Source organism: Salmo salar, chromosome ssa11 (genome assembly GCF_905237065.1).
Source record: "Salmo salar chromosome ssa11, Ssal_v3.1, whole genome shotgun sequence".
NCBI classification, from domain to species: Eukaryota; Metazoa; Chordata; class Actinopteri; order Salmoniformes; family Salmonidae; genus Salmo; species Salmo salar.
In genome coordinates this window covers 24418523-24481748 of record NC_059452.1, presented here as the reverse complement: position 1 = coordinate 24481748, position 63226 = coordinate 24418523, and the positions used below count along the sequence as shown (strand labels likewise).

Genomic DNA, 63226 nt, shown 5'->3' with positions numbered 1-63226 from the left:
GTTACAGGAAATAGGCAGATAACATTCAAACAGAATCAGGCCTATAATTTGGTTTTACATTTCTACTGTTAGTCAACTTCAGTCTTGACCATCATCATCATCATCATCATCATCATCATAACACACACACACACACACACACACACACACACACACACTATGTAAAAGAGGAACTGGGAAATTCTCTTTTAGATTCAGTTCCTTATGGGGAGGGGGGTTGCTGTGAATGCCTCCATTTGTGTGTCTAAACTTCAGTATGATCTAGGCCACAAAACTTAAAATATAAATCTATAGGGGTATTTCAGTGATTGTCTTGTCTGATCACATTGGGCCTTTTCATACAGTAAGGAAACATAATACGTATCGTATCTTATCAGTCCCTGACAGATCAGACCAGCTTCTTTCTTTGGTAAAACACAGTAAATAAAATGTCTACTGTGTTTGGTTTCCACCAATGACTTGTGGACAAAGAGCCTGGACACAGATAAAGTCTTTTACTGGAATATAAATACTTAATTAATGGCAATGCTTCATAAAATATGCAATAAAGTAAGACTAGGTCTGGGAAACCAGCCCAGAAGTTCAGCGTGCAACTTTGCTACAGGCACACGGATGCTGTTGTGTTAACTGTATCACTTGCACCCATGGACGCTTTGGTTTTAGGCTACGAAAGCGAGTGACTGAGTACTCGACAACTTAAGATGTCTGAATGCAGTTATGTTTACAAGATGCAAATCTCTGATGGTGTCACAGTATCTAACGAAGGTGGCGCCCCTCCTCGGTCGGGCGGCGCTCGGCGGTCGTCGTCGCCGGCCTATTAGCTGCCACCGATCGTTGTTTCTGTGTCTTTTGGTTTTGTCTGTCTATCTCGCACCTGTTTTGTGTTTGTCATTAGTGGGGGTTATTTAGTGTGTATTTTCAGTTGGGGTTCTCGTGCGGGATTGTTTATTGTCCACTCAGGACAGTTGTGATTGTAAACTGTTATTGTCTATTATATTGCCGGGCTGCGCCCCGTGCGCTTTTTTTTCCAGTGCGCTTATTTTGGGAAGGTGTTTTTCCCCTGGCAGACTTCGCCACACGCCTGGTGCCCTATGGCTATTGCGTGTTACTATTATTATTAAAACACAGTTGCTCCGGCCCTCTGTCTCCTGCTCCTGATTCCACATCTCCACTGGTCCTAGACAGTCGTGACAGAATCCCGCACCAATATGGAGTCAGCAGGAGCAGAAGCGCCGTCCATGGCTGAGCAGGTCTCTCAACACGCCACCCTCCTCCACCGCCTAGGCTCGGCCATGGACCAGGTGTTGGCCCGGTTGGAGAACTGGGAGAGAGGTGCTTCCCCAGCTGGACCAGCTCCGGTCCCTCACCCTGCGCCCCTACACACACCCCCTGAAGCGGTCGCCGGTGGTATCCGGATTACTCCTCCCCGGGAGTTCGATGGGACGGCCGCTGGGTGCAAGGGGTTCTTGCTCCAATTGGAACTATACCTGGCGACCGTCCGCCCCCCCCTTCCGACGAAGAGAGGGTGAGCGTCCTCGTCTCCTGTCTCACGGGTCGAGCCCTGGAATGGGCCAATGCGGTCTGGGATGGCCCAGACTCGGCTCGGGGCGACTGAGCGGCTATTCCACTTGAGACAGGAGACGAGGAGCGCTCAGGATTTCGCCCTAGAATTCCGGACTCTCGCCACTGGATCGGGGTGGAACGAGCGGGCCTTGATAGACCACTATAGGTGTAGCCTTCGCGAGGACGTCCGCCGGGAGCTGGCCTGTAGGGACAACGCCTCCACCCTAGACCAACTGGTGGATTTGTCCATTAGACTGGACAACCTGCTGGCTTCCCGGGGACGTTCCAGTCAGGGCCTGTTCGTTCTGCCTCCCAGTCCCCCCGCTCCACACAGCCCATGGAGATAGGGGGGACTGCGTCGAGGAGGACCGGAGGGGGGGGTCTCTCCTGCACCCGATGTGGACGCAGAGGACACACTGTGGACCGGTGCTGGAGTGGTCCCCCCGGGAGTTCGGAGGGCAGGCAGAGCACTACTTCGACCCCCCAGGTGAGTCCGCACCAGCCACACCCAGAGCCCCCTGTCGACCACATGTACACCTCTGTTTGTTTTCCAGATTTTTTCCCCTCACTTCCAGTATAAGGCACTAGTCGATTCAGGTGCAGCTGGGAGTTTTATGGACCGTGGGTTAGCGAAGAGGTTAGGGATTCCCCTGGTTCAGCTGGACCACCCCTTCCCCGTGCACGCCCTAGATAGTCGACCGCTAGGGTCAGGCAGAGTAGGGGAGGTCACAGTGCCACTGGTTATGCAGACGTGGGGGGGTCATGAGGAGCGTATCAGCCTGTTCCTCATTGACTCCCCAGCGTTTTCGGTAGTACTGGGAATCCCCTGGCTAGCCACGCACAACCCGCAGATTTCGTGGAGACAGAGGGCTCTTACGGGGTGGTCGAGGGAGTGCTCAGGTAGGTGCATAGGAGTTTCCATCGGCGCGACTACGGTGGAGAGTCCAGACCAAGTCTCCACCGTGCACATTCCCTCAGAGTATGCCGATTTGGCTATCACCTTCAGTAAGACGAAGGCGACTCTATTACCCCCCCATCGACGAGGGGATTGTGCGATAAACCTCCAGGCCGACGCGGTTCTTCCTAGGAGTCACGTGTATCCTCTGTCTCAGGAGGAGACAGTGGCTATGGATACATACGTCACTGAGTCCTTAAGACAGGGATACATTCGGCCATCGAAGTCCCCCGTCTCCTCAAGCTTTTTTTTCGTGAAGAAGAAGGAGGGAGGTCTGCGCCCGTGCATTGACTATAGAGGTCTAAATGCTATCACAGTGGGTTTCAGTTACCCGCTACCTCTCATTGCTATGGCAGTGGAGTCATTTCACGGGGCACGCTTCTTCACGAAATTAGATCTCAGGAGCGCATATAACCTGGTGCGTATCCGAGATGGAGACGAGTGGAAAACCGCATTTAGTACCACATCGGTCCATTTGAGTACCTCGTCATGCCGTATGGGTTAAAGAGCGCTCCCGCTGTCTTCCAATCCTTTGTGGACGAGATCCTTCGGGACATGCTCGGGCAGGGTGTGGTGGTGTACATTGATGACATCCTGATTTGATCCGCCACACGCGCCGAGCATGTGTCCCTCGTGCGTAAAGTGCTTGGGCGGCTGCTGGAGCATAACCTATACGTCAAGGCTGAGAAATGCGAGTTCTTCAAACGAGCCGTCTCATTTCTAGGATAGCGCATTTCCACCTCGGGGGTAGAGGTGGAGTGTGACCGCGTGACGGCTGTGCGTAATTGGCCAACCCCAACCACTGTGAAGGAGGTGCAGCGGTTCTTGGGGTTCGCTAATTATTATCGGAGGTTTATCCGGGGTTTTGGCCAGGTGGCGGCTCCCATTACCTCACTGATGAAGGGGGGGCCGGTGCGGCTACGATGGTCAGCAGAGGCGGACAGAGCCTTCCATCGTCTGAAGGTTCTGTTTACCAATGCACCTGTCCTGGCGCATCCGGACCCCTCCTTGCCATTCATAGTGGAGGTGGACGCGTCCGAGGCTGGGGTAGGAGCTGTGCTATCGCAGCGCTCGGGCGTTCCTCCGAAGCTCCGCCCATGTGCCTTCTTTTCTAAGAAGCTGAGCCCGGCGGAGCGCAACTATGATGTGGGGGACCGGGAGCTGTTAGCCGTGGTCAGGGCTTTGACGGTGTGGAGACATTGGCTTGAGGGGGCACGTCACCCTTTTCTCATCTGGACCGACCACCGTAACCTGGAGTATATTCGGGCAGCGAGGAGGCTTAATCCCCGTCAGGCAAGGTGGGCCATGTTTTTTACGAGGTTTCACTTTACCCTCTCGTACATTCCAGGTTCCCGGAACCGGAAGGCTGACGCACTGTCGCTTCTCTACGACACCGAGGAGCGGACCATCGATCCCACTCCCATACTCCCCGCCTCCTGTCTGGTGGCACCGGTGGTATGGGAGGTGGATGCGGACATCGAGCGGGCGGGTCGGTCAGAACCCACTCCTCCTCAATGTCCTGTGGGCCTGAAATACGTTCCGCTTGGTGTTCGCGATCGCCTGATCCGATGGTCCCACACTCTACCCTCCTCAGGTCATCCTGGGGTGGAACAGACAGTGCGGGGCCTGAAGGGAAGGTACTGGTGGCCCACCTTGGCTGAGGATGTTCGGCGTTATGTCTCTTCCTGTTCGGTATGCGCTCAGTGCAAGGCTCCTAGGCACCTGCCTCGAGGGAAATTACAGCCCCTCCCCGTTCCACAGCGGCCTTGGTCTCACCTCTCGGTGGATTTCCTCACGGATCTCCCGCCGTCCCAGGAGAATACGGCGATCCTGGTCGTTGTGGACAGGTTCTCTAAGTCCTGCCGTCTGCTCCCTTTGCCCGATCTTCCTACGGCCCTGCAAACCGCGGAGGCCCTGTTCACCCATGTCTTCCGGCACTATGGGGTGCCCGAGGACATTGTATCTGATCGGGGTCCCCAGTTCACGTCCAGGGTGTGGAGATCGTTTATGGAGAGGCTGGGGGTCTCGGTCAGCTTGACCTCGGGGTTCCACCCCGAGAGTAATGGGCAGGTGGAGCGCATTAACCAGGATGTGGGCAGGTTCCTGCGGTCGTATTGCCGGGACCGGCCAGGGGAGTGGGCGCAGTTCGTGCCATGGGCCGAGATGGCCCAGAACTCTCAGCGCCACTCCTCTACCAACCTATCACCCTTCCAGGTGGTATTGGGGTATCAGCCGGTCCTGGTGCCATGGCAACAGAGCCAGACGGAGGCTCCTGCGGTGGAGGCATGGGTGAAGCCCTCTCAGGAGACCTGGAATGGTGTCCAGGAGTGCCTAAGGAGGGCTGGTGAACGTCACAAGGAGAGCGCTGACCGCCACCGCAGTGACGCCCCGTGTATAATCCGGGGGACAGAGTCTGGCTCTCGACCCGGAACCTGCCTCTCCGCCTGCCCTGCCGGAAGCTGGGTCCGCGGTTTGTGGGGCCGTTCAAAGTCCTGAGGAGGATAAACGAGGTGTGTTACAGGTTACAACTCCCTTCATATTACCGTATTAACCCCTCGTTTCATGTGTCTCTCCTCAGGCCGGTGGTAGCTGGTCCACTGCAGGACGATGAGGTGCTGGAGGTCCCCCCGCCCCCCCTGGACATCGGGGGGGCCCCGGCGTACACAGTCCGAGCCATCCTGGACTCCCAACGTCGGGTCGGGGGCCTGCAGTACCTCGTGGACTGGGAGGGGTACGGTCCGGAGGAGAGGTGCTGGGTTCCGGCGGCGGACATTCTAGATCCACCTATGCTACAAGAATTCCACCATCGCCGTCCGGATCGGCCGGCGCCTCGCCCTCCGGGCCGTCCCCGAGGCCGGCGTCGGCGAGCGGCTTCAGTCAGGGGAGGGGTACTGTCACAGTATCTAACGAAGGTGGCGCTCCTCCTCGGTCAGTCGGCGCTCGGCGGTCGTCGTCGCCGGCCTATTAGCTGCCACCGATCGTTGTTTCTGTGTCTTTTGGTTTTGTCTGTCTATCTCGCACCTGTTTTGTGTTTGTCATTAGTGGGGGGTTATTTAGTGTGTATTTTCAGTTGGGGTTCTCGTGCGGGATTGTTTATTGTCCACTCAGGACAGTTGTGATTGTAAACTGTTATTGTCTATTATATTGCCGGGCTGCGCCCCGTGCGCTTTTTTTTCCAGTGTGCTTATTTTGGGAAGGTGTTTTTCCCCTGGCAGACTTCGCCACACGCCTGGTGCCCTACGGCTATTGCGTGTTACTATTATTATTAAAACACAGTTGCTCCGGCCCTCTGTCTCCTGCTCCTGATTCCACATCTCCACTGGTCCTAGACAGTCGTGACAGATGGCTAAAGCATCTTTATAAGCAAGCAGTTACATTGATACCTCTTACTTCACAGACCCCTATGTCTTTAATACCCTGTGTTCTCAGGGCCGCAGTGTGACATTAGTAGTCATTTAGCAGTTCAGAAAATACACTGGAGGGGGACTCAGTCAGAGTCTCAACTTACTGTTTTGAGTTAGAATAGAAGAATACACAAGGTGCAATTTCAAAATTTGGTTTTGCATCAGCAGTTTTTCTATTGTTATGTCAGTCACTGACAGTCAGTCATTTAGCCCATCAGCTAAATATGTTTTGGATTGTTAAGTTAGTCTAGCAGCCAGCTACTGTATCTAAACTTCTAGTAATCATGGTCCAATTACCAACTGGGGAGCGCCCATTGATTTTGTTTGTCACTCTTACTCAAATATCATGTTAAAAACTGCAAACATTTATCTCCACCCAATGGCAAAATTAGTAGAATTGCATGAAAAGTTACATATTGCAGCTTACATTTTTTTTTCTCTGCTGCAAAATGTTTTGCTTGCACGGTGACACCCCCCCACCGAAAATGTTTTTGCTTTGGGCCCCCAAAAGCCTAGAGTCTGTTGCAACTGACTGCATGTGTGGGTATGGATGTGGGTACGCAGACAGAGTTTAGATTTTTTGTGGCCCCCATCCCCATCAAAGTTGCCCATCCCTGGTCTAAACTAATTTGAGTTTATTTTTTATTTTTTACAGGCTTCAGTTGAAGTCGGAAGTTTACATACACTTAGGTTGGAGTCATTAAATCTCGTTTTTCAACCACTCCACAAATTTCTTGTTAACAAACTATAGTTTTGGCAAGTCGGCTAGGACATCTACTTTGTGCATGACACAAGTCATTTTTACAATAATTGTTTAGACAGATTATTTCACTTATAATTCACTGTATCACAATTCCAGTGGGCCAGAAGTTTACATACACTAAGTTGACTGTGGCTTTAAACAGCTTGCAAAATTCCAGAAAATTATGTCATGGCTTCAGAAGCTTCTGATAGGTTAACTGACATAATTTGAGTCAATTGGAGGTGTACCTGTGGATGTATTTCAAGGCCTACCTTCAAACTCATTGCCTCTTTGCTTGACATCATGGGAAAATCAAAAGAAATCAGCCAAGACCTCAGGAAAAAAATGTAAAACCTCCGCAAGTCTGGTTCATCCTTGGGAGCAATTTCCAAATGCCTGAAATCAAATCAAATCAAATTTATTTGTCACAAACTCATGGTTAGCAGGTGTTAATGCAAGTGTAGGGAAATGCTTGTGCTTCTAGTTAGGTACCACGTTAATCTGTACAAACAATAGTACGCAAGTTTAAACACCATGGGACCACGCAGCCGTCAAACCGCTCAGGAAGAAGATGCATTCTGTCTCCTAGAGATTAACGTACTTTGGTGTGAAAAGTGCAAATCAATCCCAGAACAACAGCAAGGGACCTTGTGAAGATGCTGGAGAAAACATGTACAAAAGTATCTACATCCACAGTGAAACGAGTCCTATATCGACATAACCTGAAAGGCCGCTCAGCAAGGAAGAAGCCACTGCTCCAAAACCGCCATAAAAAAGCCGGACTATGGTTTGCAACTGCACATCGGGACAAAGATTGTACTTTTTGGAGAAATGTCCTCTGGTCTGAGGAAACAAAAATAGAACTGTTTGGCCATAATGACCATCGTTATGTTTGGAGGAAAAAGGGGGAGGCTTGCAAGCTGAAGAACACCATCCCAACCGTGAAGCATGGGGGTTGAAGGGGTGCTCTGCATCATGTTGAAGGGGTGCTTTGCTGCAGGAGGGACTGGTGCACTTCACAAAATAGATGGAATCATGAGGGAGGAAGATTTTGTGGATATATTGAAGCAACATCTCAAGCCATCAGTCAGGAATTTAAAGCTTGGTCGCAAATGGGTCTTCCAAATGGACAATGACCCCAAGCATACTTCCAAAGTTGTGACAAAATGGCTCACGGACAACAAAGCAATGATATTGGAGTGGCCATCACAAAGCCCTGACCTCAATCCTATAGAACATTTGTAGGCAGAACTGAAAAAGCGTGTGCGAGCAAGGAGGCCTACAAACCTGACTCAGTTACACCAGCTCTGTCAGGAGGAATGGGCCAAAATTCACCCAACTTATTGTGGGAAGCTTGTGGAAGGCTACCCGAAATGTTTGACCAAAGTTAAACAATTTAAAGGCAATGCTACCAAATACTAATTGAGTGTATGTAAACTTCTGACCTGCTGGGAATGTGATGCAAGAAATAAAAGCAGAAATAAATAATTCTCTCTACTATTATTCTGACATTTCACATTCTTAAAATAAAGTGGTGATTCACTGACATTTTCAACATGTCCCTGATTGAGTCTATAATACCAACATGTTTCAAGCAGACCACCATGGTCCCTGTGCCCAAGAACACAAAGGCAACCTGCCTAAATGACTACAGACCTGTAGCACTCACGTCCGTAGCCATGAAGTGCTTTGAAAGGTTGGTAATGGCCCACATCAACACCATTATCCCAGACACCCTAGACCCAGTCCAATTTGCATACCGTCCAAACAGATCCACAGATGATGCAATCTCTATTGCACTCCACTCTGCCCTTTCCCACCTGGACAAAAGGAACACTGTGTGAGAATGTGAGAATGCTATTCATTGACTACAGCTCAGCGTTCAACACCATAGTACCCTCCAAGCTCATCAATAAGCTAAGGATCCTGGGACTAAACACCTCCCTCTGCAACTGGATCCTGGACTTCCTGACGGGCCGCCCCCAGGTGGTGAGGGTAGGTAGCAACACATCTGCCACGCTGATCCTCAACACTGGAGCTCCCCAGGGGTGCGTGCTCAGTCCCCTCCTGTACTCCCTGTTCACCCACGACTGCATGGCCAGGCACGACTCCAACATCATCATTAAGTTTGCAGACGACACAACAGTGGTAGGCCTGATCACCGACAACGACGAGACAGCCTAGAGGGTCGAGGTCAGAGACCTGTCCGGGTGGTGCCAGAATAACAACCTATCCCTCAACGTAACCAAGACTAAGGAGATGATTGTGGACTACAGGAAAAGGAGGACCGAGCACGCCCCCATTCTCATCGATGGGGCTGTAGTGGAGCAGGTTGGTAGCTTCAAGTTCCTTGGTGTCCACATCAACAACAAAATAGAATGGTCCAAACACACAAAGACAGTAGTGAAGAGGGCACGACAAAGCCTATTCCCCCTCAGGAAACTAAAAAGATTTGGCATGGGTCCTGAGATCCTCAAAAGGTACTACAGCTGCAACATCGAGAGCATCCTGACTGGTTGCATCACTGCCTGGTACGGCAATTGCTCGGCCTCTGACCGCAAGGCACTACAGAGGGTAGTGTGTACGGCCCAGTACATCACTGGGGCTAAGCTGCTTGCTGTCCAGGACCTCTACACCAGGCGGTGTCAGAGGAAGGCCCTAAAAATTGTCAAAGACCCCAGCCACCCCAGTCATAGAGTGTTCTCTTTACTACTGCCAAGTCTACGATAAAAAGGCTTCTCAACAGTTTTTTCCCCCAAGCCATAAGACTCCTGAACAGGTAATCAAATACCCGGATTATCTGCATTGTGTGTCCCCCCCCCAACCCCTCTTTTTACGCTGCTGCTACTCTCTGTTTATCATATATGCATAGTCACTTTAACCATATCCACATGTACATACTACCTCAATCAGCCAGACTAACCTGTGTCTGTATGTAGCCTCGCTACTTTTATAGCCTCGCTACTGTACATAGCCTGTCTTTTTACTGTTGTTTTATTTCTTTACCTACCAATTGTTCACCTAAAACCTTTTTTGCACTATTGGTTAGAGCCTGTAAGTAAGCATTTCACTGTAAGGTCTACACCTGTTCGGCGGGCGTGACAAATAAACTTTGATTTGATTTGATCCTACTACCTAAAACAGGGAATTTTTACTAGGATTAAAGGTCAGGAATGATGAAAAACTGAGTTTAAATGTATTTGGCTAAGGTGTATGTAATCTTCTGACTTCAACTGTATAATAGTGGCAAAAGTATTCTTAAGGATTGCAAAATAATCACAATGTAGGCCTACATTTCTAGTCAGGACTATATCTGGCTTTAACTGATACCTTTGATTACTCATATGTCATAATCTGTCAGTTTAATTCGGACAGACAGAGAGCCTCTACCAGACCTCTGTGGCCTCACACTTTCGGGTCACGAGAACGTACCCACAGACCCTCTCACAAGGGGATGACATGCATGACCACTGACTGTGGAAAACAGGATACATAGACCGTCGCAACAGGAAATGTTGCACTCCGTCTATCTATTCTGTTTGACCAAGATTTCTCCAGATCAATGTCCACACTGTGCTGGTTTTGACATCATTTACGTAATCATCCTCTGACAAACTCTCTTGAACAACTCGAGTAATTTAGCTTGAATAGTTGGAAACATGTTATAGCCCAGTAAAACATTTGCTCACACTTTATTTGGATAGTCCGGATTTTCCAACTCACTATGTTGATAAGCAACTGCTTTCTAAGGTCATGGTTAGGGTTAGGTTCAGAATAAGGGTTAGGATAATGGTTAGGCTTAGAGCTAAGGTTAGTAGATAGTTAGTTGAAATGTTACTGATAGTGTCTGTAGAGCATCTACAGATGGACTATCCAAATAGTGTTACCAAACATACTTCATTCTAGTTATTATTTAAAGAGTATTGTTATTAGTTTTGATGTGATAACAACATATTCTAAACCAAGTAATTACATTTAGAAGAAACAAAATTAAGACAAATGTGGACACAAAGTATTAGCTGCCAGTGATGACCATAGGTCTACTGCCTAGATGTTAGCTAAAGATAACTTTTAAAGGTAAATGTTTACTCTTGATGTAACCCATTGACTCTCAGTCAAAGATAAAATATACTACTAACGATCAACAAGGGAAAATTAGCATTTATTTTTCAACAAACTTATTATCCAAGACTATCAAATCAAATAATGGATAAGGATATAATGCAAACAACTGTAACCCAGTGATCTACAAAGGCCAAATTGCCTCTGTCATTACATCAACTTTTTCCTTCATTCAATAAAAAGTAGCAAGAATACCAACACTAGCTATACAGATATATCTCTGAGCTGAAACCAGCAGAAAAACATATTTCATAACATTACAATCTGTATGAAAGGATGCTCATGGGAAGAAACGCCTCTTGTCTCTCTCGGTCCAGCCAGCCTCACTCTTACCGTCCCTCTCATAAGTCTTCCAGGAGCAGCATGGATAGTAGTACGCTCTCTGTGAATGCAGGAGAATCTCATTGAGTCGGTTAAAGCAAATTGCCACAGAGGGCAAGAAATCTGAGATTTCTATAACTCACTGAATTAACTAGGGAACTAAAAACTTCCTTAATTTTACCAATTTAAGCTGGAACTCAAAAGATTTTCTTCTTCTTCTCCTTCTCCTTCTTCCTTAAACCAGATGGTAACTAAACAGCTTGCCACAAAGCAAAGCTTGATTAGAGGTAGTGGGCGATGTTGTCGTCTGTGATCTGATTTCTGCTCCCTCTGTGGAGCCACTTGCTCCTTCCAGGCCTTATACCGCAGGTGCAATCCAGTAGTATGCCATAGACTCCATTAGATTACCATATGATGAACTGCACACCACGGGCCCTTATTGATTTGGATGTATATCAGAGAGTTGTTTATAATAGAACGGAGTGGACACACTGCTACGGGCATGGGTTATCCAAATGTAAGTCGTAGTTATTTGTTTTGTCTACTGTCTACCAAGATAATAAAGAACTGGTTGTATGCATATGTCGGAGGATAATCAGAATATCAGATCCAAAAAAAACATTCTCGAAAAAGAGAGCAACTGTCAAGAAAATTATGGTTTTGATGGCATGGCCTGGATAGACAGGCCACAGAGAGGACCCTGACCCTGTTTTACTGCCTGACTGTCACCAGCAGTTTCGTTGGCCATCATCTCTTTCACAATGACATGGAGCCGCCCCTGACCGGCGTGCAAGGGGACATCCAGATTTCTCACTTCTTATTCCCAATTCCTCATTTTCCCCAATGCACTCAGCTTTACAAGATCCAACCATCAGACAAGGCTTGGATAGAAGACAAAGATAAATCACATGGCCGATTGACAAGCACGCACACATGCACGCACGTGTGCACACACTATGTTTTCCATCAAACTCTGCTTCATGGACCCTTGTCCCATCAGCCATAAGTTCCTCTTTCTATATGCATTGCTCAAGTCAGGCAGGGATGACTCATAGTGCGAACATTATTCATGTTTTCTGTTTTCTTAACCTCTCACAAACAATCTGCATGTGTTTTCAAGGCCCTCGTGTGTCCATTGTGTTGCACAAAATAGTAAACAAATGTTTTTCAAGATGGTAGGGATAAAAACACAGCAAACAGAGGACATAGAAGGCACAGTATGTGGGTATGTACGGATGTATTGTGGTGGAAGGTGGGGTGTGTGTTTTTGTGTTTGGAAAAGTTGGAAATACCAGAGCCCATATGGGTCTGCAAGCAGGAGTTGTGACAGAGAGAGCTTTCAATCTTGTGCAAATATGGGATATACATTTTAAAATAGATTATAAATATTGCCTGATCATGATGGAGCGGTCCCCAACCCTGTACCCTAGATACCCACCTGAGCGACCCACACACTAAGGAGAAATCCTTATCTGTTTTATAGGCGTACTGCAAGTAGCCTGTATGCAGCCAAGACAGAAAAATAAAGGTGGTCAGTGACCCACTAAAGCAGCACTGCCCCCTCAAGAGTCTGAGCCTGCCTGGCAGGGTTGGTCCAATAAAGCCAAAGCCCCCAGATGGCTGAGCATGATATACATAATATAATTTTAGCCAAATACATTTAAACTACATTTTTCACAATTCCTGACATTTAATCCTAGTACAAATTCCCTGTCTTAGGTCAGTTAGGATCACCACTTTATTTTAAGAATGTGAAATGTCAGAATAATAGTAGAGAGAATGATTTATTTCTGCTTTTATTTCTTGCATCACATTCTCAGTGGGTCGGAAGTTTACATACACTCAATTAATATTTGGTAGCATTGCCTTTAAATTGTTTAACTTGGGTCAAACGTTTTGGGTAGCCTTCCACAAGCTTCCCACAATAAGTTGTGTGAATTTTGGCCCATTCCTCCTGACAGAGCTGGTGTAACTGAGTCAGGTTTGTAGGCCTCCTTGCTCGCACACGCTTTTTCAGTTCTGCCTACAAATGTTCTTTGGGATTGAGGTCAAGGCTTTGTGATGGCCACTCCAATACCTTGACTTTGTTGTCCTTAAGCCATTTTGCCACAACTTTTGAAGTATGCTTGGGGTCATTGTCCATTTGGAAGACCCAAGCTTTAACTTCCTGATTGATGTCTTGAGATGTTGCTTCAATATATCCACATAATCTTCCTCCCTCATGATGCCATCTATTTTGTGAAGTGCACCAGTCCCCCCTGCAGCAAAGCACCCCCGCAACATGATGCTGCCAATCCTGTGCTTCACGGTTGGGATGATGTTCTTCGGCTTGCAAGCCTCCCCCATTTTCCTCCAAACATAACGATGGTCATTATGGCCAAACAGTTCTATTTTTGTTTCCTCAGACCAGAGGACATTTCTCCAAAAAGTACAATCTTTGTCCCCATGTGCAGTTGCAAACCGTAGTCTGGGTTTCTTATGGCGGTTTTGGAGCAGTGGCTTCTTCCTTGCTGAGCGGCCTTTCAGGTTATGTCGATACAGGACTCGTTTTACTGTGGATATAGATACTTTTGTACCTGTTTCCTCCAGCATCTTCACAAGGTCCTTTGCTGTTGTTCTGGGATTGATTTGCACTTTTTGCACCAAAGTACATTCATCTCTAGGAGACAGAACGCGTCTCCTTCCTGAGCGGATTGATGGCTGCGTGGTCCCATGGTGTTTATACTTGCGTACTACTGTTTGTACAGATTAACGTGATACCTTCAGGCATTTGGAAATTGCTCCCAAGGATGAACCAGACTTGTGGAGGTCTTCAATGTTTTTTCTGAGGTCTTGGCTGATTTCTTTTGATTTCCCCATGATGTCAAGCAAAGAGGCAATGAGTTTGAAGGTAGGCCTTGAAATACATCCACAGGTACACCTCCAATTGACTCAAATGATGTCAATTAGCCTATCAGAAGCTTCTAAAGTCATGACATCATTTTCTGGAATTTTCAAAGCTATTTAAAGGAACAGTCAACTTAGTGTATGTAAACTTCTGACCCACTGGAATTGTGATACAGTGAATTATAAGTGAAATAATCTGTCTGTAAACAATTGTTGGAAAAATGACTTGTGTCATGCACAAAGTAGATGTCCTAACCGGCTTTCCAAAACTATAGTTTGTCAACAAGAAATTTGTGGAGCGGTTGAAAAACGAGTTTTAGTGACACCAACCTAAGTGAATGTAAACTTCCGACTTCAACTGTATATGCATTCGCATATCAAGTCTCTCTTAATTTGGGAACTGGGATGTTTTTTGGGGGGGAAGGGAGGGGTGTGTGTGTGTGTGTGTGTGTGTGTGTGTGTGTGTGTGTGTGTGTGTGTGTGTGTGTGTGTGTGTGTGTGTGTGTGTGTGTGTGTGTCTGTGTGTCCCACGTCTGTTGCTATGGGGTAATGATGTTAGGAACAATACAGGATGAATCACAATAATTGTTTGCCAAAATAATAATTACTTGCCGAAAATGACATTTTTGTAATGCCAATCCTGGTTATAGGTAACAATCCTGGTTATAGGTAACAATCCTGGTTATAGGTAAACAATCCTGGTTATAGGTAACAATCTTTCATATGAACTGCCTACAGTATTACGCATATGATTTGTTAATTTTGGAAATAAATTAAGTCATGCAAGATTTTTTAATATACAGTATATTTACCCCCAAAATATGGGGAATTGGAAATGATGCAGACAATTACATTGATGGAAGCCACAATCTATCTGCATAAATAAAGCTGATCTACCCCCTTAAAAAATATGTCTGCATCATTTAAAAAATATAGAATAAAAGAGTAGAAAGTGTTATAGAGTAATGTCATACTTTTTCTTGATACAATGTTTTATTCTAAACACACACTCAGGCAGGTATTTGAAAGAGGCCTCTGAGCACTACACACCCATCCTTGGACAGGTGCTGTCTAAAGAAGTCATTGGCAGCTAGTTTGATGGCTTTCTCTGGAGTGACCAGAGTCAGGTTCACAGCAGCACCTAATGGCCAAAGAGAGGCGCAGAATCACACACAAACGTGTGTGCGCACATATACACGCACGCACACACACTTCCATTGGCGGGTCAATCAGTATGGATCTCACAAATAATCTTATGGAAGAGTTATCATTACAGAGGAAATCGTCTGAATCTATGTATTTATTGGAATCCAACCTCATTCCCAGGCTCAAGAGAGAGAGAGCCGTCCGGTGGACGAGATTACTGAGTGCCATATCTAGAAACTTCTGTACTGTAACTGTCAAATGCACCATCTGGTGGTCGAACTACAAAGGCATGATGATACAGTGTAGGCCGCCTGACATATTTGTCAGGAGTCAATTTGTATTCCATAGATCATGGCGTTAACTGCATCATGAATCATAACGCATGGGTCCCCAATATTTACTTCACCATCCATCACCTTCCAGGTCACTGGTACAGTGTGAATACAACAACACAAGCCTTGAAAACTTTTTGGCACAGAGGGTGCCTTTTTGCCCTGAAGGCACAGTTTCTGTCCCATTTGGCTGCATTTAAATAAGCTCTCCTATTTTGAAAGCACAATATGGATGTATAATCATATTCACTATGATTTCTTCATCAACATTAACATGTTATTGCCCTGGTGGAATGATCTACCCCCTAAAAAAAATTGTCTGCGTCATTTAAAAAATAAAATGTTTAATGACATTTCATTTTCACCATATAATACAACAAAAGAGTAGTGCTGCGGTCTAAGACACTGCATCTCAGTGCAAGTGGTGTCACTACAGTCCCTGGTTCGAATCCAGGCTGTATCACATCCGGCCGTGATTGGGAGTCCCATAGGGTGCCCATAATTGGCCCAACGTCGTCCGGGTTTGGCGGCCGTCATTGCAAATAAGAATTTGTTCTTAACTGGCATGCCTAGTTAAATGAAGGTTTAACAAATAAATAACATAAATAAATACAAAATATCTTTCTATTTTATTTTGAGGTGACCTTATAGGCTACTATTTTACGCAGAGGTGTAAAGTAACTAATTACAAATATACTCTCGTTACTGTCACTGAGTACTTATACTTTTTTTGAGTATTTTTCAAGTCATTAATTTTACTTCTACTATAGTGAAATGTCATTTAAGTACTCTTTCCACAACTGTATTTAAGATACATGACTGATACAAACATTTACATGAAACAGAAGCATTATTACAGGACATAAACCTACATCACTGCAGGCAAATGTCAAACCTGGGGTGTAATCATTACACCGATTCTGTTGCAAAACGTTTGGCAACAGCAACCGTTCACTCTAAACGGAAAACGCAAACGAGTTTATTTTGGACAAATCCAGGTAGGTCTCTCCCCGTTTTATCCCGTTTGGTTCTTAAACGGTAAACGGTTTCCATAATGAATAGACCCCAGAAACCTCCATCGCAAACATAAGTGCCTAAACTACATTTTGTCATCCCTCCTGTCAGCAATAAAAATACACTTCCGGTGACGTGGCGCCACTGGAAAAGGGGAAGCCGTGGCAGGAATGTTAGCTGCGGAATCAGCTGGAGAGTGGAACAGCAGCGCTAGCCTGCATCACTGAGCTGGATGGCAGGGACACACTGGTGGAAGAACTTCAGGAATCACAACAGGGTAAAATATATTCATATCGGTTTTTTTTTTATGTCACATTACGTATGTACTTTTTCTTCTAAGTTGACTGCGTGATTTTAGCAATCCAAACTAACTGACTTCAACTTCTAAGGCTTGAAATGCTAACGTTAGACTTGGCTAGTTAAGCGTGCTAGCTGAGTTTGTTTATAGACAGCCATTTGGGCGTCACGACCATAACTTTCCAAGTAGCAAAGCGAATTAAATAACAACTGGTTGCCAAATAAACAGTAGCCTATAAGTAAAAACGGTCACCTAGCTAACTAAATTAATCCATACGATGCATATCTAACGTAGCAGATACAGCTGTTGCTACAGTGAGTGAGATTTGTTACATTATAATTAACGTTAGCTGGCCTACAAATTGTTACTTTGTTACAATTCATCAAAATGGTACAATGTTTGGGCCTTTCCGGGAACGTGTGCAACACTCGCTTGTGTTTAGTCGTCAACTTTTACTGCGCGAGCTGTCTGGCATCACACAACAGCATATCTATCGTTGACGTAAACATGCATTTTACTTGTTCCTGCAAGCCATGTTTGCGAATTCTTCACAACAGGCTCCAACTTGTTAGGGATGTCTTTCTCCCTTATATTTGTGAATTTCGTCGACCGTGAACGGCGCTCTGATGAACATATTCAAAATGCGACGCAGGCGCGCTGACGTGTAGATGGGGGGGGGGTACCGCAGGCCAAGGGGCTCGCGGGCATTATCACACACAGCCATATAAAGTGAATATAATAATACTTTTCTGAATTAAACGTCAACCATAGTTATTTGGTTGAGTTCATGTCACAATGCTGTGCAATAGGTCCCCTTAGACACGTTTTCTTAGACATTAGCAGACCTAAGCAGTTGCTCATGGAGCACTTTTTCCATCTGTTTTGGTGGAATGACTACCCTACCAAGGGATTTATTTTGTCCTGTCCATTTTTTCTGTCATCACCCATTAGTGGTCACACACAATATCTCAACCTTAGCCCAAAATCTCTATACAAACTGTTTGGCAGTGAATGTGCATGCAATTTGTTTGAGAAAGTATCAATGTTGAGTTAAGAATGCATGTAAGCCTATCTACATTATGATTACCTCTCCATCTTGCACCATTGTCCTTGTTGGTTGCAGGTGCTCTCTGGAACTAGGGACAGATGAAATCAAGAGGCCCTAGGCCCAGCTGGGCGTTGGCTACACTGTTCACTGGTGCTGCCCTGCTGGTCATCTCCTCCAGAGGGGTGTCCAGTGGGGAGAAGATGTCCCAGGCAGCCATGGCTCATGCCACAGCCACAGCCGCTGGATCAGGGCTTCCAGATGAGTTCCTAGGCTTCCAGGCCTTAGCTGACTTCTTTGCAAGTGAACGTGCCGATGTCTGGCTCTGCTCTCTGGTTGGGTCTGTTGCTGTAGGCCTCAGTGGAATTTTCCCCCTTCTTGTTATTCCTATTGAAGCAGGAGCGGCCCTCGAGACAGCGGGTAAGTTGTGACCTAAACTGATACGTAACCTTGCTGTTAGCCAGACTAATGTAGGCCTTCTCTCTCTTCTGAAAATGAGCCACACTGGTTATGCCTTGATCACCACACACCCAGAATTAGACATCCTGAGGTAGCCTACAGTGACTGACTTAGCATTAGGCAGAAGAGGCAAATGCCTCACATCATCAAGGGGCCCTTGTGAGCTGGCCATCATTTTTAATTATAAAATACGGTTCTGTACCATTTTTTTTTTTCTGAAGAGCCATTTAAATATGGAGCAATGGCACCTCTATTTTTCTGAGGAAACTGCTGCTAATGAGATGAACCATGTGGTTCTGAACTCTGCCTGACCACACTCTTTTAAACACAGCCTTCAAGTAGAGTGTATAGAGGCCACAGTCACTATCTCCAAAGCTGCGTTGCTGATTTTTGTTGTTGCATTGAGTATTTAACCATGTGAGATGCCAGTACTATTTATGTGCATACAGTGTTACAAACTGTAAAATGTTGGTCTAATCTCAATGATTCCTTTGCTCCATTGGGATTATGCTTTTGGCTCACACAAATCCTGCAGTGTTTGTTAAAAAAAAATAACAATGAACCAGAGAAAGTAATTCTAAAGGTATCACTGACATAAGCCTAGTTGGATAAATGTGTCAATGTGAATGGTGCTGAATTGGGTGTGTCCTCATTGCCATGCTGTATTCTTCACTCTCAAAGAAGAGAAACCAGGCCACTATGTATTGCATTTCAACACCTCTCAGAAAACACAATTAACACTGAAGGGCGCTGGCTTTGCCTGTCCTGGTTCTTTGTGCTTATTGGTAAGGAGAAAGAAGTCAGATCACTAATGCCATCTTGTAATACCATCGCAGTTGCATTCTCTGAAGCTGTTCATTCAGAAGTTTAAAAAAATCGAGCCCATAAATTGAGAAATTTCCCAGTAGTCCTATTTCTTTAATTGTCATAGTTATCATTAAGTCATACTTAATGCAAATATTGAATGGCTCTTAATTTGAAAGCTAGAAGTAGAAAAGCACTTATTCTGCAGATTTATTTTAAATAAAGCCTGTAAATGTTTTAGCTCAAACAGGGAAGAACCAGCATTTTTGTATATCATGCATGATACAGCCTACCTCAACTACAGTTTTCATAATTGCTATCTTTCTTTCTTGTTACTCTCCGTGTGTCTCCAGCTGGCTGTCGGAAGCTAAAGCAGCTCTTGAGCTTTGCCATTGGTGGTCTCTTGGGTGACGTGTTCCTCCACCTGCTCCCGGAGGCTTGGGCACATTCCCACTCCTGCAGCCCAGGTGGGTCAACCTTCTCTCTCAGGCACCCTCCTGTTCTTTCTATACCCTTTATCCCTCCTGGAGACATCCCCATTCAAATTGCCTGTGCTTATTTCTCCCCACCAGTATACCTCTTCTGACCCTTCACACAGACCAGTGGAATGCCTGTGTCCTTAGGCTTGCTTATCACGTATCTGACATGTCAGCAATATTGTAAAGATAGTCTGTTTGCGAAAACAGTTGATTTCGACACTTTTCAAACTGACAGAGACAGACAGGGAATGACAGCTAACATTCCCAGTATACCACATTTATTTTTTTCCAAGTTAACATTGGAAGTGCAGATATTCTCTTCAGTATTAACGATTTGTCACTATAGCATTTTACAATGACTCTTCAAAGCAGTTTTAGTGCAAACATATACACTGAACAAAAATATAAATGCAACACTTTCAAAGATTTTACTGAGTTACAGTTCATAAGGAAATCAGTCCATTGAAAGAATTTCATTAGGCCCTAATTAAAGGTTAAATAAAATAAAAAATCTGTAGATTTCACATGACTGGGAATACACATATGCAGTTATTGATCACAGCTACCTTAAAAAAAAGTTGCGGGAATGAGTCAGAAAACCAGTTAGTATCTGGTGTGCCCACCATTTGCCTCATACAGATCGACGCATCTCTTTCACAAAGAGTTGATCAGGCTGTTGCTTATGGCCCATGGAATGTTGTCACTGCTCTTCAATGTCTGTGCGAAGTTACTGGATATTGGCTGGAACTGAAACATGCTGTCGTACACATCGATCCAGAGCATCCCTAACATGCTCAAAGAGTGACATGTCTGGTGGGTATGCAGGCCATGGAAGAACAGGGCCGTTTTCAGCTTCCAGGAACCGTTTACAGATCCTTGCAACATGGGGCCATGCATTATCATGCCGAAACATGAGGTGATGGCAGCTGATGAATGGCACGATAATGGGCCTCAGCATCTCTGTGCATTTAAATTGCCATTGATTAAAATGCAATTGTGTTAGTTGTCTGTAGTTTATCCCTGCCCATACCAAAACCCCACCGCTACCATGGGGCACTGAAGGTGAGCATTTGCCCATTGAAGTCGGTTACGACGCCAAACTGCACTCGGGTCAAGACTTTGGTGAGGACGACGAGCATGCAGATGAGCTTCCCTGAGATGGTTTCTGTAGAAATTTTACAGTTGTGCAAAACCACAGTTTCGTCCGGTGGCTGATCCCACATGTGGAGGTGCTGGGCTGGCGTGGTTACATGTGGTCTGCAGTTGTGAGATTGGTTGGACATGCTGCCTAATTCTCTAAAACGTTGTTGTGGGTGGCTTATGGTAGATAAATTAGCATTCAATTCTCTGGCAACAGCTCTGGTGGACATTCCTGCAGTCAGCATGCCAAATGCACGCTCCCTCAACTAGAGACATCTGTGGCATTATGACAAAACTGCAGATTTTTAGTGGCCTTTTATTGTCCCCAGCTCAAGATGCACCAGTGTAATGATCATGCTGTTTAATCAGCTTTTTGAGATGCCACACCTATCAGATGAATGGATTATTTTGGCAAAGGCGAAATTCTCACTAACAGGGATGTAAACAAATTTGTCACATTAGAGAAATAAGATTTTTGTGCGTATGGAACATTTCTGGGATCTTTTACTTCAGCCCATAAAACATGTTACCAATACTACGTGTTATGTTATATTTTTGTTCAGTGTCTCTTTTTTGTTGATTAATTTAGAATTACCAGGGATGTGTTCAGCAGGACACAACATTTTGGAACATTCACATTGCATATATATATTTCTATGTAAACAGACATGCTTCTCTGTCAAGTAGAGCAGTGTTTCCAAACTCCAGTCCTCCAGTATTTATTTTATTTTTTAAAGAAGAAAAAAAGTAATTGTAACCCTGGAAAAGCACACCTGATTTAGCTTAACTAATCATCAAGCGCTCAATGAGATGAATAAGGTGTGCTTGCATTGGGTACTGGCATTGGGAAATACTGATGTATAGTAAGGCATCATGTCCCCTCTATTCGTGGCATTTCTATCTGCAACGTTTGACAACTGGATGTGGCCCAGGATTAAGTTTCCCTGACCTGAGGTCCTCTGGTTGTCATGTAGAAATGCACTTTTTAAAATGCTTTGCTGACTTTTGTGAAGTCAGTGGAGATGAGTAACCCTAAGCCATGCCTGCATTCCACTGATCCATGTAAAAGGGGGTCACCATGCAATCCTAGAGAAGTTTTCCAATGAGTTTGTCATCCCTGTTAAAATAGATCCTTTCTCACACTGTATGTCTCTTCCATCCTCCCTGTATTCAGACGAGAGCCAGCTCCACTACAGGACCCAGGGCCTGTGGGTTATCATGGGCATGCTGTCCTTCCTTCTCCTGGAGAAGATGTTCCCAGATGAGAACAGCCAGGAGGACTCCATTGGTAACAGCCAGCATGTCCCTGTGAGTAGTTCAATGCTGTTTTATTGTCCATGTTGTCTACATGAGAAGTGCAACAGAGTCGAGTCAGTGCACCGGATACAACTCTTTAATAGCCCCAAATTATTTAAAGAAATAGCGTGCATGTATTTCCAAAGAAGGTTAATGTCATGCATCTAATTACACACCTCATCTCATATGCTGGAACCCTCACATATTTATTTAAAAGGTGTGTCCAGTGCACCAGTGCTCTTTAATCCCTTCACTGGTACCACAGTGACACTGCTCTTCCACGCATTGGGGCGGCTAGTGGCTCAGTTGGCTCTGTCTAGGGCTTTCTGTTTGATCTGAGCTGGTCTTCAGTGGATCTAAACTTAAACAAGGCACATTAGATCATCTTGATTTATAGTGTTGTGGCTGAAGAAACCACAATCAGTTTTTATTCCACTCTTCAGTGATGAGTCATTAGCATTTTAACTTCAACAATCAACTTCTGAATTTAAGCAGCTTTAAGGTAATGATTAAACAGTGCTGTGATGACACATTATGTCCTGAATGGGAATCTCCCAGAATGGTCTTATAAATAACTTCATAAGTGGAGTTTGAGTCCAAATGGAAAATAAGAAATCTGAGTCAAACTAATCCAATTTTCTACAGATTTGAATGTGAATATTATAAAATGTGCATTTAAAAAAGAGATGCACATTTTTCCACCATAGGTTTGTTTTTATCAAACAGGTATGTTGTGGATAAAAGGCTGTGATGCAGTGTACATAGAAACCACTTTGGTGCTGAAGTTTGTCATGTACTGACTAAAAAACATAAGTTCAATGTGTTTCCATTGCATTTTCCACTCTCCACTCTTATCTATTTGGTTTTTCACACAAACTGTTGCGATAAATGGCAAACGTGCCCAATCTAGTTTTGGCGTATTCTCTCTAGACAACAGCTTGCTGATAAAGTGGACAGGTTAGGTTATAGGATTGGATGGATAAGATCATTTTTATTCGTTAATTGGCAGCTAAGCACAAATCATGTCACTAGCATACAAAATAAGATCCTCAATAATTATTGGAAAAGAGCTTTAAGCTCATGACTGTGCACCACCCTGTGAAGTTCATCATAACTTCTTTCATCTGAAGCCTAATAAACTGGTCAAGCTTTTTCAAGTTAGGACTGCACATCATGGCATCGACTTGACTTCAAATTTACCTCAATATGATGGTAATGCTATCAACAATTAGGCAATAAATAGTTTCCACCTCAATTTGTCGCAAATTAATTTTACCGACACAAAAAGATCCCACCATGTCGAACAAGCAAATTGTCTGTTGACAATTATGAAATTGTACCGACGCTTCCTTTTTCCATCTCAGCTGTTGTGATTTATTTATTTTTTCACGCGGTATAACTTTAATTTGGATTGGAACATGGTTACTGATGCAACCTTATCGCTCCCCTACCCCCACAATCTGATGCAGGGACCCATTGTGCCATAGCCCTGAGTCTATCCGCTAGACACGCTTGGGATCAAAGCTGTATTCTAGCTCCCCTCCATTTCTCTAATACCAGTGAGACCCTTTTTCATATGGGATTTGGAGTGGGTATTAGTGCAGAGTATTAGCTTCAGGATTCCTTTGATGTTTTGGGGTATGGAGTGGTTTTGGGTGGTGCATTTTCCCTGTCTGACAGTGTGGATTTAGATGAGTTGAGATGTTCTTTGCTCTGTAGAAATGGGAGAGCTTCTTGTGGCGTATGTAAAAACAGAGGTACACAACTGCAGTCTTTCGAAGGCCTTAATGTCTGTAGGCTTCCTTTTTATCCATTTTATTTCACTGATATAGTCAGCTCTAAGTTGCTGGTGAAAAGGATGAAAACCAGCACTTTTAATCATACTGCATTTGTGATCCCATATGCTAAAATGTTCTGTTATTCAAGAGATAATCCTTAATTTAATTTCAGGTATTTCTGTTTCTTATCCTTATGCCCCATACATCTCGCTAAAGGTGTGTGTGTGTGTGTGTGTGTGTGTGTGTGTGTGTGTGTGTGTGTGTGTGTGTGTGTGTGTGTGTGTGTACCACTTTCCTCTTCCTTCTCTTTTGCTCAGGAGGAGGAGGAAGATTGGCATCCATGTCTGGGCTCATTCATTGTAGCTATTTATAGAGATGGGGAGGAAGCAGCTGCTACATCTACTTCAGAGAGGCCAGAGGAGAGTGTTCAGGGGTGGATAGTAAGACTCTGGGTAGATCAGAGCTCATTCCACAAATGGAGTCTTATCAAGCGTGTTTCGATGTCAGTATCAAGATGCCGTTATTATTCAATTCAGAGACATGGGTCATGAATCACGATCTCACCTGGTGTCAAACTCCCACTCTCCAATGAATTACCCAGCCCACTCACACATTAGGGGACAGATTGATGTTTCAGAAGATATGTATAGTTTGACTTCTTCCTTGTGGTGTGGTTACAAAAATAGAGAACATTTCCCAGCCACATTTAGAATACAGCAGGCTATTTGCCTCATTTGATTTGACTAATAAATGCCGCCGTACTGTAAATGGCTCTAAACAAGGAAGGAACAGGGAAGTCGGCCCTGCTCTGGAAAGGAGAATGGCCTGGGGTAGAATACATATATATATTTTTTTTTTTCAAAGCACGCAAATTCAGTGGAAGATGTGACGACTGACAGGAATTTTTGGCTGTAATGTGCAGTCAGTAGTTGGAGGAGAGAAGCTATGGGTGACATAGAAGAAACACAGTACTGTAGGTTGATTCAATGGAATCTATATGTGTAGTGTACTATGTAAACGTTTGCATGCTATGGAATTTCCTGCTTATTGGGCTAATACCAGTTTATTTATTTATATATATATTTTTTTTGTCACTCCTTCTCCTCAGACATCCCATAGCTCAGACTCCAGTAGTGAGACGTTGTCCCACATCAATGGGCACCATTCTGATACGTGGAGCTCGTCCTCCAAGACAAAGAGCAGCTTGCATCAAGTTCCAAAGAAAATAAAGGTAAGTTGGATCAAATGGGTAAAGTTTGTCTGGCGGGATATTGTTCATTTTAACAAGCCATATGTAAATGACTAAAGGGAGAACAATCTGGAAGTCTCCATTGCTTAAGAGCCACCAAAATGAAATCCTCTATACTAAGTAACCCCTTTCGCTGAATGTATATGACTTCAGTGTGAGTCAGCTGTGGGATCCTTTGAATGTTAACCTGTATAGACTTGGTTCTGTGTCTCTATCTGGCAGACGAGTGGGTACCTGAACCTGCTGGCCAACTGCATTGACAACTTCACCCATGGCCTGGCTGTGGCAGGGAGCTTCCTGGTCAGCAGGAAGGTGAGTTAGTCTGCAGAACAGTCTGTCCAGGTGCTCTATATTAAATAGTCCCCATGTGTGGGTTTTTAATAAATGCAGATTAAACCTAATAGCAGGTACTAATTTCAATGCAAACATTTAAACAAAATGCGCCTTGGTCATAAACAATGCATACAATACTTCAACTTAGAGCAGATTTATTACAGACCACAGTATGTTATGAAAGGTGGTTGTTTTGGCATTTGAAAGCCTCGTGCCCATGATTGGCAGAGGACCCAACCCCCTTGGCAGACTTGTTGATAGCTGTATCAGCGCTCACTTAGCCATAACATTCACTATTCTCAGCTCAGTCCACTATGGACATGATACTGCACCCCTGCTTAAGAGACTAGTTTCAACAACACAATTCTATGATTTTAATACTAAGTACAGTATTGTCATTATTACAGTACAGAACATTGAGTCAGGACATTGAGTTCTACCTTGCTATTTTCTGATGTAGAATAATGATTACGTTACTAAAGTTGTGGGGAGAACGTCCAGCTGGAGAGGCATAAGGCTAACAGCATGAGCCAAAGGGAGAGTTTGCCAGAGAGGAAGTAAACTAGCTAGATGTCTCTACATTGCTCACACACATGGGCATCCCATTTACTTTGGTTTCCATCTGCACTCATATTTCTATATGCAGGCATGATGGTGTTTATCAAAGTAGAAGCCCAGTTGGATGCATGAAACATACATTGTCATGTATACACAGTGTAATGTAGTACAGGAGAGGAGTTATCAGAGTTTGAGTAGTATAGGATCGGAAACACATCTTGTACAGTATATATATATTGCAGAGCCTGATCAGAGACATGTTCTATGTATTTCCTGACAGGTTGGGTGTCTCACCACCTTTGCCATCCTGCTCCATGAAATCCCCCATGAGGTAAGTTCAAACTCGCTATGTGATGTGACCTATTTATTTTGAATATTTTTTGTTGTAACATACTTCATGCAGTGAAAGCTAATTATGACTGGTTTTTGAGTCATGAATTGATTCAGTTCTAGTTGATATCCCCATCTTTTTTTCCTTACATGAATGGGATCTGTGACACATTGCTTACATGATGTTTGCTCATCTCTAGGTGGGCGACTTTGCCATCCTGCTGCGTGCAGGGTTTGACCGCTGGAGTGCCGCCCGCATGCAGCTATCCACAGCCCTGGGAGGGGTGCTGGGGGCCTGTTTCGCCCTGTGTGCCCAGTCTCCCAGAGGGACAGGTGAGCCGCCTAGCATCCTCCATATACAAAACAGCAGCAGAGCACTGAAACTACAGCTCCACACCAGGTGCTTGACTTGGATTGAAATAAGAAACTGTACTTATTTTGGGTGCCGGTACTGTTTATATTTAGGTGTAAGAGATCCACAATACTTTTGATTTAATATTCTATAAGCGGTGCAGGAGCTAAAGCAGTAGACCATTAAGTGCTGGTACTCCGCTCCGGTGGGCTCCTGCCAGTGTCGAGAACTGTCCACACCCTTGGCATAGGCTATCAAGGAACCATATAGTCTTCAGTGCTTTGGCATCCAAGCAGCATGAAAAGCTTTGTTTAATTATTAAGCCAAACCAAATGTCTTTCATTCCACTTTATCCTGTGTAGAAAATGCAACAGCGTGGATCTTACCATTCTCCTCGGGAGGCTTCCTGTACATAGCCCTGGTCAACGTGGTGCCTGACCTCCTGGAGGAGACCAGCCTCGGGTATGTACACTGGTCAGTCTGGACAGCCACTGACCACCATGCAAATACCCACTAAGAGACTAAATATGCAGAGGGCAAAAAGTGTTAAGCTAATATGAAAATGAATGGGCGGACACTGAAGCAAAAACATTTTTCTTATTTTCTTCCAGACACTCCCTGTTGCAGATCCTGCTTCTGTGCTGTGGCATTGCCGTCATGGCCGTCTTGTCTGCCGTAGTGGATTGAGCTCAAAAGACAAGCCTGCTTTATCAAAATATAAATGAAAACATCACCGCAACATTCACTGGACTGGGAAGCAATCCCCCTTTAAAGTTAAGTCCTCAGATTGCGTTCAATCGCCCTTTTTATTATATGGAACTTTTTTTATATACTCCACCTAGTGCCAAAACATCCTATCAACATGGAAGCGATCTGACAATCAGAACGGCACCTTGAATCATGATACCTGCTTTTTCTATCAGGACTCTACACCAACTGTCCACCTTGTCTGCTGATCTGACTACTGTCTGTGTGGACACTAATGTGCCAAACCCAGACAGAGACAGACATTTTGAAGTGGCAAGAGGGCTAAAGAAAGCTTATTGAAGCTTTCATGGAAGTAACTGGACTATCTGAGAGCATCAGACCATAATGGGCAGACACTCAGTCTCGTTCTGTTTTATTGCACAAATGCACATACTCAAACAGGTCTTATCAGACACATATGAGCAGCACATGCATACTGTATAAACTTAATCTCACATGGCTTTACCATACAAAATGCATACACATTTCCTTACATTCTTCAAATGGTATGCTCATGTGCCGCTTTCTATTTGTCTCTTTCAGGCTAATTTATATTTATTGCGTCTAATTGGTTTCTGTATCTGCTTGTACTGCTAAGTATTTATTGAAGTATTTCAGAAAGTAACATGGTGCAATGTTTTTTCCAAGTTCTGTTGTGACTTCCATCACGCACCATTGCGTTTTGTGTAGGCTTAATCTGTTACATGCTCTTTTTGCTTGAATATACATCAATGTATCTTTCAATTGTATACAATGCTAATTTGTTAAGACACTCAGACAGATATATTTGGAACTCCTTAATTATAATGAGAGCTTAATGAAAATATGATTTAGAAATGTTACAATAATATTATGCAAAATATTTTTGTGGTCTTGATTTTACTATATAGTGCTTTCAGAAAGTATTCACACCCCTTGACTTTTTTCATGTTTGTTACAAAGTGGGATTGAAAACATTTTTTATATTTTTTTAAATCAGCAATCTACAATACTCACGTCAAAGTTTAAAAATAATTATTGGAAAATAAATTGCTGTCTTGATTAGATAAGTATCCTACCCCCCTGAGTCTGTTAAACACCTTGGGCAGTGATTACAGCTCCGTCTCTGGGTAAGTCTAAGAGCTTTGCACACCTGGCTTATACTACAGTTGCCCTTTTAAAAAAAAAAAAATGTGTTACAAAAATTCAAGTTGGTTGTTGTTCATTGCTAGACAGCCATTTTCAATTCTTGCCAAAGATTTTCAGTTCAATTTAAGTCAAATGAAACTAGGCCACTTGGGAGCATTCAACGACGTCTTGGTAAGCAACTCGTGTATATTTGGCCTTGTGTTTTAAGGTAATTGTCCTGCTGGAAGGTGAATTTCTCTCCCAGTGTTGGAAAGCTGACAGAACCAAGTTTTCCTCTACGATTTTGTCTGTGCTTAGCTCTATTTCGTTTCTTTTTAACCTAAACAACCTATTCCTTGCTGATGACAAGTACATGGAATATGAAGTGCTACACTGTGTTGTGTTAGCCCCAAACAATGCTTTGTATTCAAGACAAAAAGTTATTTTCTTTGCCACATTTTTTCCAGTATTACTTTAGTGCCTTGTCTCAAACAGGATGCATGTTTTGGAATATTTGTATTATTTTCAGTCTGTCAGTATTGTGGAGTAACTAAAGTACAATGTTGTTCCATCCTCCATTAAACTCTGTTTTAAAATCGCCATTAGCCACATGGTGAAATCCCTGAGCGGTTTCCTTCCTCTCAGGCAACTGAGTTGGGAATGGCGCCTGTATCTTTGTCGTGACTGGGTGTAATGATACACCATCCAAAGTGTTAACTGCATCATGTTCAAAGGGATATGTAATGTCTGCCCCCCCCCCCTATTACGCAGAGTCCGTGCAATTTATTTGACTTAAGTACATGTTTACTCCTGAACTTATTTATGCTTGCCATAAAAGGATTGAGTACTTAATGAGTCAATACATTTCAGATTTTCATTTTTAAATCATTTGTAAAGATTTTTTTTCTTCCACTTTCACATTATGGGGTTGTGTGTGTTTACATCAGTGACCCAAAACCTCAATTTAATAAATGTTTAATTTAATAAATGTTTAATTTAGGATGTAACAAAATGTGGAAAAAGTGAAAGGGTGTAAATACTTTCTAATTGCACTGTATTGACTCTTGGTAGTTGCATGCTCACAAGTTACACTAAGTGAATGCTATGGAGATTATGCATCAATATGTTATACAATAAAATTCCACACTAAACATATGTTTTCTGTAAGCGCATGTTCTGCAGCAAAGAGTCCGGGCTTAAAATGTAATGGGAGCCAGAAGAGGGGGGTATTGATTGTTTGTTCACTCTTGACAAGAGCCCGTTGCCATAACGACTCCCCTGCAGATTAGCTTCCTTAGTCCTGTGAGAAGCCTACTGTCTGTGGGAGCCTTCCTGTGAGTTAAGACACTGAAGCTCCGTTTATACCTGGTTCTAACACGCACCATTTATCCTGATCTTGTCCACATTCTGATTGTGCCCACACCTTCAGACAGGTGTAGATGATTAAAAGACGCACTGTGATCTGGTTGTGATCAGCATTGGGAGGATCTTAATTGAATACTCCTCACACGCTTTCGCCTTGCCTTCTTAAACCCATTGGATGAGAAAGCCAGAGGTCCCTCCCCTCTGACATCCTCCAATGGAGGAGGAGGCGAGTAGAGGATGCAATTGAGATTCTCCCATAGTGTCTGGATATCTTACAAGTGTAGATGGATCTGGACAGTGAAAACATTTTTAAATCAGTATCAGACCTAAGATCATTGACTTATGGTGTGTATTTGTGTCTTTAAAATAAACACTATTTTGAAAGAAAGTCAAATAATTGACATACAGGGCGGGACCAAGAAATCTAGTCTCAATGTGGACAGCTATGAGACACATTTTAATTCCATATATGAGACATGAATGACAACCTAAACCGCAAAGCGAGAAAATCCATAAACTTAACACCGATGACCTCGAGCGTAATTCACCTCTGAACGTCTATCGGAACATTGCACAACATTTCTAACAGGAGATAGATCTTGATCCCACTCGGTCCGAGGAAAGACAAGTCCAGTTAAAGATCAGCGGACCTCCAAACTCAAATCTGGCACACTTTGAAAAATTATACACAAACCTTGTCTGATGTAAATGTTTCATACCTTGTATTTAAAGGGTTCAAGTATTGCACATAGTATACCCAGAGAAAACAAATGCATGTAAAGTCTTTCAAGGACATCTATTGTTGCACTATTGAACAATGTGCCGGTTTTCATTGCTATCTTTACCTCAGATGAACAATTGAGACCCATATGCACAATTTTGAGTAGGAATATGTCCTCAAATCTTCATTGGTGACACTTTACACTAAGTTGCTCTTATACTTGTGTAATAACAATGTAATTACTCACAATAACTTTGCTTTGTATTGTAAACGGAAACCTATCCCTAAGTACTGATTGAATGTCTCTCTAAAGTTGTGTAAAACCTTTTATATACGTTAGCAATGTTTTTGGATCAGCCGAGCCTGAGTGAAGGAGGAATATACACTGCTCCAAAAAATAAAGGGAACACTTAAACAACACAATGTAACTCCAAGTCAATCACACTTCTGTGAAATCAAACTGTCCACTTAGGAAGCAACACTGATTGACAATAAATTTCACATGCTGTTGTGCAAATGGAATAGACAACAGGTGGAAATTATAGTCAATTAGCAAGGCACCCCCAATAAAGGAGTGGTTCTGCAGGTGGGGACCACAGACCACTTCTCAGTTCCTATGCTTCCTGGCTGATGTTTTGGTCACTTTTGAATGCTGGCGGTGCTTTCACCCTAGTGGTAGCATGAGACGGAGTCTACAACCCACACAAGTGGCTCAGGTAGTGCAGCTCATCCAGGATGGCACATCAATGCGAGCTGTGGCAAGAAGGTTTGCTGTGTCTGTCAGCGTAGTGTCCAGAGCATGGAGGCGCTACCAGGAGACAGGCCAGTACATCAGGAGACGTGGAGGAGGCCCTAGGAGGGCAACAACCCAGCAGCAGGACCGCTACCTCCGCCTTTGTGCAAGGAGGAGCAGGAGGAGCACTGCCAGAGCACTGCAAAATGACCTCCAGCAGGCCACAAATGTGCATGTGTCTGCTCAAACGGTCAGAAACAGACTCCATGAGGGTGGTATGAGGGCCTGACGTCCACAGGTGGGGGTTGTGCTTACAGCCCAACACCGTGCAGGACGTTTGGCATTTGCCAGAGAACACCAAGATTGGCAAATTCGCCACTGGTGGCCTTTGCTCTTCACAGATGAAAGCAGGTTCACACTGAGCACATGTGACAGACGTGACAGAGTCTGGAGACGCCGTGGAGAACGTTCTGCTGCCTGCAACATCCTCCAACATGACCGGTTTGGCGGTGGGTCAGTCATGGTGTGGGGTGGCATTTCTTTGGGGGGCCGCACAGCCCTCCATGTGCTCGCCAGAGGTAGCCTGACTGCCATTAGGTACCGAGATGAGATCCTCAGACCCCTTGTGAGACCATATGCTGGTGTGGTTGGCCCTGGGTTCCTCCTAATGCAAGACAATGCTAGACCTCATGTGGCTGGAGTGTGTCAGCAGTTCCTGCAAGAGGAAGGCATTGATGCTATGGACTGGCTCGCCCGTTCCCCAGACCTGAATCCAATTGAGCACACCTGGGACATCATGTCTCGCTCCATCCACCAACGCCATGTTGCACCACAGACTGTCCAGGAGTTGGCGGATGCTTTAGTCCAGGTCTGGGAGGAGATCCCTCAGGAGACCATCTGCCACCACATCAGGAGCATGCCCAGGCGTTGTAGGGAGGTCATACAGGCACGTGGAGGCCACACACACTACTGAGCCTCATTTTGACTTGTTTAAGGACATTACATCAAAGTTGGATCAGCCTGTAGTGTGGTTTTCCACTTTAATTTTGAGTGTGACTCCAAATCCAGACCTCCATGGGTTGATCAATTGGATTTCCATTGATTATTTTTGTGTGATTTTGTTGTCAGCACATTCAACTATGTAAAGAAAAAAGTATTTAATAAGATTATTTCATTCATTCAGATCTAGGATGTGTTATTTTAGTGTTCCCTTTATTTTTTTGAGCAATATAGTTTGATTCATCTTAAATATTGATGTTGTTATCATGTAGCCCAGGGGTCTCCAACCTTGTTCCTGGAGAGCTACCCTGCTGTTGGTTTTCCCTCCAATCCCAGTTGTAACTAACCTGGTTCAGTTTATCAAGCAGCTAATTATTAGAATCAGGTGTGCTAGATTAGGGTTGGAGTGGAAACCTACAGGGCAGTAGCTCTCCAGGACTGGGTTGTAGAGGCCTGATGTAGGCCTTGGGAATCCCTTGGTCAGTGTGTCTCCATGTTGTTTTATACATTGAAACTTCACTTTATTGAAAGGCTGTGGGCTCAATTCAATCAAACCTGGATTCTGGTAGTTTGTAAACAAAGACACCAACCATTGCTGTGGTGGGTCCAGTTGAATTTCAGCTCACACCTGTCTCAGTGCGTTTGTCAACTGTGCACAGAAAAGGCTTGTAATGAAATATGTTGGGTTACAAATAGGTTTTGATCCAGCATGTGGTCCATGTGCATGTGTGTTTCTTCATGATACATAAAACATGGCACAATATATATAATTAATATGATAGTAAAACAACTGTCAGGTCCTTACAGTTGTAGCATGGTGTTTGCAACGCCAGGGTTGTGGGTTCGATTCCCACGGGGGGCCAGCACAGAAAAAAAATTATGAAATTGTATGCATTCACGACTGTAAGTCGCTCTGGATAAGAGCGTCTGCTAAATGACTAAAATGTAAAATGTAAAATGTAAATAACAATAATACTAATAATAATACATATGATATAATTCGTATATTAACACAATGTATTCATATTTAATAAATCATACATGTTTACCACTAGTATTATTATTATGATTATTATTATTATTGAACAACCTACGAGAGATATATTGCCAGTGCTTAGTTTCTTCCCATCCTACTGAAACCCGAGAGGAGAGAGAGTGCATTGCATCACTACCCACTCCTCGCAGCTTTGGTCGCCATCCACCCCCTCTCCTCTTTCCAGTACCAAAACAGATGGTGGAAAAATCATCACATCTTCCGGGACGCACGACAACAATAGACAGCATCTAGCCCAAGAGAACCGGGGCGTCCATCATGTTTGCTGTCCAGAGGTCCATGAGGGTGTGAGCGCCGTCGGGATTTTTGACACGGGGTACCATCACGGCAGCCGAGGATTCTTCTCGCGACTGTCTGGGCTCTCCATCGAGTGGGGAAGATGGCCGCCATGAAAATTTTAACCAGCAGTGGGCTGTTCTTAGCGTTCTGTGCGTTGGGGTTGCTAGCCATGGCAATCTGCACCGACTTTTGGTATGAGACAGATGCGCGAAGACACCGAGAAAGGTGTAAAAACTACGCCAACAAGAGAAACGACCCGGGGTACATCTATATCTCAAATAGCAATCTCCCCCTCCAGATGCCCCCAAAGGGCATTGAAAGGAAAGGTAACAGTCCAAGTGCCGGAGCTCAGCCTCTTATTAGGGAAAAACGGCACTTTCTGGCTGCAGCATCAGCTATGGAGTCCCACTGCAGTCGCCAGTTCAATTCAACCATCTCTGGGCTCTGGAGAAAGTGTCATCGAGATGGATTTGACCTGGAGACAGAGGACCTCATATATAAAGGTAAGGATGCTACAGCTAATAGCCTACATCAGGCCCTGGTGTGATGTGGTACTGATGCTGCTCACTGAGTGTAAGCATGATGCTCAGATCCAAGCTTAACATGATCATATTGACACACTGGGCATGGGATTAACTGATGCTCATAACTGTCACTGTAGGGCCGTTGCCATAATAATATTTTACAAGAGGGGCTTTTGTTCATCATTGTAAACTACAGTAGCAAATAAATAATCAGTAAATCATCTAGATGGAAATGCCAGTCGTGTACGTGACGCCGAAGACGTGACACCTGCGTATTTTTTTACGCTTTGTGTGTACAGCGCTGTCCATGGTGCTGAATTTCTTTTCAGGCTTTGCGCCCAGTCCGTTCGCCTAGCAGCAGCACGCTATGGCGGAGGAAGGGGGATCTTCACTTGTAAAAGCGAAACGGTTTTGTATCAGGTGCTATTTGGACTGTTCGATTTTGCTGAGTGCATTTGGCGTCTGTTACATTAAAATACTAGATAATGTGTTATGGGTGATGCGTCGATTGTCACCGGGGAGACCGAGAGAAGACCAACGACTGAATTATTGATAAACATCCTGCTTCGTGGGAATTTTGAGCTGCAAGAGAGGAAATCACAGTGCATGGAATTCTCGCAGAACTGCCTCGTCCGATACATAACAGCGGGGCTTTCTGTGCAATGCCATGAGGCGTTCATGACTGACTACTCTGAGATTCTGACGAATAATGAGAGAACAACAGCATCAATGTTAGCATAAACACAGTACCTTCGTTCAAGGAAATTCAGGACACTGAATATTTTTGAGAATTCCCCACAAATTATAGCATGTTTGTTTACCAGGATCTTTTCCTAATGTATTCAATCAGATTCAAACGGTCCAGAGTAGGCCTAGAGGACAGTGAAAACATACATGTTCATGGGTTGTTCCACGAAAATAAAGTTCATTTTGCATCCCTTTGATATTTTAAGTAGAAATTGTGCACCAATGTTGAATTTTAAAAGTCTGTTATATTAAATAAATTGGAGAATTCAATAAATCTTTACATTTGTAACAAGAATAAAGACTGAAGTGCCAATATTCAGCATTTTCACGTCACTCTACGCACCCTCGGTGACTTCTAGGAAGATTTTAACCCACTTGACTCCAAAATGTTCCCAAGTTTTCAGCATCATTGTAAAGCCCTAATTATTTTTGTTGCTTTGAAAAAGTAATTTCTGAAGATTATTATTTATTTTATGTGATTAGTGATTAATTTACGTCCGTCCCTCATTTTAAGGTCAACCCTGTTACGTGAACTGAGCTCTCGTTTTTATATGCTGAAACTATTCCTTTTTCTAAACTCTGAACATCTAATAGATGGGTTAGCTGACAACGTCACGAAAACGATGCTCGCGATTCAATGGGGCAGAAGTCTGTGTTGTTATTCTGGATGGCCAACTAAGAACAATGACAAGCTGCCATGTGGGGAATCATAGACGGCTCGTTTCAGCTAGTTGTATCTTGTTGTTGATACCATGTCTTGTTTTGAGGTGTTTTGACTGATGTCATGTCTATGCCAATATGGCTCAAATTTGCTAGCTAGCTAACCAACTGAACGATGTATTTGAGAAACAACAATTAAGTGCTCATTGTGCAAATGTATTTGTTTTCATTAAACATTGGAGAGGAAATATAGTTTACATGTTGTCAACAATCTAAGCCAACCCTGTCTGCTTTGCCCCATAGCTGCGCATGCATGCATTTTGTTAAATAACCATCCCATCTATAGTAAAATCATAGTGTAAAAGCAGGTGAGCTGGTTCTCCTTTTTTTGCCTGTTTTGTGGTGGAAAACTGAGCGGGTCGAACATATCACGTCAACCCTTGAAACGTTTTAACAATGTCATTGTTTGGGGTGTAGCTTGCATTTAATTGCCATTCTCTGTTTCGCACAACAATCTTCCATTCCCTATGTCACACATGGATGTATGGCTGACTTCAACCATGTTATGGTCAACCCTGTTATGGTCAACCCTGTTATGGTCAACCCTGTTACTTTATTTGGCACTTATTAGGCACTTTACTACAGTCATTTTTTTTAATTTAACTTGAGATGTAAAAAAAATTCAGTTGAACATGTGGTCTTAATGACAGAATGTTACAATTAGGTGAAAGCAAAAAAATATATAATCCTAAAGTTATACTTCTCAAAAGGCACCGAATTGGTGGAACGACCCTCATGCTGAGGTAAACAGTTACTGTTGTCAGAATTGTGGGAAAGTGAGCTGATTTCTTTGATAGAATAAGGTAATCTGTAGCATATCATAAATCGACAACAAAATCCACTACACCCTCAGGTTGAATTGCATTGAGACACATAGGCCCACTGGACAACATGATATTCTCTCTAGGTGCTCCCTTGTTTCTCAGAATGATGAGTTGGTCTGCATCTGCAGACACCTCACAACTCAAACCTCAAAGTGTCTCTATAGTGAAGTTAGTAGGTCTGTATACCACCACCACCACAGTAATACTGATATAAGTAACCTGGTGGGACCAGGGGGTAGCCACTAGCCAGATATGTTTGTGATTCAAAGCTACATCTATGGCATGAAAACAAACGACAGATGAGTTGGCTTAAGCACAAACAGATCTGGCTACCACCACACTATGAGACCAGAGCACATTGAAAGGGATTCATTTGGCCAATACTATAGATTCTCCTCAGTAACTGGGACATGGAACCCAATCCAGAAATGTCTATTTCCTCTCTCAGGCTGCTATAGTTCCATATCAGGGTGTGAACTGTTGGCTCCATGTTTTAGCCTGCATACAGTACTTTTGACTTCCTTAGCTTCACATAGCTGAATGTTTGCAGCTGAAGTCCAGGTGTTCTAAGAGTGGAGCTTCACACTGTGACTTTTGACAACTCTATCACATTTGGTGTGTCAATACCAATGTGTTGGTGATATCCCTGCCTCAACATTGGGTTCTCACATTTGATTACTTGTTTTTGCTGCCTTTGACCTAAAATGTATCAAATAATATTAGCGAGTTGGTAGTCAGATCTGCTACTCAGCAAGTGCTTAGTAAATTAGTCTCCATCCATAGCTCTTGGTCTTGAGACTCACACAATGTTAGATTTAGCAGAAGTAGTCATGGGACATAAATGTCTCACCGCTCTTCTGGATGTATTGTGCTTCCCCACCGAACATGAGAACAATGAATTATGTATTTCTGTACTCTGAACTGAGTGAACTCAATGCTAAATCCTTGTAAACCCTTTTTTGAACATTCACACTAGTTCATCTTTTCTTTGTTGATTCTTCCTCTTGTTTATGCCAGAACCATATAGCCTTTTCCATTCATGGTGACTGACTAGGCTTTATGGCAGGGGTCTTCTTCCACACTTACAAAACCACGTCATGAACATATTCCAGCATAAATCTCCCTTCTCCCTGATCAAACAAGTAACTGTTGGTAAATCAACCACAATGATTACAGTACACAACATCCAGGAATATGTGAAGATATTTGCAATAATTTGAGCATAGGTGGTCTATCTCATCGCAGTGATATGATGAAACAGTAATGCAACTCTCGTCTCTTCCTGTTGTTATAATTGGTCTGGATACCCACCTCGCACTGAGAGATAATTAAAGGCTGATCTACATGAATGATGCCGGATGCTGTTTTTGCTCTGAATCACAGCTAGCTGTCTCTCACTTTGAGGCACACTGAGGATATTGCATGATGACATCATTCACAGTGACACAAAGGACTCAAAACTATTTTTCTCTTTTAGAACTACTGTAGTGTCTACATGCTTAACTGAGTGGTTGAGTTTATTGTCTGCAAAGCAGTCTGTTTTATCAAGATCTTATCAAGACTGTGTTTCTATCATAATCAGAAACTCTATTCTTCAGGATTGATTCAGCGGTGCATCCCAGTCAAGTATCACTACTCTTCCTCCATCCTTCCGCGGAATTTACCCATCAACATCACCAAGACCATCCGTCAGGATGAGTGGCATGCACTCCGTAAGTCTGAGCCTGTCTGTCTGTCTGTCTGTCTGTCTGTCTGTCTGTCTGTCTGTCTGTCTGTCTGTCTGTCTGTCTGTCTGTCTGTCTGTCTGTCTGTCTGTCTGTCTGTCTGTCTGTCTGTCTGTCTGTCTGTCTGTCTGTCTGTCTAATGGATGTCTTACTGGCTGTACAGTATGTCTGGACTCTCCCTGTGTTCAATCATTTTCTCTCTCTCTGTCTATCTCTCAAGTTCTCTTTCTCTCTAACTGTTATCTCAGGATCAAATACATTTAAAGTGGCGGCCATTGAGAGCAATTTCATCTTCTTGTTATCGCTGTTCACCCCTCCCTGTTGCCCTCTCTAGTTTTGATATCCTTCGAAAAGATAAGGAAGATTACATGGTTCTATGAAGGAAGTGACAGGGATTTGTAAGGGTGTATGGCTCTATTTGTGTCAGGAATATTTCGATGTATCATATGCCGTGAATATGATTGTGCAGACACTGCATTTCTGTGCTGTGCATGCTGTAGATCCCACTGGGCCTCCTGCTCTGATCTCCACTGTTCTTTGTCCACTAAAATGACGGAGGTGTGTGTCTGTTGGTGCAGATCTACGCAGGATGACGGCTGGCTTTGTGGGCATGGCCGTGTCCATCATCCTGTTTGGTTGGATTATCGGAGTGCTGGGCTGCTGTCAGCAGCATGACCTCATGCAGTATGTAGCTGGACTACTCTTTCTCATGGGAGGTAAGAGCTGGCTCCTTTCTCTGTTGAGTGTGTGTGTGTGTGTGTGTGTGTGTGTGTGTGTGTGTGTGTGTGTGTGTGTGTGTGTGTGTGTGTGTGTGTGTGTGTGTGTGTGTGTGTGTGTGTGTGTGTGTGTGTGTGTGTGTGTGCAGGTGTGTCTTTGTTTGATGCATTGCGTAGACTACAGTAGTTTTGGGTATATGCACTTGTGTGTGAGAGAGAGCTATATGTGTGAACACATATAGGTTTATATAATAAGATGTACAATAAATCATGACATCTCTGTAAATGGAGTGTGAAGATGTTACCATTTATTGTCTGGCTGACCCACTAGGCCTACCAACATAGGAATGACTTAATACTGTATATAGTTCATTGAAGTTGTTGTGAATACCATACATTTCCGTTTGTCTCCTTGTTCTCCCTCAGGAACATGCTGTATCATCTCCCTATGTACATGTGTGGCGGGCATCAACTTTGAGCTGTCGCGTTACCCACGCTACATGTATGGCCTCCCAGAGGATATTAGCCATGGCTACGGCTGGTCCATGTTCTGTGCCTGGGGGGGCTTAGGCCTCACTCTGCTGGCTGGTTTCCTGTGCACCCTGGCCCCATCCCTAAGCACCCCCTCCCGTACAACCGCCCACAAGCCCAGACAGGAGAACGGAACCGTGTGATGGGACTGTGTGACTGGCCCACAAAGCGCACAAATAAGCAACACCCATCCAACTTCGTCCAACGTTTTTGTCCAACCACAATCTCACCTCATCCCTCTTCCCTGTCCATACCACCTCTGTCATCCATCTGAATCATGAGTGTACCAGAGAAATTGTACATGGGAGAACAGAGCAAAGACAAACCACACCAAACTGTACTAGTTACTGTACATCTAAGACACACAGAGCAATGGCTCCAGAATACTGTGGGACATGGCAAGACCTTTTTGTTGTTAAACGTTTGACTACTAACTCTATGGCAGCCTAAAGGCGACTGTTTGTCTGTTTTTGTTTTCAAGAGGAATTGTCTTAAAATGGTGCTCTCTTTTAACACACACAACACAGCACACACTCCAAAAGCTTAGAAAGAAACAACAAGCATCTGTAAATGGAACAAACCAACAAACAAGAAAACGTGGCAGAGCGTCCTGTCATGATTCCTCTTTTAGTCGGGTGGTCTGTACTGTGTTTGTTATTGTTCGCAACAAAACATTATGCTGGCATAAACTGTCCGTTGTTTTGAATCAGCTGACTGATGTCAAGCATTATCCCTAGGAAGGACTTTACCGTTTAAGCATAAAACCTGCTTCTTGCAGCAGAGGACCAAGAGCACAAACTGGACATGGCAGGGGTGGAACAGCAAGATAAAATACAGAACTGCGCTTTTGAAGAGCAAATCTTTCAGTGCTTCTATGATTCAGTATGTACAAATGCATCTCTACGTAGATTCAGGTCATTGTTTGTATAAAGTAACTCTTGAATAAGATTTTTTTTCTGTTTCTTTCGAGGTAACAATGGCAATTTGGGTCTTCAGTGATGTTGTTTGCTGGAATAAATTGTATGCTTAATGATTAGAAGAATAAGATTGATCGCGAGGCGCATTAAGTATTGTTTGAGAGTTGCAGAGGCAGTTAAAGGTCCAGTGCAGTCAAAAATGTGATTTGTCTGTGTTTTATATATATTTCCACACTATGCGGTTGGAATAATACTGTGAAATGCTGATAATGCCATTTTAGTGTAAGAGCTGTTTGATCAGTTTTCCCTTCCCCACTCAGACCACTCCCAGACAGTCCTAGCAAAATTCTTGCTTGAGAAATTGCTCTTTGCTAAGAAGCTATTTTAATTGAAAACAATCACAGTAACGTACTTAATTATTACACAGAAATGATTTGATATTGAAATAAGAACATCTGCATTGGACCTTTAAGGAACAGCAAATATTGTATGTTGAAGGACGGGGTCCAATGAAAAAAAAATGGAACCTTCTGGTAACACATTCAAACTTAGAATTAATGACAGACAGTAATTTACAGTTATAAGTGAAATACCTGCCGTCTTGGATTTGGCAGGAATTGAACGGCAGACACCAGTGTTGGACTTGCATTTAATGTATTCTGTCACAAAAACCTTCACATAGCACAACACATTGTAGCAAGTATCAATGCATTAAGTGATTTGGTTTGTGTGAATTGCTGCAAAATGCAGGTATTTGCACAGCATAGATTCCCAAAGCTTCTGTTAAAGTTTATCGTTGAATACATGTCTGATTCAACACAACATTTCTGTTAATATTCTTCTGTAAGTGAAAATGGGTAATGTTGAGATTTACAATGAGTGAGCAGTAGGGCTGTAAAAAGTCATACTTAATATCTTGTTTACATCAGTAACACCACTGGTATGTTGTTTTTTCCTGTCTACCAATCCTTCTCTCCTCACATTTGAGGCAGGGTGTCTGCTCTTGCCCATAGCTGTTCTCTGTATTCTTCCTCAGTAGGGGGAAACTAGGAATCAGCTTAGGTCTCTTGGAGACAAGACCAGTAATGTGGCATCTTGTAAGCAGACAACATGATGTCCTGTTAAAGCATCATCTGCGTCACTTCAGTATGAAGGATCCCTATTGAGTCGACCACTTTCCTGAATGAATTGAGGGAGCTCACCATTTCTTCATTTCAGTGCCACTTTTGCCCCAGGCAACCGGCAGTCTTACTGGCCCTTTGCAGTTTTCTGAGTCCCCTTTGCAGTTCATAGAGACAAGGAGAGGTCAAAAGGCCCTCATTTGGGTGACATTTGATTAATGTACTCTGTAAGTGCACAGTTCTCGCAAGACTTGAGAGGTGTAATAATTATACAAGCACACTTGTGTATTACATAAAGGGTCTGGGATGAAACTCAGGCCATGTTGGGAGTTTGTTTGTGGCAGGTCTGGGTTCAGGCAGGCTTCGGAGGCTAGCACTGCACATGAATTAAGATGGAATTACAGGTAAGATGGAATTTATGTATTTTGTGAGTACAGAGTACTCAAGTAACACTGTTTTGTTACCTATATTAAAAAAAGCACTCATTGTGACACTTTTTCAGCAGTGTTATGAGGTGAGGTGATGAGCTATAACCTTTCCAGTGAATTAGTGTTTGACTGTAGATAAAAACATTTCCTCAAAGTGACTACAAAGTGAAACATCCAAACATTGTTACTACATGTAGCACCACCTCAGACTTGTAAAAGAGTTGTGGATATTGGTGGTGTTCTGCTGCCATTCTGAACTCATCCACAGTCTTCTCCTCCAGTTTATATCAACACACATGTTCAGGTTTTGTCCCTTAGATCTCTAAATTGGCCAATGGTATTGAATGCATGGATAATTGCTACAATAAACAGTACATTTATTGCAATTGCGTTGTTTGAATAATGATAAAGGTTTTGTTGCTAATCCGGTTGATAGAGAAATCTGGGTAGTGTACCAAGAATGCTGAAAAAGTTGTAAAATGGCCACATAAAAAAGAATGAGAGAAGGGGTAAGCACAATATACAACTTGTATGCAAAAGTGACAGCAAAGTACTTCTCTTATTGGGACTTCTAGTGTTTCATGAGGAACTGGAAAGTGTTCAGTGTGAGCAATGTGGGACACTGTGTACACATGCCACAATTTCAAGTGGCACCTCTTTAAGTAGCACTGCTATGATTTTCTACAAGTCATTTATACTGGTTCAATCCACGAGGATGGAGAAAGACGATTAAAAGACATTATAGTCTCGCATGAGATCATTATGGTTCATTTCTTTTAATGTATTCAAACTTGTCCATTTTTTAATCTAATTTATTTTACTGAAATAAAATGTAATTAATATACTATTCTGAAGTCAACTGTGTCTGTATATTTCATGTATTTTAGATGTCTATGTCATCTTATGTCACGACAGAAAACCACTGAGCTTAGGTAAACCTCTTCCTGTGAACTGCCCATCTGGGCTTACATGTACACTATTTCCCACTCATGGAGAGTATAATCACATAGGCTATTATGGTTCTTGCAACCACTGCAGTAAAGTTTTGGTTGGACATGTGGCACATTTTTCAGAGGAGTTACACGAATGCCATGATTTCACAATAAAAGCAACAACCATCATCCATCTCTGTTTGTCTTTCATCAGTATGTAGCACATATTCATTCTCCAAACTAATACAGAACTGATGAGGTTTTAAAAACAATCACATGGATGTTGCCGACATCTGTCAGTTAGTGAGCTGACACTGATTTAGTCCAAATGCTAGACTTACTTTAAGTGGACCTCAGTGGATGAATTCCCTGTAATAATTTTAGGCTGCGTTTAGACAGGCAGGCCATTTCTGTTCTTTTTTCCCACCAATAGGTATTTTGACCAATCACAGATCTTTTCACATTAGATCATTTTTAGGGCTGATCTGATTGGTCCAAAAAATATAATTATGCCGCATGTCTAAATGCAGCCACAGAGGCTAAGAAACCCTGGGCTAGGTGTTGCTTGTACCATCTATTGCTTATGACACAGTGCCACCTAGAGGAAAGTTGGGTATTTTCTGGCTGTGTCCTCAGTCGTGTTAATTCCAGCAATTGAGGAAGAGTCAAGGCTGCAGGGTAGGAGCTAACCATCGAACAACTGACTACAGATAAATTCATAGTGTACATGGGCATGAAAAAAGGTAAAAATGTGATGTCATTACATGATATTCAATCAGAGTACATTCCAAAATATACATAAAATACTGAAAAAGAAACATTTAATAAATGGTCCCTATATCGTCTTCTCTCAGAGTACTATCAAAAATATCTTATAGTACAATAAAACAATTCTTATAGAGAAATGACTGGACAGTCTTGAGATGAGCCCTCATCCAATATATTAAAATAAACACCATTACCCCTCAGCTATACTAGCCTTTCTGGATCAACTCTTTTAAAGACAACAGGATAGATTTTTACAGATAAGATCACTTTTTTCAAACTAATCTTAAAAATAGATGATAAAATAAACCTTTCTACATACATGTGAGCCACTAAACCCAACTTACCAGATATATATATATATATATATATTACACGCCTCTGGTCACTAGGCAATAGCTTTCACTCAAATAAATCTCCAGAAAAAACCTTGATATGCTCAGAATAACCAGGAAGCTTCATTGCTAGGTTGTGGTGTCAGTTATCTGTTATGGTTGAACAGATTCATGTTTTATTTCTTGGCACGGTAGTGTGCCCCCACCACCATATAGCTGTCTGGTGACAGTGGTGAGAAGTTCTTCATGTTGGGGGACTTTCCTTTGGCCCGACAGGTCCTGACCGGGGTGACCGGTGGACTTCGGCAGGGGTCATGCTTCAGCAGGTAACATCCCAAGGTCTCCCAGCCTCCCCCGATGCGCACCATCACATGATGCTCATTCAGCATCTGCAGGAAGAACAAGATGGAGGGGATAGTCAGAAACAGCAGGTACAATAAAACCCATGACTGCTATTCCATTTGAGCAACTTAACCAATTCAACCATATCACAACAAAAGTACTTGTTTGTTGATCAGTACCTAGCTTGGTTTTGAATCCCCCTTCACCTATGTCTGATTTCAAGTAGGCCAAGGCATAGTAACCTTGGAAAATGTTATGATCCACTCTCCAGACTGAAACTGCTCTTTGTATGACCCCCCCTGAGCCAAGAGAAGATACCCTTCCAATCAAATATTGACCAGTTCCTTCTGCCTATGTAACAGCTCTCATGAAAGTCAAATGATCTCTGAGCCATAGAAAGAGACAGCTTTGTCAAAATCTCATTAAACCAAATGAAACACCGCCTCATGACACCAGCTGAGCACATGCAGTGGACTAATCCACAGACATGCACGCACGGGCACACACGGGCACGCAGGCACGCAGGCACGCAGGCACGTACACAGCATTCATGAATGGTACGTTGGTGTGAAGTCACCATGTACATAGTTACACTTAGAACACTCGTGATAGCAGGCAAACACAGACATCAGCACTCTTTAAATCAAGCCCTCTGACAACTACTGCATAGACACCTTCCTCTACACATCACCCACTGGTCTGGTGCAAACCTGACGCTACCATGGCAACAGCTCTCAAATAATACAGTCGGATTGTAAGAAAATGATAGCAGCGAAATAGAGACCGCTGTCTCTTTACAAAGCTGTAGCTCCACACAGACATCTAGATTCCCAGGAGGCCTTGCCTGGCCATCCGTCCTTCTGTCAACACCGGCCCACCCCCTCCTTCCTTATCGCCCATAACCCCTTCATTATGGAACCATTAAGAATGTGATAATACAAGCAGATTTACACCCCTGCTATACGCCTCCTGTCCTCCACTATGCATACTAATGGCGAGATGGACGGTGGAGGGGTGTAAGTGAATACACACACGCACATACACAAGCACCCACGTGCACACAGACAATGCCTGGTAATCCCATTTACCAACCCAAGGAGCCCCTGAGACGTGATTTGCCTCAGCTGTCCACCGGCAGATTAAAATGTTATTGCTGACAGCGGGGTCAAGTTTGACATAACACACAAACACAAGGGTAAGAGGGAGGGAGGGAGCAGTGGAGGGAAACACCTATTTATGTTTTTTCCATTCATCAACCTTAGGTTAGAGCTGTCCATACAAATGTGGGATAAAATACTGTAGGCTATAAGGATTTGTCTTTTCAGTAGTCTTTCGGAAGCACTATATTTCAAGAACTCTATGAGGAAAATATATTTGGGTTACTGTATTTAATTAATTGCATATGTAACAGAACACTATTCAACTCAGAACACTAGTCAAAATACGTTATGACTGTTATGGCTCTCAAAACTCAATATTCACATAGTGGAATTATGCAAGTAGACTTTCTCAGCAATTGTGCACAAAACCCCCTGCGGCAGACATCTTCTATATAATCAGATTCATTCTAACAGCCCCTGCCCCCCCACACGTGTGCCTTTACTCCAGCCCATAAGCTGACTGCTGGATTCCCCTGTGTCCTCCTTCCCTGGCAGCTCTATTGATTCTCTCTCCTCCCGTTTGTTGTTGAAAGATTCATGAGAATGCTAATGGAGGAAGAGGCCTTCACCCATCATCCACTAGGGGCCATTATTTAACCATTCCCTTCTGAGGAAAGATTGTGATTGCATTGGTCATTACATGAGAGATGGAGTAATTGTATTGTAGAAATTCACATTTATCTCACTCTATGGATCTTGTCACATGCAAAAAGGGCTTGGACTTTAATATATCCTAACCACCGTCTCCTACTTATTCTTAAATGAAGCTACTTTTTCCTTTTAGGTAGTCCCATAGAACTTTAATGATTGCTTAAATGGAGATATGTCTTCTTTTAATAGCAGTCAGACCACTGCTAAAATATAAAGCAAACCAAACAAAGCTCCTATGTGTTCTGATCGAAATAGGAAATAATGGAAGTGAGATGATATTGTGAGAGGTTTTAATGTCTCCCTTCTCTTCAGTGCCAGACAGTTACCATCCCTGCTATAAAGCCTGGTGCTTAATTGGGCTTGGAGAAGAAAAGCCTTCCTTTCTTCAACAGCTGAGAATGCTGCATGGAGCCCTCCAGGGCTAGCATGATTGAAAAATCTCCAGTGGAGAGAGGGGGTGTCATACCAGGCCAGGCTTCAATGAGCTGTCTGATTGAATCACACCACTAATGACTCGGTCTTAGTAATCAATAGATTCTGCTCTTTAAAAAGCCAAGCAAACATCACAGGACTCATACATCCAGACAGACATACAGGGGTTATCAGGGCATCACTCCACACATTCACAGGTAACATCTTTACAGGGGAGTGGACTGTAGCGCTCTATTCATACAGAGAAGAGAAGTGTGTTTTTTGTGATTGAGAGAAAGGACTGTGTATCCTACAGGTAGTGCTGTACAGCAGGAGTCGTCAACCTTTCCTTGCCCAGGAACCTCCTCCTAGGCAACCGGCGACCCAGGGACCCCATCATACATTAGGTGACATTAGAAAGAAAATAAGGTATGCTCTTTTCTGGTGTGGATGACAATAATATATATATATATATTCTCTTATTTTTTTGTTATTCACAATGCAATCATTCTGTTGTTGCTAGCGATATTCTTTAAAAAAAATATATATATATTATTCTTTTACCCCTTTTTCTCCCCAATTTCGTGGTATCCAATTGGTAGTTACAGTCTTGTCTCATCACTGCAACTCCCGTACGGACTCGGGAGAGGCAAAGGTCGAGAGCCATGCATCCCCCGAAACACAACCCAACCAAGCCGCACTGCTTCTTGACACAATGCACATCCAACCTGGAAGCCAGCCACACCAATGTGTCGGAGGAAACACCGTACACCTGGCGACCTGGTCAGCGTGCACTGCACCCGGCCCGCCACAGGAGTCACTAGTACGCAATGAGACAAGGATATCCCGGCCGGCCAAACCCGGGGGGCCAATTGTGCGTCGCCCCATGGGCCTTCCGGTCGCGGCCAGCTGCGACAGAGCCTGGGCTCGAACCCAGAATCTCTGGTGGCACAGCTAGCACTGCGATGCAGTGTTCAAAAACATTGAATCAATAAAATAAATAAAAAATACTATAAAAAAGTGATTTAATTGTATCTTTTTTTCGGACCCCCTGCGGTACATGGGCTGCAGACCCACGGTTGAATACCTCTGCTGTACAGTAATAACAGTTAGGATGGAGATGTTGGGCACACAGACAATCTAAAGTTAAAAAGGTAATGTAGCCTGGCACAAATCCATGTTGCTGTAATTAAATCTGTAATTAGCAGTTATGCTCAGGAAACCACAGAAGACTAAAATAAGCCAAAGTGTGTTCAGGGGAGGGCATCTGGAATATCAGGAAAAATACAGAGCTTCAACAGACAAGCGGTTCACACAAAACCAAACCCCAGTCATATGACCTTGGTTGCCAAGAAACACTGAAGGATGAAAGAAAGGAAAAATACAATACCCTGAGCATGAAACCTTCAGGGTACGCATATTTCTCCATTTTGTAAATGTTCGTCCTAAACATACAGCCTCACTGAACTTGGCTATAAACCAACAACATCCCTTGGCTATCCATTTTTATGACCTCCATTTTGTTTGATGTGGCGTAAGGGCATGTTTTCCCATGTCAGACATTTGACTATTACTGAGAAACAGGTGTTCCGTGAGTCTAAGGCAGCCATTATATCTAAACGGGCAGTAAAAATAAGGTGTTTGTTTCTCAGGGAAGAAAAATAGGAATGCAGTTGTAACTCAGCGTGTCAGCTTACTGACAAAGACAGCTAAATCACATACTGTTATTGAGTAACACATTCTAAGCCAATGGATTTCAATAAGATTAACTGAGCATTAAAACAGTCTTCTGTTGGTGACCAATTGTCCCCAAAAGATGAGAAACAACATACGATTCGGTCTGTCAGCTCAGTGTGGACAGCAGACAGACGATGCTACAGTGTCCGTCAAGGCCATTTAGGGAAAGCTTCCACTGAGGAAGCAATTGATGCATTTCTGGTTCATTGAGCCCATAGAGTGCGACCCCATCCAACTATTGGTAAATTAGCTATGGAATTGAATAGTCCATATCAGAATATATTAGATATGGAGCAACTGAGTAAAATGTGTATTTTGAATTTAATCAAGTATAAATGTTAATTTTAGCTTAGATTTCACTTTTTGTTTAACAAAATAATATAGAATAACTTATTTGTAAGACACATTCAATACATATTAGGACAAATAAAGGAATACAAACCTGGGCATGTTTTAATAATACTTTTTTTCCCATTAGAGGGTGTGAACTCAGTCTACCGTTGCCAAGCAACCCTGTATCCCATGGGGCTTTGCCTGGAACAAGTCCTTCTCTACAGATTCCCAATTATTGCAGCTTAGTGCAGCAAACATACCCTCATTGCTCAATATATGTCAATCAACACTCTTAAATATCACATGATTAAAAAACAAACACATAAGGAAATGCAAAGAATGTAATATGTTGGTATCAAGTCAACACCAACAAATTAAAATCCTTACATTTCCTCATGTGGTTGTTGGTTTAAATGAATGTTTATGTCCATACAGTATGTGTCCTATAAATGATGTCACTCACTGCTGTATAGAACAATATAAATATAATCTACTTCCGTGGTTTCACGCAACTGCCTGAGGTTTATTAACCCTGACAATTAGGGTGAAGGAAGGGGTGTTGACATACTCGTACGTAGAGGACCTTCTCCCCGACACGGTAGCGTCCTTTAGGATGCTTCTCCACAGGGAACTTAGCGGGGCAGCTGCATGGCGGGTCCTCGATAATGTTTCTCACCTGAAACACAAAACATCTCTCAGATAAAGCAAGCAAAGACACAACCTCCTCCTACCCGTAGGCTATACCTACCAGCATTATCACCGCTAAGAATGTTTGCTAAACAATTGGAGAGGAAGTCTGGTGTGCTAGACTAGGTCAATACTTAAGATCTTTCCTATGATACAGTCAGTGGGGAAAGATGGCACTGATTAGCTACTGTATTTCTCATTACATTGATGGGTAATTCATGGTTACTTTAGGCCTATTTGAGAGTAGGTACTTACTATGTCATCCAACAAGTTGCATGTGCTTGGCGTCTTCTTAGCAGATGATTTACTTGAACGACGTGCCTTGGGCTTAGGTGAGGGAGAGGGTGAGGGTTGGGATGGAGGTGACGGCAGTGGCGGAGGATGTGAAGGAGGAGGTGGAGAGGGGGAGACAGGGGTCTCTGTAAGGCTCAGGGCTGAGATAGGATCTGTGGTTGGTGTTGTGGGAGGGGTCCGAGTGGAGATTGTGACCATGGTAACAGATGAGGTTTGAGTGGAAGTTGTGCTAGTGGTGGTTGACGAGGATGAGATGGAAGTTGGATGAGTAGGGTCTACTGGGGCTGAGGAAGGGGGTGGGCTTGGACTGGGAGGTGGGGTTACAGAAGCAGGGGGTGTAGGAGCATGGAGCAGCGGTAAGATCAAGGGAAGAGTTGTGGGTGAGGGGAAGGCCAGAGGTGATGATGGGGTGAGAGACCCTCCCTCCTCCCTCTCTATCTCTCTCTCCAGCTTCACCAACCCTGGGGGCTCCACACCATACCTGAGAGCGAGTCAGTGAGACACCACGACTGTTAGACGGTTGGTAAAGAAAGATTCCATGAACTAGGAAAAGCGCAGTTGTGCAAGTCTCTGAGTGAATGATGTACACAGAGTCATGACAACTCACCTGACTGCAATCCTTCCCAGCTCCATAAGACAGAGACACACCTCCCGAGGTTGTTTGTGGAGCACTGCCCATAAAGCACACACACAACTTATGTCACGGCTAAACAAATACTGTCATATTAATGTATTATCGTTATGTATAAAGCCTGAGGATATGAACAGCAGCTAAATGTGCGTTTACATGAACGCCCTTGACAAACCATACAGACTGTCAGGATGTCAGGACACACAAAAACAACCTTCATCCTGCACCAAGCTATTTGAATATCAGGAAGCACACAGACAAAATTGAATAAAGATCAAACCAATGTGTTTACATTTCAAGAACCACAAACATCCCACATGCTACCGATTAACAACGAGTATCATTCAGCTGCCAAAGAGATGCTTGCAAAGATAAAACAGGACATTATCTGTGAGGAAAATGAAAACAAGAGCAGCATTTTGAATACGGGTGAATGTCAGTGAGGACTCAGGAGGGGTTATGCCTTTCTCCAGCGCCCAGCTATCTTTGAAGCTGAACTCAAATCCCTGCAGGCACCAGACACGTGTGTAAAGAAAACGTGGGCATGCAGGCTGAACACAGCACGCTCAATGCCTGTAATCATCAGTAGTCTTCAAAGTTAGGCTCTCCAAAGTGATTAAAATACTTAGCAAAACATATCTTGTTCTAAACATGTCATTTCATTTCACAGGGACAGAAGGTGTGGTTTTGTTTTGGAGGGAAAGGAATCATGGATATACTGTGTAGTGAAATTAACTTCTCTCAGTAGCCTAACATGAAAAGGAAGCACCACCAAAACACAAAAAAATGGGAAAAGTTATGGTATTACAGTTCAAATGTGAGACACATTGGACACACCTCCCGACTATGTCCATAGGTAACCTTTGATCTTTGAAATTGGCAATGAAGTTCCTTGTCATTGCTCTATTCTGTAAATCCATCTTTACACCAGGGATGCAGCAGGGAAGAGGGGGGAGAGAAAGCAGGAAGAGAGTAGAGCAGAGATAATGCCATAAATACACAGTATACACTTACATGTAGTTGTACGTTGAAGTACAACAATTTAAACAATTATGTACGTATGAAAATATACAGTATGAATGACTTTAAAATTCCTCTGTCAAACATAAATATTAAAAAATACAGTAGTCATCATGTACATGTCCTATCATTCTGAGTGCAATTCACCAATAAGCCAGTTAAGTCAGACTAGGGGGCAAACTGATGTGTATGGTAGTTAAACCTACACATTAACACTCTCAGTGTCAAGCATGCCCATGCAGGAACATGCCCAGGTGGAATAGGTATACCGCACACACAGTTAATATCACTAAATGTGGTCAACATGCAATAACTAGTCTCCCATGTTCCTCAGTACTGAAGGCATCAAACAGAAACAGAGATGAATGAGTGATACATGATCCTAAGACAAGACAATCCAAGTCACAGAAGAAAATATATCATCCCTCTATTCAAGGTACAGAGTCAGCTAGCACTGTGAGCTGACCTGCTTTCCAGCTCCACCTGAACATCTGTCTCTTTCATTCCCTTTAAACCATCTCACCCACTCGCTAAATCCTCTACAGCTAGTGAGGAAGCACGGCTGGCGTTTTCATAGTGACAGTCACAGATCAAAGCTAGGGAGTCAGAGGAGGACAAAGACAGGTGACACTGGAGTGTTTTCCAAGTGGGGCCATGCTTCTACAGGACAGAGAAGAAGACAATGGGACACAGCACAGTCTTTCCACAGGGGACAGGCTACTAATCCAGAACAGGCACAAGAAAGAAACCATTCCAGAGACTACTGCCAGAGGCCTCCCATGGTCTGATAAGAGGGTATGAGAGTATATATATGGATGAGAGTAGAGATGGGATAGGGGTCGGGAACGTTTTAAAAGCAGATGTTCTTGTGACGTGTATGACGTGTACTGTTTCTCAATAAGATTATCTCTGGTAAATCTCTGGACGTCGCACATCCTGAGCACAGATTAGAATCGGCAGAAGTGTGTTAATGAACTAACTATAGGGTCTGTTGCCAATTAGCCACACAATTTCAGTGTTCATCTTGTTGATTCTGACAGTGATTTACAGATTCTCTCGTAGACAACTTGATAGATATTGGCTGTTTAAGGACAGATTTGTGTCCTGTCAGTGCCAGACGGAGATGGACAAGCAAGTAGGCACTCACCCAAACCTTCAGACTCAAACAGGTAGGTCTCATCCACACCAATCTTCCGACACCAGTAGAGGAAGTTGGCAGTGTTGTCCCGGGCAAAGAAAGAGCCAGAAGTAGCATCAGCTCGCCAATGAATCACCCTGCGGACGAAGGCCTGGGGAAAATACACAGGGACAATCATCAAGTCGGTGTCAATACTCAGATTCAGCTCAATACACTGAGTATACCAAACATTAAGAACACCTTCGAAATCGTTCCACAGGGATGCTGGCTCATGTTGACTCCAATGTTCCCCACAGTTGCGTCAAGTTGGTTGGATGTCCTTTGGGTGGTGGACCATTCTTGATACACACAGGAAACTGTTGAGCATGAAAAACCCAGCAGCGTTGCAGTTCTTGACAGAGCCTTCGCACCTACATACCATACCCTGTTCAAAGGCACTTATATTTTTTGTCTTGCCCATTCAGTCTCTGAATGGCACACATACACAATCCATGTCTCAATTGTTTCAAGGCTTAAAAATCCTTCTTTAACCTGTCTCCTCCCCTTCATCTACACTGATTGAAGTGGATTTAACAAGTGACATTAATAAGGGATCATAGCTTTCACCTGGTCAGTCTGTGTCATGGAAAGAGCAGCTGTTCTTAATGTTTTTTTCTACTCAGTGTATAACATGATATAATTAGTGCATTATAATTATTAATAACAGCTCTTTTTTATTTTTTATTTTATTTTTTATTTAACTAGGCAAGTCAGTTAAGAACAAATTCTTATTCACAATGACAGCCTAGGAACAGTGCCTTGTTCGGGGTCAATCCCCGAACAATTTGGGGTCAATCCCACTACATTATCTTTTTAGCGTTAATTATTTGCTTAAAGGCCCAATGCAGCCATTTTTATGTCAATATCAAATCATTTCTGGATAACAATTAAGTACCTTACTGTAATAGTTTTCCATAAACAGTTTCCAAAAGAAACAGAAATAGCTTTTTTAGCAAAAAAACTATTTCTCAAGCAAGAATTTTGCTAGGACTGTCTGGGAGTGGTCTGAATGGGGAAGGGCAAACTGAAAACGAACTGTTAATGCCAGAGAGGTTTGGAACTCTCTTTGTTATTGCTCTATTAACTAATTTACCGCCAAAACTCCATCCCACCAAAACAGGCTGTAATTTCAGGCAGTCTTTTCAAACAGCTCTTACACTAAAATGGCATTATCCTCATTTTCACAATTTCACAGTATTATTCCAACCTCATAGTGTGGAAATGTATATAAAACACAAGAAAATCTAATTTTTGACTGCACTGGGCCTTGATGTCACCAGGAAAGCCGAAACTCCACCCATGCAAAACCTGCTGATTACAAGGTCCTGTGTAGATTGCATTTTCAACCAGCAAATATCAGGAAATAACACTGATCAAATGTTTTCACACTTTTACAGTGTTAGTTTCATCAGCTGTTGAACAATATTTTAAAAACCAAAAACTGTAAAAACATAATTTTGACAGCACTGGGCCTTTAATTAAATTCCCTCCAAATGTCTAGTCAGATGTGAACCATAGAAAGTAACTCCAAGAACCAGCACTTGGGCAGATTCTGTGTAAGATTATAAACAATATTGAGTCATTTTTAAAATAAATGTAGGAAACAGTTACTAGTAAACACAATGGCATTATGCAGTTCTCAGTCAGTATCAGCAGCACTCTGAGAAGGGGTGAGGAGAACCACAAATGGTGACTTCAAAACCAGAGACTCTCAGTGAAACATTCTGTCCTTTATTGTCTACTTTCAAGTGACGGCTAGGTTTCAACATAATAAAAAAATACACCAAATGTACACCAGAGATGGCTCAATTGCAGATCGTATCTTTAGACTGAGCCACTGAAATACAGACATCTGTATGGCATAAGTAAGTTGATGAAAGATCAATATTCTTAAATGTGATCATGTAATGTATGCTGTCTATGGTGATGTATGTTTGTATGTTACCTTGCCATTGCTGGCTTGGATCATTCTCTCCTGTAGCTCCTCGGCCAGCTGGCACAGCAGAACCCCATTATCCAGCCTGTCCATCAGGCTGTCAGCCGTGACCCCAGAGTCTGGTGAGAAATGTTAGTCACCAACACCATGCTAAACAGATCACAGAAAGGGGAGCCCATTTGACATCAAATTGTTGTCTTACATCATTGTGTGCTTTACATCTAATAATAATGTTTTGTAAAAAATACAAAAATCAGCTGTACATGATGAGTGACTATATAGTGGCTACATACTGATCACGTAGGGCATTATATGTCATTACACAGGTGTTTTTGTCCTGAGGTTACTACTCACTGCGATGACACAGATGTACTATACTGCTCCAGCATTATTTGTGAATAATGATAAGGGCGTTGCTCTGGAGTAATGCATTTTTATTATGCCATATTAAACTGAAGCATTTGCCTTGTTAATGGGACCTTATTATTAACGACTTCATTCTCATGTGTCACAGACGTCGAAAGGGACAGACCAAGGCGCAGCGGGTATAGTGCTCATCTTCTTTCTTTATTTTGATTAAAGTGAACACTTAAACAATAATACTAACAAACGACAAAACGACAGTTCCGTAAGGTACAAGACTATAACGGAAAACAACCACCCACAAACCCAAAGGAAAAAACAGGCTGCCTAAGTATGACTTCCAATCAGAGACAACGAAAAACACCTGCCTCTGATTGGAAACCATACTCGGCCAAACATGGAAACAGAAACAGAAAACTAGAACCAAAATCCCCTAAAACCAAAAAACCCCAAAACACACAAAACAAACATCCCCTGCCACACCCTGACCATACTACAATTACAAATGACCCCTTTACTGGTCAGGACGTGTGAGAGATGGATATTAACTAGTCATCTCCCCGACACAGACACACACAGGCTGTGACATGTTCAGGCCCTTCCTGACTTCCTTCCAATAATATCTTAACAGGGTTCCTTTCAGTGACCAGACATACAGGAGTATTTCAAGGATTTAGGTTAATGTGTGCCTTTCCAGTTTAGAACACCAACCAATAGCTATGTCCCCATTATCCAATATAAAATGTATGATCCAATTTCATGTCCTCGCATAACCTGTATGTCATTGGGTGACATTTTTATTGACGTTCAGAAATGACAAAAATAGGCCTATGTTCCACAAGAATTGAGCTAAACCAATGCATCACATTATCTTAGTCATAGTTTAGACACATTCCTTGTTAAAAGTGTTTTAAAAGCCCCAAACCCCAAGATGGTTACAGGTTTGTTGCAGGTGTTTTGTAACACCATAAAAACCATGTGAAGGTCACCCTACCCAGAAACATGTTGAGCCAGAGAGCCAGATCCTCTCTCATGGGCAGCAGGCTGGCCTCGTGGCGGCTGGGGAGCCATTTGGTGTACTGCTGTGTGCTCTTCAGACCAGGCCCATCGTGGTGCAGTTTGGGACTGAGGGGGCAACATATTCCGAGCCCAGTGAGATGTATTGGACTGTATTGGTCGTCCTCTGTTTCCACCAGACTGTTCATGGTTCCCTCCTCTTTTACCTGCAGGACAGGAGGAAAAGAAGCTGTTAATGTTGTATTTCATTCATATTTAAAATATTTTGTATTGTCACTTTTCTAGATTTGCAACATTTGAATATGTCACATCAAAGGAGGGAGTTGGAGAGCTTATTTGTGGTGCAGCATTTCTATCTGTAAATCAGCTCTTTGTCAGAGGGGCGTCGACCTGTCTGTCAGCCTCTGGTACAGTACGTTTTCCTGGGGTTTCAATCTTTTCTGTACATTTCTAGTTGTATACGTCAGGACAGCCATTCTGTTTAAAGTTTTAATAGCCTACTACAGCAAGAGTTCAACCCAACTCAAACAAGCTCTAGCCTCTTGTTCAGTTGACTGTAAATCTGATGGTGTGGAACACCCTCATTGACCCTAACCAGGCTTAAGAGCACTCCACACCTTCCTCCTAGAGCAGGGGCCAGGACAGGGGCATACAGCTGAGACAGGAGCCAAGAGTGGGCCAGGACGGGGGGCCTATGAAAGTCATCAACAGAGCACAGTAGGAGGACTGTCCACCAGACTCCCACATGAGCGGAAAGGTTTGGAGTTGGTGGAGGTCCGGACAGGAGAAGGTTTTGGCACAGGTAGAACTCGTAATGGTCTTCAGTGTGGAAACCAAAAGCATGGATGATACACATATAGACAACATACTAACCCACAAAATAAACACATACACAAACACTATGGACCATGTATTCACAAACATACAAAATACATGTACTGACACAAGAGATCACACACAGAGCCTACATACACACAAATCTTCACACAAACATGAACACACACGCACCAACCTTTTGTCATAACTGTTAGTGTAACTGATGTCAGGAAAGGATTTAATAGACAAACATCTAAAGCCAAGAGCGAATCCCCTGGCACTATTCTATGCCTCATTTCTCCTCTTTCCAGACAAGTATTCATCATAAAGGCCAACCCCATGCAGAGACATGCTTCGGCTTCCCGTAATCCCCACAGTTAATCTGCAGGGGTAAGAAAACAACACATGCACCGGGGTTGCAGAAAAGGACTGAAGAAAATATACTGTTCAACTTCAACAAACACTGTTACCATAAGATACCCAGATTCTATGGTATGTACATAACTTCAGATGTGCCGTTCATTTCAATTGCCAAGTAAATGTGAGTTCTGTTTAAAGTCACAGACTATTGGAAGGTTAAACAAACTGACTGCTGTCAGGGATGTAACCCCCACAGAAGCCATCACTCTAACTGTACTGAAAATAGCCTTTGTTGATAGGATACACATGTACAAACAGTATAATTTCAAGGTAATGTCGTATTGTCTTCAAATATTGACTAAGGAGCTGTCATGTTGTCACATAGGCACCCACAGGAAAAAATACTACAATAAACTGTAGTATACTGTAGAATACTATACTACACGCCGTAGTATCCCTCTATCATGTGTAGTACTTACTATAGAATGTTGTAGTATACTATAAAATACTATAGTAAATACTACAGTATTTAATTTGCATATACCATGCCCATTCCCCTCCCTATATCACCACACTATAGTAAATACTACTGTAATGTCCGCAAAAACACTACAGTACATACTACAGTATACCGTACTACAGTCTGCAAAATCACTACAGTAGATACTACAGCACAGTACATTCCGTTAAAACACTACAGTAAATACTACAGTACACTTCAATCTGCAAAAACACTACAGTAATTACTATAGTATATATTACAGTTCTCTTTCACTACAGTATTTTTACAGTGCATTCGGAAATTATTCAGACCCCTTGACTTTTTCCACATTTTGTTACATTACAGTCTTATTCTAAAATTGATTAAACAGTTTTTTCCCCTCATCAATCTACACACAATACCCCATAATGACAAAGCAATAACAGTTTTTTTATAAATGTTTATAAAAAACAGAAATAAATACCTTATTTACATAAGTATTCAGAACCTTTGCTCTGAGACTCAAAATTGAGCTCAGGTATTTTTTAAGATGGGCAGGAAGGCCTACATAGTTTACGCAACACAAGCCCCAGGTGAAGGGAGACACCTGGGAGCTGTGTGGAATCCAGGCAGGTAGGAAGGGGGAGGAATGGCTGCTACTACCTATGTAGTCCATTTGCTAGTGAAAGCAGGTAGATGGCGCAGCAAGCACACAACCTACAGCAACAGTAGTTGGTCAATGTACCAACAAAGCCCTCAACCATGGACAGATCAGATTGATGATCTTGTAGACTCACGATCCCTCTATGTTCGTCATTGTGACTTTAGTAGGGTGGCTTTGTAGATGCACCATGCAGGCCTAGGTGAGTAGACGGAGGCCTGTCTGCCATGTATGTGGCTGTTTTTCAGGATGATCGGCCCGGGCCTGGGAGCCTCACGCTCTAACAGAACACACAGGTGCCACATTCACACCTCCACTACAGGACAATCCAGGCACCTGTGTTCCTAGACACAAGGGGTCTTTATACTCAAGGCCGAAAATACATTCACACATACTGTATGTACACCCACACACACGTGCACACATACACAGACACCCACACATGCAACCATACTGTACACAAGTATATACAGGCGCACAAAAGCCCATACCTGCATTGATATTATGTAGGTCTCTACCACCTACCTCATTTATCTAGCCCTACCTAAAATCTCTTTAGCTAGCACAAGATTTCCTTCAGTGACATTTTGGAGCCTGTTACTGTGCTGCTTATTCATTGACTGTGTCTTAATGGAACAACCTCACAGGGAAACAAACCCATTAGAGGAAAAAAAGTTTATAATTCTACTGGTAATATCAAACTTAAGAATATGTGTAGTATGTTCCTTTAATGCAAAAGCGGGCCATTGAAATTGAAATTCACAAGACTGATTGATGGTCTGGTTCCCTTTGCCCGAGCTGGCCCTAACCTGGGCTCTCTCATGGGGATGGGTCTGACGACTCTGATGTTGTCTCACATCTGGCACCGGTAAACAAGTGTCCTTTCAACAGGCTGAGAGAATGTTTTCATCTTGAAATTATAGTACCTCCTTTCAAGCTTCAAGAGTTTGAGCAGAAAAGAGCTCAAACTGACAACGTCTTGTCCTGACACAAAGTCAATTGCCAACAGCAGTGTGTGTCACTGTGTAGTGGTACATACTTAGGTCCTTTACTAAACCCCAATGACTGTCAAGTGGAACTAATTGATCATCAAACAGCCAGCAGGCTTTTTGTGGCAACTATTAACACATATCTATAGATGCTTTCAGAGACTTCCCCCGATCTAAATATCAGTTTTCCAAACAGTTTGAATGAACAATTCAGAGAAGAACAAGATGGGCAATCTCAAGTTGATGTCCAACAGCATTGCTGGAAGCTACACCATTCTGGAACAGCATTTGAACAGAGATCTGGTGTCCCCAATTATCGAGTCTCAGATTGAAACAGCTTAACTGGGGTAATGCGACCCAACTGAACACAGATACTGTATTCAAAGGGTTGGTTGGAGGGTAGGTAGACTACATCTTACTGGGCTCCAGGCCCGGTACATGGCTCTGTCTCAGCTGGTTCCAGACTAAATAAACCCCCAGACCGGCAGATAGGATTGTAAGGTCAATTGCCCATTGCTGTTTATACACCTTGAACAATGGGGCTTTACTCTAGAATTCCACTGGACATTTTCTTTTTACTAGCCCACTAAAATCAAACAGAAAAAAAGGAATTTTAGCATGGATGGTTCTAAGGAGACATTTATAAAATAAACAGTGACCACAGCACAAGCTGTTCATTGAGTGAATATTGGCCCAACCATTGCCCTCTGGGCCACAGATATACCTCAATATGACTATAGATATATTATTTTCAGTTCCCTGGTTGGAAGTTGGTCCAGGGTGATATGTACACTTACAGTGGGGGAAAAAGTATTTGATCCCCTGCTGATTTTGTACGTTTGCCCACTGACAAAGAAATGATCAGTCTATAATTTTAATGGTAGGTTTATGTGAACAGTGAGAGAAAGAATAATAACAAAAAAATCCAGAAAAACGCATGTCAAAAATGTTATAAAATGATTTGCATTTTGATGAGGGAATTTTTTTTATTTATTTATTTATTTCACCTTTATTTAACCAGGTAGGCAAGTTGAGAACAAGTTCTCATTTACAATTGCGACCTGGCCAAGATAAAGCAAAGCAGTTCGACAACATACAACAACACAGAGTTACACATGGAGTAAAACAAACATACAGTCAATAATACAGTAGAAAAATACGTCTATATACAATGTGAGCAAATGAGGTGAGATAAGGGAGGTAAAGGCAAAAAAAGGCCATGGTGGCAAAGTAAATACAATATAGCAAGTAAAACACTGGAATGGTAGATTTGTAGTAGAAGAAAGTTCAAAGTAGAAATAGAAATAATGGGGTGCAAAGGAGCAAAATAAATAAAATAAATAAATACAGTAGGGGAAGAGGTAGTTGAAATAAGTATTTGACCCCTCTGCAAAACATGACTTAGTACTTGGTGGCAAAACCCTTGTTGGCAATCACAGAGGTCAGACGTTTCTTGTAGTTGGCCACCAGGTTTGCACACATCTCAGGAGGGATTTTGTCCCACTCCTCTTTGCAGATCTTCTCCAAGTCATTAAGGTTTCGAGGCTGACGTTTGGCAACTCGAACCTTCAGCTCCCTCCACAGATTTTCTATGGGATTAAGGCCTGGAGACTGGCTAGGCCACTCCAGGACCTTAATGTGCTTCTTCTTGAGCCACTCCTTTGTTGCCTTGGCCGTGTGTTTTGGGTAATTGTCATGCTGGAATTCCCATCCACGACCCATTTTCAATGCCCTGGCTGAGGGAAGGAGGTTCTCACCCAAGATTTGACGGTACATGGCCCCGTCCATCGTCCCTTTGATGCGGTGAAGTTGTCCTGTCCCCTTAGCAGAAAAACACCTCCAAAGCATAATGTTTCCACCTCCATGTTTGATGGTGGAGATGGTGTTCTTGGGGTCATAGGCAGCATTCCTCCTCCTCCAAACACGGCAAATTGAGTTGATGTCAAAGAGCTCCATTTTGGTCTCATCTGACCACAACACTTTCACCAGTTGTCCTGAGTCATTCAGATGTTCATTGGCAAACTTCAGACGGGCATGTATATGTATTCTTGAGCAGGGGGACCTTGCGGGCGCTGCAGGATTTCAGTCCTTCGCGGCGTAGTGTGTTACCAATTGTTTTCTTGGTGACTATGGTCCCAGCTGCCTTGAGATCATTGACAAGATCCTCCCGTGTAGTTCTGGGCTGATTTCTCACTGTTCTCATGATCATTGCAACTCCACGAGGTGAGATCTTGCATGGAGCCCCAGGCCGAGGGATATTGACAGTTCTTTTGTGTTTCTTCCATTTGCGAATAATCGCACCAAATGTTGTCACCTTCTCACCAAGCTGCTTGGCGATGGTCTTGTAGCCCATTCCAGCCTTGTGTAGGTCTACAATCTTGTCCCTGACATCCTTGGAGAGCTCTTTGGTCTTAGCCATGGTGGAGTGTTTGGAATCTGATTGATTGATTGCTTCTGTGGACAGGTGTCTTTTTTACAGGTAACAAGCTGCGGTTAGGAGCACTCCCTTTAAGAGTGTGCTCCTAATCTCAGCTCGTTACCTGTATTAAAGACACCTGGGAGCCAGAAATCTTTCTGATTGAGAGGGGGTCAAATACTTATGTCCCTCATTAAAATGCAAATCAATTTATAACATTTTTGACATGCGTTTTTCTGGATATTTTTGTTGTTATTCTGTCTCTCACTGTTCAAATAAACCTACCATTAAAATGATAGACTGATCCTTTCTTTGTCAGTGGGCAAAAGTACAAAATCAGCAGGGGATCAAATACTTTTTCCCCCCACTGTAGATCAGTTCTAGTAAATATGAAATGTTTTTCTTCATGGAGTACAATTTTAAGCACATCCATACTTATTTCGTTCAAAAAATGTATTCTATTTTTTTTAAATATATATTCAGGTTCAAAATGAATGTTAAGGTTTGGCAATGCAGCTGTCATTTACCATCTATTACTTAGGATTTATCACATAAAATGAATGCTACCGCTTGAAATCATCACTATTTCACTGATATTTCAATGATAAACTAATGCATTTTGTAAAATACATACATTTTATCTATAGCTTCACTTTTCAGATCACAAGTCACAAAGTCAACAACTGTTTTTTCTAGTAGGCCTAGTGGTGAGTAGTAGAAAATACAATTAGTGGAGAAACTGGTCAAACTAAACCAAAAAACACAGGGTATTTATTAATCATGTACAGCCATCACCATCCTCATCAATGGCCTTCATTATTAAATATTCAGAATATCTTAATCAACTTTCGGGCATAGAAATAATACATTATAAAGGAAATACTTACAGAGTCAATGAGTAAGTAAAACTGTTCAATAAGTTCCTCCAGTAATAATCAACAAAGAGACGGTATGTGTCGGCACAGCAGAACCAAACATCACTTACAGGTTATCTACTCAGGTCCGCTAAATGGAAAATGTACAATAAGAACGCAGGCTACCTCCACTTCTCAATGAAACACCCCTGTGTGCCTTGTGAAAGCTGCTGGTGTCATCTTACAAGTTGTAGGTGTTACCGCTGTCAACGACGTTGTGACAGGAATAATAAATTGTTCATTTGTCGATGTCCAATTTCAAAACTTTTCGCAACTGTTTTGTTTGATGACTCCACCTTATTGCTAGCCTACATGGAATGGATGACGCACCAAAAATCAAAAGACACGAGGTGACAGGTCTGAATTTCAAGATACTGCCTGCACATAGTAGTCATAAAGACCACCCACACAAGTAACTCCTACACGTTTTGATAGCAGATGGAGATTATTAAAGTCTCCGCGGGAAACTTGATGGTGGACGTCTGACAAAACATTGGTGCTGAGTGCTCAAAGCAAGAATGTCCAATACTCACCATGAGACAAGGTAACATTAGCGATGACTAATGTAAGAGTTCTACATTATTTATATTGGAATCCAGATACAAAATAATAGGAACTTGCGCTGTGACAAACACAAGTCTGCCTTTTATCTAAGGTCTATGTCAATATGGCTGGCAGCTCAGATACCCAAGTGAAGAGGAAATTCAACAACTTTTGGACAGTGGAAATTGATTTAAAAAAATATATAAATATATTGTAAAAAGAAACCAACGCATTTAGTCCCAATCCAGTTTTACCTATGTGTTTTACAGATTAATGGAGCCTTTAAATATTTTTAAATGGCCTCATAGGGTTCAGGGACATAGCAGCGGGTAGTAAGGGTGCTGAGGGTGCTGCAGCCCCCCTGATAAATCACAATAAACAAATAATTAATA

The 63226-nt window shown here is 43.0% G+C and overlaps 3 protein-coding genes and 1 long non-coding RNA gene across 5 annotated transcripts; 2 read left to right on the top strand and 2 right to left on the bottom strand.

Annotated features, from left to right (window-relative positions):
- Positions 1 to 10810: 10810 nt before the first annotated feature.
- On the bottom strand, positions 10811 to 12050 carry LOC123725145 (uncharacterized). Its single transcript, XR_006757535.1, has 2 exons — positions 11289 to 12050; positions 10811 to 11168 (listed from the first exon to the last, which is right to left on the bottom strand). It is a non-coding gene; the product is annotated as an uncharacterized lncRNA (long non-coding RNA).
- A 4541-nt stretch (positions 12051 to 16591) lies between these two features.
- LOC106563524 (zinc transporter ZIP13) lies at positions 16592 to 29615 on the top strand. Of its 2 annotated transcripts, XM_014129199.2 has the most exons (11): positions 16592 to 16762; positions 17907 to 18248; positions 19445 to 19558; positions 21885 to 22018; positions 24102 to 24236; positions 24893 to 25015; positions 25256 to 25345; positions 26205 to 26255; positions 26455 to 26587; positions 26969 to 27068; positions 27218 to 29615. In XM_014129199.2, exons 2-11 carry the CDS (start codon positions 17930 to 17932, stop codon positions 27291 to 27293), a joined length of 1275 nt encoding a protein of 424 aa, XP_013984674.1. In that variant the 5' UTR covers positions 16592 to 16762; positions 17907 to 17929; the 3' UTR covers positions 27294 to 29615. The 2 variants fall into 2 exon arrangements, with proteins under 2 accessions (XP_013984674.1, XP_013984676.1); XM_014129201.2 differs by lacking the exon at positions 24102 to 24236.
- Positions 29616 to 33407: 3792 nt separating this feature from the next.
- LOC106563526 (transmembrane protein 178B) lies at positions 33408 to 42710 on the top strand. The gene is made up of 4 exons (XM_014129204.2): positions 33408 to 34114; positions 38025 to 38138; positions 38729 to 38866; positions 39293 to 42710. Exons 1-4 carry the CDS (start codon positions 33712 to 33714, stop codon positions 39538 to 39540), a joined length of 903 nt encoding a protein of 300 aa, XP_013984679.1. The 5' UTR covers positions 33408 to 33711; the 3' UTR covers positions 39541 to 42710.
- Positions 42711 to 42984: 274 nt separating this feature from the next.
- On the bottom strand, positions 42985 to 62640 carry LOC106563525 (growth arrest-specific protein 2). Its single transcript, XM_014129203.2, has 8 exons — positions 62265 to 62640; positions 55632 to 55860; positions 54284 to 54393; positions 52309 to 52450; positions 50118 to 50181; positions 49472 to 49991; positions 49098 to 49205; positions 42985 to 44284 (listed from the first exon to the last, which is right to left on the bottom strand). The coding sequence occupies exons 2-8, from the start codon at positions 55840 to 55842 to the stop codon at positions 44072 to 44074; spliced, it is 1368 nt and encodes a 455-aa protein (XP_013984678.1). The 5' UTR covers positions 55843 to 55860; positions 62265 to 62640; the 3' UTR covers positions 42985 to 44071.
- Between the last annotated feature and the right edge of the window lie 586 nt (positions 62641 to 63226).

Coding starts and splice junctions, on each gene's coding strand:
- LOC106563524 (XM_014129199.2), top strand. CDS start 17,930: ATGAAATCAAGAGGCCCTAGGCCCAGCTGGGCGTTGGCTACACTGTTC. Junction 24,237..24,892: donor GGTGGATAGTAAGACTCTGG/GTAGATCAGAGC, acceptor CCTTCTCCTCAG/ACATCCCATAGCTCAGACTC. Junction 26,256..26,454: donor TCCATGAAATCCCCCATGAG/GTAAGTTCAAAC, acceptor GCTCATCTCTAG/GTGGGCGACTTTGCCATCCT.
- LOC106563526 (XM_014129204.2), top strand. CDS start 33,712: ATGGCCGCCATGAAAATTTTAACCAGCAGTGGGCTGTTCTTAGCGTTC. Junction 34,115..38,024: donor AGAGGACCTCATATATAAAG/GTAAGGATGCTA, acceptor TCTATTCTTCAG/GATTGATTCAGCGGTGCATC. Junction 38,867..39,292: donor ACTACTCTTTCTCATGGGAG/GTAAGAGCTGGC, acceptor GTTCTCCCTCAG/GAACATGCTGTATCATCTCC.
- LOC106563525 (XM_014129203.2), bottom strand. CDS start 55,842: ATGAACAGTCTGGTGGAAACAGAGGACGACCAATACAGTCCAATACAT. Junction 49,206..49,471: donor GCAACTTGTTGGATGACATA/GTAAGTACCTAC, acceptor TTTGTGTTTCAG/GTGAGAAACATTATCGAGGA. Junction 44,285..49,097: donor AGAAGGTCCTCTACGTACGA/GTATGTCAACAC, acceptor TTCTTCCTGCAG/ATGCTGAATGAGCATCATGT.